Genomic DNA, 59,025 nt, shown 5'->3' on the forward strand with positions numbered 1-59,025 from the left:
TCGATCGATCATATGGTTATCTCCATGATGGATCCCACCAAATAAGCGGTTTGGATAACTTGAAGGAGCACCAATGTATGATAAGATGGGACATAATTTACATCAATTGTCATGCTATTTTACTCACTAATTGATTCTCTGTTTCTTTCGACGTAAAATTTGTTTTATGTTCATTTTTACAACATAAAACAAATTTTACGTCCATTTTTTACCTCAAAAGAAACCGAGCTTAAAAGACAAATTAGGGGTGCAAAATAACTTTTAGGTTCACCATTAAAAAACAAAATTTACATCCATTTTTCCACTTAAAAATGGGAGTGAAATTTATTTTACACACCTATACATAGAAAGAAACAGAGCCAGAGAAAGTAATTTTACTTTCTTTGGGATGTGCCCTCGAATTAGGACCAAGACCATGTAGGTTGCCTCAATGGCTCTACAAGATCAACGGTCTTATTTTCACGTAGATACCCTCCTTCTAGGACCCAAATCTTACTTTTTTTTTACCATTGATTGTAAATGTGATATCTGTGCAGTCATTCTCTTGGTTAATTGACAACCATGACCATTGTTTTAAAGAGGGATGCTAAACTCAAGGGCGCCCTTGCAAAAATCAGCTGAAAGGGTGCCCCCATTGGCTACACGTCACCAAATCGTAATATATTAGCCCATATATCAAAATGTATATAGATATTGACACCCTTATGATATTGGAAATATTTTGAAATATTCCATATGTATGGGTCGATGTATCTCATGAAAATTTTCTAAAGGATTCATTTAGCTGACCCCAACTAGTTTGGGACAAATGCTTTGTTGAGTTGAGTTGAGTATGGGTCGATATATCAATATTGTAGGGTTCCAATATGGGCAATATATGGTGACCTTCAAACCTTGGTCAAGACACAAAGTGAAAGACTTAAATGCCCTGTTCCTTTAAGCTTATCATAACCGATGGTGATCCCCCAAACTGATTATTGGAGACAAAACTAATGTAATTTAGTCCAATAATCGTTTGGGGGCTCACCATCGGTTGTCACAATCTAAAACGAACAGGACCTGAGCCGGCCCAAAAAGTCATTTTACTACGAGGTGTGAAATTGCCTAGCAAATCCATACATGCTGCACATAAATTCCGCCTACGCTTTTCTAGGATTGTAGACTTACTTCGGTTTCTTACTGCCTAAATCTGATATATATATATATATATATATATATATATATATAGAGAGAGAGAGAGAGAGAGAGAGAGAGAGCATTTCCACAAATCTGCCCATTTTTGTCCTCCACAAATGGAGGGGTTAGGATGATCCTATGGAGCTGATTTTTGGTATACACCCTATCTATGATAGGGCCTTGCAAATGAATGGTTTGGATCACCACAGAAAATGTGGGACCCATGTGATTGGGGCGCTTAAGCTCACCATAAGTTTGGTGAGCTTAAGCCCAAAAAATCAGCTCCATAGGATCATCCCAACCCTTCAAACTGTGAAGGCAAAAATTGATAGATTTGTGAAGGTTTTTACACGTCCAATTTTGCCTCCACAAATCGCAGGGTTGGCATGATCCTATGGAGCTGATTTTTTGGGCACTCCCTATCTATGTGAGGGCCCATCAAATGAATGGTTTGCATCACCCAAACAATGTGGGGCCCACTGTATTTTAAGCCGTCTGTGTAGCTAAGTTAGCTACACGTATGTGTAGCTACACTTTTCTCATATATATATATATATATATATATAAAGACATTAGGCAATTTTGCGGAAAGCCATTATGTGGTTCACTTTTGCAGGAGAGAAAAATCACAAGTGCTTACTTTTTAGCAGATATTGCCTTATTCATTAGATTCATCTAAGGTGGCTGTTCTCTCCTGCATAAGCGGGCCGTAAAATGGTATTTCATGAAATTGCGAAGCAAATCCCTAGATATAATAGGAAAGCTTGGTTGGACGTAAAGATTATATAAAACCTTATATATATCTGAAGTTTCTTTCTAAGTATTAAATATCTTCTTAATTAATTTTTTTTTATAATTCTCAAAGGGTTTTGCACCCATTTTCATGAAATTGCGAAGCAAATCACTCGTTGAGGAGCATTTAAAGCACCTATTTTCATGCACCCCCACGCTTATATCCTCAAACACATTTATTTCTGGAGCAACGATTGTAATCAAGACTTTATTTCTACAATTACAATTTCAACAAAAGAGGCTTCAGTGGGCGAGGGTTTGGTTTTTACAAAATACCGCCACCATGACAAAATAACAAGAATACCCCTATCTCATAAAAGATAACGAAAATACCCTTACTTATATCTCACGAAAAGTGGCAAAAATACTCATATCTCATAGAAAGTGTTAAATACACCTATCTCTTCGAATATAAAAAAATACTCATATATCATGGAAAATAAAAAAAACCTTATCTCATAGAAAATGATCGAAGTGCCACTCACTCATAAAAAATATCAATATACTTATATCTCATAGAAAATAATAAAAAAGACCCTATCTAATGCAAGAGAATTTATATGGTGGACGGCTCTGCACGTACGTGCAACCCGGAAAAAAAAATACCAATTTGGTCGGTCCTTTAGGGAAATTGATGGGACCCATCCTAATTTTTATTTTTTTTTGATGACGTAGGATGTCCCCACCTCCTTCGGGAGTATGACTAGTCCCTACGGATACACGCAAAGGCACACATACCACGTGTGTCAGGTAAGTTGGAGGCGGGATTCGAACACTCGTCAACAGGGAGCATACCCGTGACTTTATGCCGAAGAGCCAACTGCCTCGGTGTGTATTTTTTTTTGAAGTGACCCAGGCCTTCGCGTGGGTCACATGACTTAACCACCCAGCTTGAAATGGGCGAGCCAGAACTAAGCACCTTGAGCCCAACCCAGCAGTGCCAAAACACACTGTCCACACCACCTTAAAGCCCCCACATTGGGTTACAAGCTCTCGTAAGTGAGCTGGACGCATCCTAATTTATGGATAACTAAATACAAGTGGGTCCCACATGTGGCATCTGGCCCACTTGCAGAGGGGGCGTGCAATGAGTGGCAGTCATGGCAATGGCATCCCCGCCATTCTCAATTCATTTTCCATATAAAATTAAGGGGATTTGCTAGGCAATTTTTGCGGCCCACTTTTGCAAGAGAGAACAGCCACCCAAGATGGATTACATGAATAAGACAAAATCTGCTAAGAAGTGAGCCTGTTCAGCTTGTTCTCTCCTGCAAAAGTAAGCTGTGAAATAGCTTTCCGCAAAATTGCCTAACAATCCCAATTTTTGGATATATAAAGACAGTTTCTATATGGTGTGTGGCCGCCGTATGGAGTATTTTTCAAAATGTATTGTACGGCCCACTCCATAGGATGATCCAAACCGTTCATATGTCGGGGCCACAACGTAAATAGGTTGTGCTGCAAAATCATTTCCATAGGATGATCCTAACCCTCCGACCATAAACCAATTATCCATTAAAATAAGTACTAAAGAACTAATCATTAAATTTAGCCATCTTAGTTAGCCAATTGTCATTTGTGCGGACCACCACATAGAACTAAGCAGGTTTGGGTCCCATCAACCTAGACAATGGTGGGAGCCACATGAAGCCCCTCTTACTTTTCAACAGAAAAGGTTGCGAAGGTCTCACTTTCATGCTCTTGTCTTGTATTCTTAATTGAATTATTAATAAGTTAGGTAGGTAGAGAGCCTTCTCGTTGGTCAAATTACGTAAACCCCCTCATGCACGAGACTTTAGCTGCACAAAATTAGGCAATGACATACTATATTCTTAATATGTCAAGTAGGTCAAAGTGGCATGGGTTCAATACCTAAATTTATGGGTACCAATACCAGCGCCTCTTAGACAAGGGAAGACCCTAGTAGGTCCAGTTTGGCAACTATGAAAACATATTCCATGGAATATTAGAGGTGGCAGCTGTGAGAGATGGGCAGAGAGGGACAGATTTGAGAGGGTGAGGCCATGAAAATACATGAAAAGGAAAAAACATAATCTCCATTACTGCTCTCTCAAATCTACCCCTGCCCATCTCTCACAACTGGGCCCACTAATAATTTGTGGAATAATTTTTCATGGCTGCCAAACATGCCCTAGAATTTTCCTATCAATAATGTGTACCTACTTTGAACAACATTTCCTAAGAAGATACTCAAATATCTTATATTACTAAATTTTTGTATTAAGTATTAGAAATGACAAGAGTATAAATTATCAGCATACGAACAATGCCGGTTCCTGGTCAGAGTAATAATATATAAGAAATTATAAATTTATGGAGCAGTAATTATTAGAGCCCCAAGTGTATGCAACAGAAATCACGAGACAGAGAGGAATGAAAGAAAAATCTAATTTACAAAAATCATTTGATCCATCTACAAAGTATTTCCCAATCCATGATGAGGTATGAACACGACTGTCATACCTTAACATTTTGCATTTTGCAGCAGATGATCGTTGAAGACATAGGGAATCTTCGGATGGGTCTTTCAATATGCAAAGATGGGTAGCTTAACACAGACTAGTCTTCCTCGGGCACATTTTCATTTCTAACTGCGCCTCCATTTCCTGAAAATGGCATAGATAATAATAAAAGATTACCAGAGAAGGGAGAATTCAAAAGATATCAAAGTTCACCGCTAGGATAGATGATATACTCCTACAAGGATATTGTTAGAAATCAACAAAACCTAGGCAATAAGTAGAATTACGAATAACTCGATTCATCAAATTAACTTGGCAAGGTTATTACACAGGACCCATTTGAGTTGCAAGGCCATCTGATCCTGGGTTCAGGCTCAAGATCACCTACTTTTAGTTTGTCTCGATTGTAGCTTGAATACATTGTGCGAAAAAAGAGGAAGATGAGAGAGAGAGAGTAAGCTTACCGTATTCATTGAATATGATGCTACCAGAACATAATCCTTCTTCAACTTTGGTTAGTTGGAGGGTCATCCTAGGTCCTATCTCTTGAAGTTTTACAGCACTTTTCATAGAAGCCTTATTTACTCTACCAATATCATTTGCCAGACTTACTGTCGCTGCTTCATCATCAGCTTCGCTTTCAGATCCATAACCGGCCCTTTATAAATGGAATAAAAAAATAAGATTAGCGCACCGCATAGTATGGCATAACAGTGAATTTTTATATCAATGAAGTACTCTGCTTCAAGAACTAGACTTTTGTAAACAGAAACTATATAGAGAACATTGGAGGAAATCTGGAAATCCCAGAAGAAAAAAAATGTAGCTTCATGCATCTCATGAAAGCTACCATGAGATGAATGTAGACTTACCACAACTCTAAAGCCACACCATGTTATATGATAGTGTTCATGATATTCAGTTTATTTCTTATAACTATCTACTTTGAGTCTCAAAGGAAAACAAATAATTGGGATTGCCTGGGTTTTATTTCAAATTATTTCCAGCTAAAACAAAATAGTATTTACAACAAGATTGACTGATGAAGGTTTGAACAAAATAGTATTTACAATAGTATTTTGTCAATGAGAGGGAGCTCAGACTTATTTGATCAAGTGTGAAAATCATGTCAGAACAGCCCCTGTTGGTTGGTTAAATCAAACAAGGTAAACACAAGAAACTCGGCCGAGCCCCTCCCAAAAAAATGAAGAGAAAAATGCAAGCTTGCTGACTACCAAGCCAATTAAGAAGCCCCAAGACACATAAAACAATATAATGCAATCCCTATAGAAAGGGAATCAACCAATATGTCTTTTTTCAGAATGAATAATCTGCTTAACGGAATTCACCATCACATTCAGGATTCTGTTAGATGAACAACCACATGTAAACACTTCTGGATTTACTGAGGGAAGGTGATATCACCAACTCAATTACAATACTGATGCAAGTATCGAAATTAACCCAAGCATCTTCTCCAGAATAAATTACAATACTGAAGCAGATATAGTCACTCTTCGCGATGTGATAGCAAGGATTTACTGAGGGAAGGTGATATCACCAACTCAATTACAATACTGATGCAAGTATCGAAATTAACCCAAGCATCTTCTCCAGAATAAATTACAATACTGAAGCAGATATAGTCACTCTTCGCGATGTGATAGCAATAGAAATAAGGAAATTCAATCTAAAACTGGGTTTCCATCCAAATCAACACATGGACCAAGCAACCTCACTACTGAACAGAGACCTACAGTCCATTCTTAGTTACATCGTAGTTCATATTAGCATGGAGGATCCAGAAACCATCATTTAATACCCCATCATGTCAAATCCAAAAAAACATGGAATGCACAAATGCTCATTCTTTCATATGCTAGAGTCTGAACTTCAGCCATGACTGAAGCGAAAATACAAGGGAATAAACCTTACTTTGTAATGAAATCGCTCACATCTTGAAGACTCCTGAGGTCTGGTACTTGATGGCTTTGCACAAGTTTTCTAATCCTACGCGAGACACCCATAGGCTGTAATCTAATGGAGTAATGCCGAAAATCAATTAGCTTTGTTTCTTTATCGTAATTAAGCAGCACAATCCTCTGGCATGAAGAAAGATTAACCTGTAATTGGAAAAATAAGAGGTGTAATGAGCAAAGTAAATAAAACATAATTAAGAAGAAAAAAGGAAAATAATCAGAAGACGTGTCAACATATAAGTAGAAGAGGTCGTAGCACTGACAGTATTAATATCAATGGCTGGAAATATATTTTGAAACATAATAGTCGTGAGCTTCAGATGTTGTTCTCCAGTCCCAAAACCAGAAAGTACGATCTGCCAATAAATTCCCAAATTCAGAATGAATACAAGACCAAGTAACAATAACAAGAATATAATATGCATCCATAGTATACATATGTAACTACAAATCTTCTCTACCAAACCAGGTGTACAACTGTGCATTATATGCAAAAGACTGGACTAACAGAGAACATAAATAAATTATCACGTACCATGATATTAGTGAAACACAAAAAGAAGGTAAAGTAAATGATACGGAAATATTTAGTGACCTTACCAGAGGGGAGTTGCTGAAAAGTTCTTGAGGACATCTTGGACGAGATTGGGAATGAGCAACATCAACTGCCAATGAGTACTCATGTATTTTAAATGTAAGAGTTGGGCCTTGAGGGGTTCTAGCAACCCTCAAATAGGGTGCACTTTCTGTTTTCGATAACATTAGAAAATGTGTCACACCCATAGGCCCTGCAACATTCAAAAAGTCTCTGAGATTATTTCGTTTCTTTTCCTGCCAATATAAGCAAACACAGATATCATCAAGTTGGCTATTTCAAAATGTTAATGGCAACATCAAATGTTAGGAGAAAGGCAGGTGAAAATCTTACTAGTAAAGTGAATTAAATCTCCATAAGTTCAAAGGGTGAAAAAATATCTTGAGAGCTTTCACTACTGTTGGCCAAGAGTCATACTCTCAATATGAAGCCATACATAGATTGTGTTGAGTTAGTAAATTCATTAATATTCTCATTTAAGAATGGAAAGCAATACTTATACAGGTTCCACCTCAGTGAAGGAAGCACCACCATCTTAACTGTTTGATTTAGTTTTTTTATGAGACCAATGGACAAGTGTTACTTCTCTCCGGGGTAATATTATTATTTAATTTAGGGAGATGATATTTTCACCCCCTCTATAGTATGCATTCGCCCCACTTATAAAGTGAACAGTGGGCAACTTTAATGCTTTTTGACGTCAAATCACGTTAAAAGGGGGGCGGATGCGTACTGCGCGCACGTCCGCCGGGGGCGGTATCATCGCCCTTAATTTATTAGCATTTTATTTAGCCTAGATGTTGTGACGTCCACATCAGCCTATGAACCCCTTTTCACGACCTACTTATACTTTTAAAACCCATCTTTTATAGTTGTTTACCCCTGACCTACTTATTTCTTAATTCCTATTAGCTAAGTCAATAAATCCCCTTTAAACCCTTTTTTTAATGTTTTTCTTATAACCTATCGGCCAGCCCACAGGGGCCCACCACTTAAATAATTAATCCCTTCATATAAATAACCATGACCCCACACCAAAAGGAGAAACTTGGAAAATATGAAAGAGACCCCTTCCTTCTGTATCCTCTCTCCTCTCCTCACTGCATCTTCCCTCTTTCCCTCTTTCTCCCTTCTCACATCACCTTCCACCACCCATCCCACCATCTTCCTCCCATCTTACATTCTTTCCTCTCACTTCTCTCTTTGTAGTCTCATTTCTCTTTCCCTTCTTTTTTCTCTTTCCTTCACATTTCTAGAGTTGGTTCATAAACTACTCCACTATCTCTCTCTCTCTCTCTCTCTCTCTCTCTCTCTCTCTCTCTCTCTCGGCTGAGACCAGCCTTTACCTTTAAACTCTACCTATCCCTCTTCCAACTCTCGGAGATCACTTGCAGTGGGAAGATGGAAGATGTCCAAGGCTGGTATGTCATCCTATGTACGGGTTCTGTATTTCTTTTTCTATTAGCCTATCCATGTTTCCCCTTAATTTTACCATTACCCTTTAACCATAATTATACCCATCTTATCACCCTTGTTTCATATTGAACCTACCAACTCCCATTAGTTGTATACTCTTTTAGAGACCTTTTGGGGCATAGTTAGAAGTCGATCTAATTTGTTTGGATGAAGTCTTAAGAGCTTTCCTGCTTACTTAATGTCTTACATTCTCTATCTTATTTAAAGAGCTAACACCTATTAATCAGCTTGTTATGTTACTCAAAGAATGTCTATTGCTATTTGAGCATTGTGAACAGTAACATGCTCAAGGAAATTAGCTAATAATTTGTTGTAATCGGCCATTATCCAACCCTATTATTATCATACTTGGTTGAGGTTATGTTAGGGGACTTGTTTAGATACTCTTGGCTGCCATCTAATCCATACTTTCACAGCTATTGACAATTATTTGGGATTGATCACTTATTCCCATTACCATATCCTCACAACGATCTAATCCATTATATGGATTTCCCATTTAACATGTAGTCACACGTGCACTGTAATATAGATTAGTATTTCCATGATGTTTCACCTATATCAAAGTGGCCATCTAATGCATTACTAGGGTTTTCCCTTTAGCACGTAGTCACAAGTGTCATGTAATACAAATCAGTGCTTCCACGATGTTTCCCCTGCATCAAAGTGGCATCAGAGATTTGGGAACATGAATTTGAGTTTTGGCTCTTAGATCTAGATCTAGAGTTTGGAATTTGGAGGAAATCTTTTCCCTTGAAAAATTCAGCCATTGAAGGACTGTTTTTGAGCTTGGAGATCAACCTCTACTTCTTCATTTCATCATCTTCTACCTTACTGGAGACAAGGTTCCTACCATCTCATTACACTTGCATCCCATTGCAAGTTTTTCAATTCATTTTCGTGATGCATAACAGGTACATCTCCAAAAAAGGAGGCTCCAATTTTCTATTCGGTCACTAAGCATACAATCTATTTGAAGTGAAGCTGGAGTATCCAAAATCTTGATGCCAGTCATGAAGCAGCTACTGGTTTATTGCCTTTCTGATCTGGTTTGTTTCCTTGAAATTGAAAGCGACGAATTTAAGAGGGATTTTTGTGCTTGAAACTCATTCACAAAGGTGTTGTAAGTATGCTCATTATATTTCCATCGGATCTCATCTCATAGTTTCTTCTTGGAATTTTTTATGGACTCACTGCTCAAAGGAGAAGATCTGTAAAATGATATGATTTCTGTGATGTTACAGTGAAATTTGTATGATTTCGTGAGTGTCTGTTTAATTCCTCTCCAAGCACAAAATTTCAATTTCAAATTCATTGCCTAATATACACAAATTCCGAAAAATCCTCCACGAGGTGACTTATTTCTTGGAACATAGAGGCATCAGAACGTCACATTTACTAGCAGAAACGGTGCTGATGCTCAGTACTTGGATCTGTCTGTGAACTCTTCATGAATTTGCTGAAATAAAACCTCTTCTTTATATATGAACCATTGCACGATTTGTCCTTGATCTGGATTCTAATGGACACAGACAGTATTTTGGAAGTGAATCTCTCGAGAGAACCATGCATTTCTGGAATGAAGACAGCAGGTGTGACAAGCACGACTCCATCAATTTGTTGATAGAACTTTTCGCTAAAATCATCAATTGAATTTGTGTCTTCCCTTCATGGAAGGAATTCCTTCAATTCTCTAAAATTCCTGCATGTTGTGTCTTTGTCAGTACACTTTGGGGGTCTGTGCATGTCATGAGTGTTGACATGTGATCATGGATGCTCTTCAGTTGGATTTACATTTCTAAGCTCAACACTTGTAGACTGAATTAGTTGAAGGATTCTAATTCATTTTACTCTTAGTGACAGAGGTTTGATGACAAGCCACTACAATTAGTGATTCCCTCCGTATAGTTATGGATATGATTGCAATTTCTATGGATCTAGCCTTCATAAATGAATTGGTTGGGTTTCAAACACTAAGCAGTCATCAATAAAACACAGGCCCTAATTGAAGGATATTTTTCAAGTGAGATACTAGCGCAAGTTCAAACATTCTAGGGAATTTGCATCATGTCAAGCAGAAACTCCATAACAATTACTTGTTTACCTTTGGAGGTGCCAACCGTACTCACATTAAATTAGCTCATCAACACTAAGAGCATCTCTCTGCTAGGGAGCTTGATTCTTTCTCATAGAGCTTCTCATTTTTTGGAAGACCAAGATAACATACAACTCTCAGAACACAATATACACTGTGGACCTGGGTGGCATTTGCTTAAGTTCGTATGCTTAAACATTTAAGGCACGGTTCTGAATGAAATTGTGTCCTCAAAGCCAGATCCATAGAAATTACAATCAAATCCAACTAATCTATAGAAATTACAATCATATCCACTATAGCTATGGATACCACTCTGATGCAGGTGAAACATCGCGGAAGCATTGATCTATATTACGGAACACGTGTGACTACTTGTTAAAGGGAAAACCCAAGTAATGGATTAGATGGCCTGTGGTAATAAGGACAAGTGATCAATCCCAATTGGTTGTCAATAGCTGTGAAAGTATGAATTAGATGACAACCAAGAGTACCTAAAGAAGTCTATTAATAAAACCTAAACCTATGATAATAATAGGGTTACATAATGTCCAATTATAATAAACTATTGGCTAATTTCCTAGAGCATGTTAATGTTTGCAAGGCCCAAATAGCAACAGTTATTCTTTGAGTAACAGAACAAGCTGTTTAATAAGTGTTAGCTCTTAAAATACCCGAGAGCTCTTACAATGGGATAGAGAATGGAAGATGTCAAATAAGCAAAAAAGCTCTTAAGGCGTCATCCAAACTGAACTTACAACCTTTGAATGGTTTAGGTCCAATAATCCATATGAAAGAACCTCCATCAACAACTATTGTCAAGATTGAGTACTTCAAAAAATAAAGAGAGAAATCGTGAAGTATCTATCCCCTTTAATTCCAACTCAAAGTCAAATCCTCTAGTGTAATTTTACTCCAATAGCAAAGTTCTGCTTGTCATTTATAAGATCTGTCATTTTGTCTTCTACTAACCTCATCAATCAACTAATAAAGACCGCATATAGTCTTTGAATGGAGTTCCATAAACAGCCCTAAACTCAATTTATAAAGCATTCAGATGGCTTATAAGAGTTGGACTTCCACCAAAGAATTCAAATTCAAAGAATTTTTTCACATGGGGCTCTAGCACTCTAGAGACGCCATGTTTAATCGACCAAGCTCCTTGGCATAATGGCTCAGATTTCCTGATCTTTATTAGAGGAATTCAATTCTACTAAAGGATTGTAAATTCAAGAATGGCTTATTTAAAGATCTGTTAGTTCTTTAAGAAGAGAAGTTCCGGATGGAAATCAGACCTTTGTAGCTTCTTAAATTGATCTCAAAATAGAGGTATTGGACTGGTTTGATGGAAATTGTCCATCAAAACTGAGTGCAAATTAAGAGGCACCGATTTGATCCCTTCAATTACAGATGAAAGCTCACAGTGATGAAACGCGAAGAATTAGGGTTTTAGATTACCGTGAGTAATAGAGTTCCAGATCTGAGAATGCTATCAGGTCTAGACCTCTATTCTTATAATTTCCAGTGCCACCAGCGTAGGTACAGATTCCTGTGTTTTTACACCATTCGGCCAATTTCCTCATATGTTCTTAGCAGAAATGGAAAGTTTTGTATAGAGATGAAATCCACTTACAGTTAAGGATGAAATGAGACGAAAAAACAACATCAAACTCTCGAATTCTGTGTTCCAACAACTTCTTTAATTCAACTTCTTGCAATCAGCCTCCTTTTCAATTGACACAATTCAAAGCTTGTAGAGGGATCTTGGTGGGGAGACACCGAGTCACAAATCGGATCAAATTCCTTGCACATCAAGGATTGGAAATGATGAAGGAGATAGGAGCTTGAAGATCAAGCTCAAGGAAGCTCCTTCCTAAGGATGAAATTTCCAAGAGAAGCCTCTTAGGGAAAGAGGGTCTCCCTCCAAAATACAATGTTGCTAGATCCAATCTAGCTACAAAACTCCAATTCAAATTTCTAATTTCAAATCAAAAGCTCTCTAAAATCTCTACACAAATGGTGGGAAAATGGGCTTTTATAGGTCCTTACAATGTAAATGGACTAAATTGCCCATATCTAATATCAAATGACTAAAAGTCTAAAATGCCCTCAAAGAATAGAAAAATGACTAAGAAACCCTTAGTGGCAAATGAATAAAAACACGGAAATACCACAAAATCACCACACTACCACTACATGAGCCAACGAACAAAAGCAATAAACCTATGCTAGGGAGGTATAAAGGCTGATGTAATGACTCCAAGGGGATGCTCCAGCATTACTCATATTCTATGGAAATGATCTAGGACATTTTAGACCATTGCAGTGGTGATGGTGATCTTGTAGTCCCAATGACACTCATAACTCATAAGACACTAGAGCAAGAAGTTCTGGAGCCTCTCTATATTTTTTGTCATGTACAGTCTTGTGTTTCATTTCCTTTATTATGTAGCTTTGTATATTATGCAAAGAAAAATAATCGTGTTAAATTGAGAAGTCCAATGAATTTGCATGTTATTAGCCCATATTACATCAGTAATTCCTTGAAATAAAGATCTATTGAACTTTTAACTCAGCATATATGCACCATTCAACAAATAAACCAAGCCACATCAAGAAAAAGTAAAGAATGCAAAAAAATTGTGTGTGTATAGAGAGAGAGAGAGAGAGAGAGAGAGAGAGAGAGAGAGAGGGCAAGTTGGGAACCTTCAATTTGAGAGCCGTATGTGGGAGCATCAGTTTGCGTAAGTCCAACTCAAGCTGCTTCAGAGAGCTAGGCAGCTTTCCCCTAGAAAATACAAAGCTTTTGGGGATCTTATCTCCCGTGACATGATCAACATTGGGTTTTTTCAAAACTGGCTTAGCAAACACCTTCTTGTTCTTCAATTTACCATAACATAAACAAGTTTTCAACTTTCAATAGATGAATATTTGCATAATATTAAGTTCCAAGAGAGAAGAGTGAGACATGATCAGTTGCTTACCTTTCTGATACGCGCCATCTCTTCACAAGGAAGTTACTAATTAGGATTTTTACCTACAAGTCAATATGGTTATGTAAATACTGTTATAAGTTAAAATCAACACACAAATGCTTAAATTCGAAATGAAAATAAACAAAAATAAAATTATAAACAACAATCATCAATCTGGAAAGCCCAAATTTGAAATAATCACGCATAAATTATGAAAGAAAGACCATAATAATAACAAGCATTAACACCAACTCCTTGAACTGAAATAATCAGAGAAGAAAAATCAAGTTTCTTATATGGTGATGTAATTAGAGAATAGAATTAGGATTTCTAGAAAGAGAGGTGAACCAAATCGATTGAACGTTTTCATGATTATCTCTAGATATTTCATCAAATACAAACACACCAAAACACAATTTCTTACAAAATTAGAGGAAACAAAAAAAAAAAAAACTAAACCTAACCAAATTGATAGAGTGGTCTGACAAAAAATTGTCCTCAGTAGAAAGAAGGAAAAATGGAAAAGCTAAAATTACCTGATTTTTTTCCCCCCTCTTTTGGAACTGCTAACAAAGGGAGGAGTTGGGTTTTAGAGCGGAGGTTTTAGGTTGAGAAGAAGAAACCTAAACTCACGCACACGTGCGTAATGCGCACCCTAACTTCTTTTTAGGGCGTGATAAATTCACCCCCTATAAGGATGAATTCACCCCATTTTAGTAGTGGTGCAGCTCGGGTCGGGTTGGATCGGGTTGAAGCCAACCCTAACCCAACCCGATATAGCATTTCCTCAACCCTAACCCAACCTGACCCGAGCCTCAGGTTGAGGATGGTCAATCCTAACCCAACCCAATCCAGCCCAGCCCAGCCCAGCCTATCTAACCTGAAATCGGGTTGGTTGGGGTTCACCTTGGGCCAAATAGAAAAATACAATAGCCTGAAGAAAATCAATATAAAATTAGATGATAGAGGTCATGTTCAGGTCAGGTTTGGCTGCCATGGCTTCAACCCCAACACAACCAGAAATTAAATCGGGTTGGCTGCACCCAGACTGTGGCGAGAATGGTTCACTGCTAACGTTTTCTTCTCAACGAAAAGCGTTATAGGAGAATTTTATCTGCGAGAGGGGGGAATATCAATATATCATCATTCCCCTTTAAAAAAAACATAATTAGGAAAGAAATCCTTATACTATATATATAAAGCCTGAATCAGGGGTTAAAGTTATCCTTACTTTAGCATAAATCCCAACTATATCTCATTTCTATTCTGCCTCTCTTTTAAGATAAAGCTTTATGAAATTTCACACTTCCTCTCGGGTATTTTTACCATTTTGGCAACAAATATCCTTTGCAATCGTCCAAAAAAATGCCAGTTGCTACTGTTACTTTTTCACATCTAGCATTTTTCGGCAATAATTAAGGAGATGATAAATTCGCACCCCTTCCGTTGTGGCGGACCTTTAATGCTTTTTGACGTCCAATCAAATTACAAGGGGTGTGAAGGCTCAAATTTATCTCACCCTAGATAAAAAAAAATTCCAATCAGTATAAGAGCTTTTATTTGGTGACAGCCCAACATAGGATGATCCAAACACTTCATTTGATGGGCCACAGTGTAAATAGATTGTCTACACACAAAAATCATTTCCGTAGGATGATCCTAGCCCTCAGATCTATAGAGGAAGGTTGGGATTGGAACGTTGGAAATCATTTTTGGGACATAGCCTATTTACCTTGTGGCCCATCAGACGGAGTGTTTGGATCATCCTAGATTCCTATGGTGTGGCACGTACAGTACTTTAGAAAAAAATACTGGACTATACGGGCTTACACCATATTAAATCTCGGCAATACAATATCATTATTTTTTTTTTTCTGGAAGTTGTTTTTATGACTTTCAAGCTTGGTTTTTTTTGTTTATGTTGATGATCCCACCCCTTAAAATTTATTGAATCGCCCCTTCACAATGGCATGCATGTTATTTGGAAATGACCCGAGTACCCTTTTAAGAGCTCCACTCCCCTTTAATTTAGAGGGTGGTGTGGGCCACGGCGATAGTTAGGTTATGAAAGGGAATCGACGATAAAATGAGGGCATTTTGGTAATTTTGACTCAACATGTAAATGTGATCACGAGAGGAGGTCATCCAAGTGATAAGTGATATAAGGAATTGGCCCCACTCACACTAACCCAACCCAATCCAGCCCAGCCCAGCCTATCTAACCTGAAATCGGGTTGGTTGGGGTTCACCTTGGGCCAAATAGAAAAATACAATAGCTTGAAGAAAATCAATATAAAATTAGATGATAGAGGTCGTGTTCAGGTCAGGTTTGGCTGCCATGGCTTCAACCCCAACACAACCAGAAATTAAATCGGGTTGGCTGCACCCAGACTGTGGCTTCAAAACTGGTACAACATGGGTACAATCCTAATATTCCCCCTCCCCCGCGCCCGCATTACTCATGCGCTTCCCTTATAACTAGGGCTGCAACTCGAGCCGGGTTTTACCCGACCCGCATCGACCCGACCCGAAAATAGCCTGGGTTGGGTTCAGGTTTCATGGGTTTCGGGTCGAGCCGGGTTCAACATTCAAAAGCCCGCATGAATCTCGGGTCGAGCCGGGTTTGAAGGAGCCCGACCCGACCCGAGTTACATAAGTTATAGTATGTACATTTTTTTCTATTGTTAGTTAAAAGTTAAAAGTGAAAACCCACGCACCCACTGTTATTGTATGTGAGTGTAATTTATGCTTCTATGAGTTGAGTTGATTCAAGTGTTTGATTCAGCATTGTTTGATTGTAATTACAACATTGTTTGATTACAGCATTGTTTGATTCAAGTGTAATTACATCATTGTTTGATTCAAGTGTAATGTGAGTGTAATTTCTGCTTCTATGAGTTGAGTTGCCTTGCCAAACAAGAATTTTCCTTAAAAAATTGCGTCAATGTGAAAAAACCAGACCCCTTCCGTTGTGGCAGACCTTTAATGCTTTTTGACGTCCAATCAAATTACAAGGGGTGTGAAGGCTCAAATTTATCTCACCCTAGATAAATATTTTTTCCAATAAGTATAAGAGCTTTTATTTGGTGACAGCCCAACATAGGATGATCCAAACACTTCATTTGATGGGCCACAGTGTAAATATAATTTCCGTAGGATGATCCTAGCCCTCAGATCTATAGAGGAAGGTTGGGATTGGAACGTTGGAAATCATTTTTGGGACATAGCCTATTTACCTTGTGGCCCATCAGACGGAGCGTTTGGATCATCCTAGATTCCTATGGTGTGGCACGTACAGTACTTTAGAAAAAATACTGGACTATACGGGCTTACACCATATTAAATCTCGGCAATACAATATCATTTTATTTTTTTCTGGAAGTTGTTTTTATGACTTTCAAGCTTGGTTTTTTTTGTTTATGTTGATGATCCCACCCCTTAAAATTATTGAATCGCCCCTTCACAATGGCATGCATGTTATTTGGAAATGACCCGAGTACCCTTTTAAGAGCTCCACTCCCCTTTAATTTAGAGGGTGGTGTGGGCCACGGGGATAGTTAGGTTTATGAAAGGGAATCGAAGATAAAATGAGGGCATTTTGGTAATTTTGACTCAACATGTAAATGTGATCATGAGAGGAGGTCATCCAAGTGATAAGTGATATAAGGAATTGGGCCCACTCACACGATGATCGGACCCATTTATATGGTGGGCGCCACCATAATGTGCTATGTGGCTAACCATTGCATCAATAATACTATAAATAGGTTGTTACCCAAAAATCAATTCCATAGGATGATCCTAGCCCTCCGATCTATAAAGGTTTCATAATATGCAGTTTCTCTATAGATCAGAGGGTTGGATTCATCCTATATAAGTGATTTTTTGTGCACAACTTATTTACCTTGCGTCCCTTCAGATGGACGATTTGGATCGTCCTATAATGTGGTCCGTACAATAATTTTTGATATCCTTATACTCTATATAAAGCGAGAATCATGGGTTGATTTCTTCCTCACTTTGTAGTTATTCACATTCATGTCCCACAGCCCAGCCCTTTCCTTTATTCCCAGCCGTCTACAACAGAGAAGGCTTTTCTGTCATTTGCAAATGCCCTTTTTCAAGGGTGTTTTTCCTTCCACTTTTTTTCCTACTTGGCTCCAACATGGCCTACTTTAGAACTTGGCCGGGTTCATTTCAGGGCTGAAATATGTTTTCTTTGTTGCATTAGAAAGAAAAGAGAGACTCTGTTTTGGTATAAAATTTATTATTTTACACTCATGGGTGTTTTTCCTTCCACCTTTTTTCCTACTTGGCTCCAACACGGCCTACTTTAGAACTTGGCCGGGTTCATTTCAAGGTTGAAATATATTTTCTTTGTTGCATTAGAAAGAAAAGAGAAACTCTGTTTTGGTATAAAATTTATTATTTTACACCTGATGATTGAGTAAAATTTAACCAATTTCAAGTTGTTTTGATGCAAAGAGACCTACATTCTCTTTAGAGTGAAAACATACCTTGAAAATTTTCAAATTTAACCTCACCTAAATTTGCCTTAAAAAAAACTATTAGATTTAGATGACCTTGATGTTTTAAACCACTGTTTAAAAACCCTCCTGAGTCAATCACTAACTCCGCTGAGTCGATTTCCTCTAATCTTGCAAAGTATATATTTGAGTTAGTTTTTTTCCCTTATTAAGTCTATTAAAATTGACCCACTATACTAAATATTAAAAAAATTAACTTCATCAATCATTATCTCATCTGAGTAGACCCAGTTTTACCTTAGTTGTGTTCCCGTCCTACTAAGAGATTTTAAAGTGTTTTAGACAAAAGGGAAGAAAATAGTGGCTTCTATGAAAATGTCTATTTGTTTTCTTGCTTTTTTTCTTGCAGAAGATTCATTTTGCTAACTAATACATGCAATCACATTGAGATACGAAACTCCGTAGGTGACATCTATTGAAAGAAAAATTCTTTTTTACTTAATAGTTTTTTCCCTGATTTTCTACCAAAAAGCAAATAAAACTATTTTTGGTATTATATAAAGGGTGATGTTAAATTCACACCTTCTGCAGGATGATTCGCACCCCTTTTAATGTGATTTGACGTCAAAACGTGTCAAAGTCATCCACAATTCATTATATAAGGGGTGCAAATTTATAATCTCCCTATATAAATAGAGTCCCTAATTTCTATTGAATTCCTATTTTCTGCATCCATTTGTTTAAACCATATGGTCCGCCATTTTGGCTAGATTCTGCATTTTTTTGGGGAGAAATTCCTTATCTTCTACTGAGAATTCCTATGTGTTTCTTCGATATATGGCATTTTTGTTCAATTTGTATGTAATTACATTAATTTGTCATGTGGTTGGATCTCTAGATTTGCATCATCATGGCCACCAACAAAAGCTTCCATGGTACCATAAGAAGGTATGCATTTAGTTTTCTATGCTCTAAATATTCTGCTTCGTCTAACCTGTACAGTCAAATCTGTAGCATCAGTTCAAATAATTCATGATTGACAAATATAAAAAAACTAATTTGAAATTAATTTTATCATCCAAGCTTGTAAAAGAGCCATTAGGTCACCGGCCCGAGTTGCTCATATGATACTTTGACACTAAGAAGCTCAAGTAATCTAGCAATCATGTAGGCTACAAGCATCTTTTAATCTCTCTTGGATCATTTAATATGCTTGACATTGAAGATCTGGAGTGCCTTAGAACCGATTAACTACAAAATGAAATTTAACTGAAATATTTTTTTGTGCAACAGATACTAGACATGTGGATGATTCAATAATTGATCTGCTCCATCAAACCCGAATCTGAACATGGTTCACGAACCTCGTCGCAAAAATATTTGCTTGTTTTTTCATTTATAGAGAAATAAATCTTAACAATCAAGTATTTCATAATGACATGTTTATTTTTTTTTTAAATTTTTGAATGAATGTTCTATACTGTATATAAAATTCCAAAATCTTATCTATATGTAATCCTCAATTCTGTTTGGTCATGCCATTGAAAATGTATATATTTGCTATCCCATCAATAAGTATCAATATGCATTTTCAAACAACTTTAATGACTGAAACTGACATATTTATCATTTAATGAAATATGACTTTTACAGTTTAATGTTTTAAAATATAAAATACTTCAATCGCCATTTTTACTAGTGAACAATGAAACCCAAATTTTTGGCCCGAACGAAAATCGGGAAAAATAAAAAAGCTTACCTAATTTTTTTTGGGAAATGATAAATCCGCACCCTTTATTACGTAAATTGTCAATTGTGGCTAGGGGTGTAAACGAGCCGAGCCGAGCCGAGCTTGGCCAGGCTCGGCTCGGCTCGTTAAGCTCACAAGTGAGGCTTGGCTCGGGCTCGGGCTCGGCACGGTCGAGTTATATTATGTTCACACCCCTCATCTTCCCTGGACAGCCCTACTAGTGTAATTTGACTACTTTTTTTACACTATGGGGGGTGGTCCTAGTAACAAATGGGGTTCCAAAAATGAAGTGACATTTTGCCCCCCTTTTCACTCCATCGACAACCCTTTAATGTATATATTAATATATAATATATATATTTAAATATATTAAATTCTTAACGAGCCTTAACGAGCCGAGCCTGGCCTAACTCGGGCTCGGCTCGTTAAGGATTCGAGCCGAGCTCGAGTGAGCTTCCGAGCCCGAGCCAAAATTGACACCCTTAATTGTGGCAGACTTTTAACAGGGGAGCGAATTATCCTACAGTGGGTGCGAACTTATCATTACCCTTTTATTTTCTTTTTCTCTTGTACTCTCTCCTTCCCGGTATAGCGCTCAAGAACTGCTAACAAAAGGAGGAGTTGGGTTTTAGAGCGGAGGTTTTAGGTTTAGAGGAAGAAACCCTAACCCATGCACACGTGCTTAATGTACACCCACTAAACCATCGTCGTTAGAAGAAGGCCAGTTTTGTAGATCTATCCTTAAACCCTAAACCCTGATAAACACTTATTCCAAATTCTACGTTGGGGGTTTCTGGAAGGGATTTCAAAGCTAAGAAATCTGCGTGTCTTAGTTAGGGTATGGAGATGCTGGTGAAGAAATATCAGCAAAAATACAGAAGGGTTAGAGATGAAATGAGTAGATGGGACGAGCTTCAAACTCAATTACTTACTCAATTCAGAAACGCATCTTCCATCATTGAAAGATTAGAGGTTTTACACTCTATCCCTTTTTATCAGTAATTTCACATCTTTTTTCCCCTTTTCGTGAAGCAATTGAAAGGCCCATGAAATATTCCTCATTGAGATTAGGTAATTAAACCCCAAAATCGTATCGAGTTAGATAAGTATTTTATATGGTGGTGTTTTTTCTTTAGTATTTTCTTTGGGTTTCAGAGACAAGGTCGTATGTCCTCCTCTTGTACTTCTTTTAGTTCTATGGGTTTCTAGAGAAAATTCGGGTTTAAAAAAGCCCAAAATCCTATGTATCTCATGAAAAACACATTTTTTTTTGGGGAAGAACATTGAATTTGATATGAATAAAATTATCATGAATACCCATAGATTCTGTTGAGTTGGTGCATTTCTAGATATGTGAATGTCTGGCCAGAGTGTATCTATGGAAATAGGGTTATTCTTTAATTTAAATGCGTATGAAATCTTTATACGGGTTATTTTGATTCGTGTAGAGTGATGGTGTCTTATTTTCATGATATGGGTGGTTTATTTTATCAGTAATCCATAAAATTATTGATAATCAAGCGCTTGTTTGTTGCCCATTCTTGTCATTTTTGAGGGACAGTTCGTGATAGCGCTATCCCATGCAAGTGAAGGGCCAATCCTCCTATTGGAATGATTCATGTAGTCATTTCTTCGTGGTTGATTAGTTTGATGTTTCTGATAATCATGGATAATTCTATCTCGTTATGTTTTGCGTATTAATGCAAATCAAGTTTTTTTTTTTGTGTCCCTTTATTTCTTATGAAGGGCTTGATTTGATTCTTTGACTGGTGCAAGAAGTTGGCTGTGATTTGACTCAACCAAGGTTTTAAATTTCCGTTTCGGAATGTGTTTACGTCCTCACCGAAACCAAAATTTCGGGCGAAATTAGACAAAATCCATAAAACGGCTGTTTTTTCTCCCAATTTATTTCAATTGAAATTTCCGAAATTTCGGCTGAAATTTCAGGATAATATCAAATAATTATAAAAAAAAATCCAGATTTTTGGATGAAATCTTTAAATTCCTGACCGAAATTTCAGGAAAACGAAATTTTGACCGAAATTTCGGTCGAAATAAAGTAACGTTTCGAGTCAATTTCAATTTCGTCATCGTCCGAAATATGAAATTTCAGACCGAAATTTCAGATTTCGGTCGAAATTTAAAACCTTGGTCTCAACTGGCCTCTGTTCACTACTTTAATTTTAAAAATAAGTCTACTCACAAGGCAAGAGGGAATAAAAGCCCCAATCCACTAGGATACAGAAGAGAAAGAGACCTTTTGAAAACCTTAATAATAAAGACCAAAAGGACACTATTAAACAAGTCAAAGATACAGCTTCAGAAAAGATGGAATCAGAAGAGTAGATATATCCCTTTAGTTCGTCTCGGAACTGCATTCTTCATTTCAAGGCTGATTGCAGGGTTTTCGGAGTCATCTGGTTATTTTCACCCCCCGACACACACACACTCTCTCACAAACAAAAAAAATCATTTTACTGGTTCAATGCTTACTAATTGGGGGCTTCTGTTTATGTATGTGGACGAAGAACTGCACTATGAGCAACCTGTGTGAAAAACCACTTCTCTTTTCTGGTTCAGCTACTTGGTTGAAATGGGGTTCTATTGGGAAACCATGGATTTTTTAGTATTTGCTATTGTTTACTGGTCGAGCCATTGGAATGTAATTAAACGTCGGTAAGTGTAGATGAATGATGTATTTCACACTTCCAATTGCTATGGATTGGTTGCCAAGGAAATTGATGAACCACTCCGAGGTTCAAAATTTTTGGTTCATCAATTTTTACCCTTTGCATTGCCCTAGCTAAATATTGCTCCACCCTCAGCATCTCATCGCAAATAGCTACTCGTAATGATTATTCCCTGATTCCACATGTTGATTTGAGAGTTGAAACTATGTATTTTGGCGGTTGTATAATCCATTGGTTTGTATCTCGCTCTTGGTCTTTTAAATGTTCATTTTATTGAGTACGGTGTTGACTTTCTAATGTCAATGTTGATCTTATTCTTGGCACTAAACACACCATCGTTTACATTTTGTAGGGTAGTTTCCATTCTTCCTGCTTCATGCTTTATATGTCAATTATATTTATTGACTGAAAAGGGTTATCTGCACATTCATCAAAATATTTATCCTTTTTTTTCTTCCATGACCAGGTGCTAAGGAACACTAAAAACTATGGGGAACTAACACATATCTCTGGCATTACAAAGGTGCTCTTGGGGAAACAAATGGAGTCTTTGAATTGCATTTTTGGTTCCATGAAAAGGACTATGTAAGGTTCCATCAGATTTGTAACTTTTGCATCAGGATAGTTTACCATGTCACGTATGTTACAGAATATCCTTCGCCTAGATATTTCAGACTATGCCGTTTGTTATATTATGTCATGGCTGTTAAAGCTTTTTTTGTTGTATGCAATTGTTGTTTCGGCTTCTAAGATGACAATATTGGATCACTAATAGGCTTTTTTGGTGCGTTTATAGTCTGCTAGTAGCATAGATGTCGTGGTTCTTGTATTCTTGGACTCGTCTTTTTGTCACCGTAGGACATGTTATCTTTTTGTCACTGTAGAACATGAGAATAGGAAAAATAAAAAAATAAAATGGGGGCCACGAATTACCCTTGTCGGGAAACAAATCATAGGAATGAAACAATCATAAGTCAGTCAACCCCAGTTATTTGAAACTGATTTATATTGAGTAAGTGTCATGTGTTAGTTAAATTAGATTATGATTTTGAGGTTTGTTGTCTGTACAAGCAATGTTTGAATATTTAGTTTCATGCGTACATGACTCTAAATTTGTGACTCAATCCTAGACAATATGAATGAATAAACTTGAGAAGTGCATATGAAATTAAATGGTTCATTAAGAGTATTTGTTTTACAAAGGTTAGGTTATAATTATATTATTACTCCATTTCAAAAAAATAATTACATTATAAGTCCTGATTTTCTATGATTCGAGAATCGTGATGAAAATATCTTTCTGTTACAACAATTTGACATATTGTTTCTCTAAGATTTATTACACTACAACTAAGATAATCATTATGTAAATCACTATCAAGTGAGAACTAATTAATAACAATTGAAAGTGAACCCATTTAAAAAAAAAAAAACAATTGAAAGTGAACCCGTCACACAAGTCATGGCTTCTTTTCAATGATAAAAAATTGTAGGTCTTGTATTCAGAATTCAGATACGAATTCATACACCATTATATAGGAGCATATTACATATGGAGACAGTGATTTCTTTTCCAAGTCTTGGCTTTTTCACATTTCCTTGCTTTGGAGTTAATCCGCTGCCTGCTACATGACATTGTTTTTGTTGTGCAGCATCGGTAAATCGTATTAAGCTAATAGTACTCTTAGCCATATTATGCATATTGAAAATCTTCGAACTAGATTTTTTTTTGTTGAGGTATCTGAGTATTGTTTCTACTGTTGTTTGAAACATCAGGAAAGAGTTTCAAAGCATTGTCATATCTCTGGAGAAGATCTTGCGAGATGGCAGGCAACTGCTGAAGGGCGGATCTATGCAGCCAACAATGCATCAGATGCAACTGCGAGTGGGGATACGACCAAGTCTTGCACAGTGCCTGGATGGGCTTAAATCTCTTTATGAGATGCACCACTCCGAGTGAGAAAAATCTACTGAACAGATTCAATATTTACTCTTGGCTGACGAATCTTTTCTCTCAATAATTTTGAATAGATTATACTTTGTTTGGTACATGTTGTGTTTGTTTTTCCTCTGTCGAATAGAGAGGATAACTTTTTTGCATATCCTATAACTGAAGTGTAACTTGGGTATGAGACAGTTGTAAGGCCTGTTATTGATGACTTCGGAATAGATTTTTGCCAGTGCATATGCTTCATATTATGATTCCTCATGTTACATGATGAAATAATGTTTTTGGACTCAGCTAATCAACTTTGTTCTATCTTTTCCTGTCTATTCTTCTAGTATTTGATAGTGTGTCCTATTCTGGCTTTAAAGTTTAAATGATATTCCAAGATTCATAGTTGATGCTGATAGTAACTTTGGTTTCTTAAGTATGCATCTAGATCATTTTTCTAAGAAAGCACTATGGATGAATATATTATCTTTTCCTTGTTTCTTTTAGAGTCACTTGTATTGGGAATATGCATCCTGAAGATGTTACTATGCATATTCAACATTCAATTGTATGACATCTACGTGCTAATAAACCTGGTCTTTCTATTAATGCATGTGAAACTTGTAGGACTTCCACCCCCCTATAATTTCCAAACCAATGTACTTTGCAGCTGACAAGTATCTTAGTTGTTTGAGGTTGTTTTTCACTTTATTAGTTATATTCGGTCCTTTTTTTTCTTGAAAATAGATTTATTTGTTACTTTAATTTATTTTCTTCTATGATTCCTTCAAATTCCTTTAGTTTCTTTTTTCTTTTCTGAGCAATAACTTTCTTTAATTCTTTCTGCATAGATTATATGCTACTTGTTGCGTATTTCTTTAAAGCTAGACACAAATCTATCAACTAATTAATAATCATTTCGTTAGAAGTTTATATTCAATTTAAATTTGGAAATAATTTGAGCAAGTGTAGATGTGATTTACAGTTTGACACCCCTAAAGGGGATTGTTGGAAAATGGATCGAGACAGAGAAAGAGATCCTAACTTCTATCGGGGCTAGGACAGAACTAGAGATTACGCTAAGTTCAGAACCCACACGTAAGATAGAACTCGATTCTGAGATCAGGGGAGATGTAGATCAAGGACGAGAGAGAATAGAAGACTACTTAGCCGTGCGGGACGAGGTGAAGACTACTTAGCTGTGCGGGACGAGGTGACGAAGCAGGGAATGAGCCGGAAGGTTTTTGGGATATGGTTTGTAGTCGAAATATGAAGAGATTCGTGGAGGCTGTAGAAGGTAGACAGAACCCTAATATAGGAGATTGGGTTTGCAGATGATGTAGATTTGTCAATTTCAAAAGGAGGATTGCTTGACAGAGATATGAAAATACTGTAGTTTGGCTGATAGAGAAGTGAAGGATCGAGGTGGGTTTGAGAAGTCCGGTATTTGAAAGATTGGGGAGCCCTCTCTTCCTATGTGCCTTTGGTGGCTTTGGAAGGAACAAATATATCCGGCCCCACCTCAGGAGGTCCTTCATTCAAAGACAAGTTGGTTAGAGCGGAGTCGGCCTCAACCTGTATCATCGACACCCCTTGGGTCGGAAATCCTTACACTTGGTATGGGGTGTTACAACAGCTTGGGCAGTATACTAGGACCCTGGAACTCTCAGTGCATGCTTGCTTCATCTAGGTTTTCAAAAGATTGGCGGGCATCTAGAAGTTGTATCCTTTGACCGTTTGTGTTATAATGGGCATGGTAGAGGTGTTTCTCCCTTCTGCATTTTATTGATAGAGTTCTGCTCAGATGCTTTGTGCATCGCTATGGAAATTGACTGCACAACCTTTTAGGTGGAAGTTTGGGCTGAACATTGCAGAGGTGTATCTCAAATCCTGCTCTATTCTGGTGTCTTTGGAAGGCGTCTGGATGTTATGGACCACCCAAAAGGGTTGCTAAACCTGACTCATGCTATGACGATTGCCCCTATAGGCAAGCGGTCGGTGCCGGAATCTCATCCAGGCCAAACGTCAGGTGACCTTCTAGTCAGGAAGCATCGTCCTCCTTTGTCACGAAGCTCGAGAATAGGGAGGTCTGTCAGTCTGTCTAGCAGAGGTGCTGCTAAGTGACAGCGAGGCTGTTGGTGGGGTCCATTCCAATCGGGTTGGCTGAGTGGTGAGGCAGAAGCATGTCAAAAGGTGAGATCACCGTCTCACTTAGGAAAGGAGGAAGAACCTTGAATCCTCAAGGGAAAAAAACAGAAACTTAAATCAATTTTTTTTCTATGAGTGGAACCATAGTTGTAAATTTCGTTTCGGCCACCGAAACGAAATTTCGGTGGGATTTCGGTGCATTTCGGTTGAAACTTTTCGGTCACACAAAAATAATATTAAAAAATATGAGAAAAATCCCCAAAAATAAAAAATCAATAGAAAAGGATAAAAAACTAATAAATAGTCCAAAATATGTGTCCCAAAAGGCATATTCATTACTTAAACACTTAAAGTCTTGCACAAGTCCAACTGATAGTTTGATACATAGAAGAACATAAAAAAAAAGAGATACATGAAAGTGAAACATAGACAATAGCTAGTAGCAACAACTCTCAGTCATCATAACCCGGATGATCATACTCAATGTCGTCGTCGTCGCCGCCGCCGCCACCACCACATGGACCACCAGTAGGGACATCTTCTTCAAGAGGCATGACAAAGTCGTCGTCGTCGTCCCCGGCCCCAACCACAGTAGTAGGTGCTTCAAGATTTTCCCACCCAATGTCTTCCGGCGTGAAAATGACATATTCTTCTTCCGCAACCCAATCCATCATGACATCCAGATGGCCTATGCTCAAAGGGTCACTAGTTGTAGATGATTTCCTCAACAAGTCCCTGAAAAGGAAAACATTAAGTTTAATGTCAAAGGTTAAACTTAAAAGCTTAAAGTGATGAGGTGAGAGTTGAAAACATTATATTACGTTGTATACCTTTGCCGAAACTTAAGGTTGTAATGGACAAACACCAAGTCATCCAATCTCTGGTGCTCTAACCTATTTATCTTTGCGGAGTGAATGTGTTCGAAGGTGCTCTAGTTCTTTTCACACCCATTCGCACTGCAGGTTCAACTGAGGATTCTGATCACAAACCTCTATAATTCTTCCACGCCACCTCCGAATTGATTCCACCATGCAACTGTAAAGTAACAAATAGTAAAGCATTATTTGCTGAGAAACTGAAAGTTAAAATGAATTATACTTAATTAAACAAACAACTCAAATATACCTGGTCCCAACTTCGTTCGGTTACGGATTGCAACCTTCATTCTAAACATACCCTTAGCCTCTCGAGGTACCGTGTGCAACCTATTGCTTAGATCTCATCTTGGAGCATCTGTGCAAACTGAGTGTATTTCCTCACATAGCAAGCACAATTGAGAGGGCTCGGACGATTACAAAGTTCATCTACAACCACGGAGGCCTCTTGAATTTGATGAGGAAGAAGTTCAAAGGTGGGAAGGAGTTGTGCCGTCCTGCTTCGACCAGATTTGCTACAAATTCCATTAGCATACAAAGTCCGGCGTTGAATCGGAAAGCACTTCAGCAGATTTTAGTGTCTGACGAGTATAGTACTAGTAGGTTTGTCCAACACCCACTGAGTGAAGGGGTAGTTACTACTTTGTTGGACAAATTTTTTTGGGACCAATGCAAGTAAATTCTAAACATCAGCGAGCCTTTAGTGAGAGTTCTACGTTTGGTAGATCGGCAGGACAAACCGGCGATGGGTTACCTATATGAGGCCATGGATAGGGTGAAAGAGAACATTAAGGAGAGATTGAAGAAAAAATCAGATTACATGCCTATCTGGAGGATCATCAATCAAAGATGGGATAGGCAACTCCACAGTTCCCTCCATGCACCAGGATATTTTCTTAACCCTGCTCTCTTTTTCACTCCTACCTTCTCTGGCACAGTGAAGTAACCAGAGGCTTGCTGGCATGCATCACTCGACTGGTACCTAATGAAGGTACACAAGACCTCATCCTCAATCAAATTGAGGATTATCGAGAGGTTAAGGGTATATTTGGAATGAAGGTTGCAATCCGCAACCGAACGAAGTTGGGACTAGGTATATTTGAGTTGTTTGTTTAATTAAGTATAATTCATTTTAACTTTCAGTTTCTCAGCAAATAATGTTTTACTATTTGTTACTTTACTGTTGCATGGTGGAATTAATTCGGAGGTGGCGTGGAAGAATTATAAAGCTTTGCGATCAGAATCCTCAGTCAGACCTGCAGTGCGACTGGGTGTGAAAGGAACTGGAGCACCTTCGAACACATTCACTTCGCAAAGAGAAATAGGTTGGAGCACAAGAGATTGGATGACTTGGTGTTTGTCCATTACAACCGTGAGTTTCGGCAATGGTATACAACGTAATATAATATTTTCAACTCTCACCTCATTACTTTAAGCTTTTAAGTTTAACCTTTGACATTAAACTTAATGTTTTCCTTTTCAGGGACTTGTTGAGGAAATTATCTACCACTAGATGTCATGATGGATTGGGTTGCGGAAGAAGAAGATGTCATTTTCACGCCGGAAGACATTGGGTGGGAAAATCTTGAAGCACCTACTACTGTGGTTGGGGCCGGGGACGACGACATTGAGTATGATCATCCGGGTTATGATGACTGAGAGTTGTTGCTACTAGCTATTGTCTATTTTTTACTTTCATGTATCTCTTTTTTTTTTTTATGTTCTTCTATGTATCAGACTATCAGTTGGACTTGTGCAAGACTTTAAGTGTTTAAGTAATGAATATGCCTTTTGGGCCACATATTTTGGACTATTTATTAGATTTTTATCCTTTTCTATTGATTTTTGATTTTTTGGGATTTTTCTTATATTTTTTAATATTATTTTTGTGTGACCGAAAAGTTTTGACCGAAATGCACCGAAATTTCGTTTCGGTGGCCAGAACGAAATGGCCACCGAAACGAAATTTACAACTATGCTACTGATAGCTTCCAACCGGCACAAGCTCCCTTTTTGATGATTGAGATCATTAGTGGCAATCAATTTTTTTGGATTGATGAGAACCGAAAGCCAGATTGTTAGAACCGAAAGCCAGATTCAATAAACTAGGCCTGGGTTAAGGGCCCCGAATGGGCTTATTTCTCCTGAGCCCATTTCGTGTGGGCTTGAATACATGGCTGAGCTATTTGTTAAGGGCTTTCCAATGTTGCTTGATACTGTGGCTGCATAAATGACAAAAAAATTGGTAAGATTAGTAGATGAAGCCCATTATTAGGGTTGACAACAATCTGGGTCCATTGGCTAATCGGGTCCATAACTAACCTTCACTAGGACCAAACCCGGGTTCAGGCTATTCATATTTTAGTTAAAGCTTGGATGGTGTCTACCCATTTGAAATTTACATTCCAGTACCCACCATATTATGATGTGGCATTGTTGTATTGCATATAGAAGGTAGATCCATGTCATCTTGTGGTGGGGCCTATCACCCATCAATGGAAATTTGCTTCCATATTTATAACAAGGCTAATCATAACTGCACCCCTTGTTTTAACCATGTCCTCCTCGAGTGTTTTTGTGACATTTTTTCATAGTTATAAAATCACTAGTTGGGTATGGCCTTAGTAAATAAAGGGTTAGATTTATCATTTCCCATTTAACATTCCAATTAGATCATCCTCTTCATACCATTCGTATGGTGCATGCAACAGAGTATAGTTGAGGATTGGTTCAGTACACATCATGTCACAGATATTATTTCACTAGAGACACAATGATAGCTAGGAAGACTACTCCAATGTCAATGATATTTGCACCCCCTTTTATTTGGATTGATCATTAGTGGTGAGAACCGAAAGCCAGATTGTTAATGCCTCGGGCAGTGTGGGGTGCTTTCAATCTCTGAATGAGGAGCGTCCTCTGAGTTATCCATTAGTGACCCTGATCTGTAGTGGGACCTAGGCTGATCATTTGGTGGGCGGAGGGCGGAGGGTGGGAAGGTAGTAGTGCTATATTGATGCGGTTGTTTGATCTTAACACTAAAAATTCTAGACTTCAGAGATCACCCTCCTCCAATGTAGCAGACTTGAACTGACGACTAGACAATGCGAAACTGCAGCTGCCTCAGGTTGGTTGGGATTTGGAGCATCTCATTCCATCCCCGGAGAGGAAACGACGCCATGCCCGGATGCTGTGAATATGAATTCACCGATTGATTTACCATCAATAGGGGCAAATTTTACTTGGGCAAGAAGTCAAAGTAGAAGCAGACTAAATCGATTTTTAGTCTCAATTGTTGGTAGATTGCTTCCCCAATACCTTCTAGGTCGCGTTGCCTAAGTCGGTCTCCAACCCTTACCCTATTCTATTAGATCCTACAATGAGCTCTTGGGGATCAACACCTTTTTCGTTTTGAGCTTGCCTGGCTTTAGGAGCCTAAGATGCTTGAGAAGTGTGCCGGTTGGTGGTTAGAAGACCGGTCTTGCAGCCCTGTTGATGTTAGGATTGGGCAGAAGTTACGATATATGAAGGATACGCTCAAGAGCTGGTCTAGAGAAGAGAAGGATTTGGCAAATTTAAAAAAAAACTAATATTTTAAGGTGTATCAAGGAGCTAGAGGACAAGGAAGCACTCGGAAACTTATCCAATGAGGAGGCAAAGGGGACTATAATCGGATGATCCTTTGGGATGAGTTTATGTGGAGACAACGCTCACGGGTAAAGTGGCTTGAGGGAGACAAAAACACATCCTACCTCCATGGCATCGCCGGTGCGAGGAGGAGGAGCAATATGATCCACTCGCTGATGATAAATAAGGTTAGAAGGGAAGATCAGGAGACCATCATTGATGAAATAGTGAGCTTTTATCTCTCTTTGTTCTCTGCAGACGACTCAATTCTTCCTCAGCTTGAGCGTCTCGACTTTAGCCAATTGTACCCAAAAAGTTGTCATCGGCTTGAAGAAAGGTTCAATGAGGAAGAAGTTCGAAGAAGCTTGTTCTCCATCAACGGTGATCGAGCCCCGGTCCTGGATGGTTTCTATCTGGCCTTCTTCCAGGAATGTTGGGATGTGGTCAAAGCTGATGTAATGGCGTTGTTTGAGGAATCCCATAAGTGCTTGCCTTTAGAAAAGAGCACATAAGGAACTTTTATTGCCATTATTCCAAGGAGTGATGGTGTAGAAAGACTATTGGACTTTGGATCCATTAGCCAGGTAGGCAGCGTCTATGAAATTTTAGCCCAATCAGCGTTGTCAAGCGCATTGAACAATTACAACGAAATTTCTTATGGGAATATTCTATATCGAAGAGAAGTTTCCACTTGGTGGATTTGAAAGAGGGTTGCAAAGCTACACACCCTTGGGGTTTGGGAATTAGAAGTTTGAAGATGATGAGAAGGGCTCTTTTGGGAAAATGGAATTGGAGGTTCGGGGAAGATCACAGTCATCTCTGGGAGAATATTGTGATAGCAGAAAAATATGGCCAAGATTTGAGTGGATGGACCTCATTGGATGAGTATAGGTGTAGAGGATCTTGTATTTGGAGAGACTTTACGACAGGATCACCGCTTTTCCAAAGAGGGATTCACTTCAGAGTAGGTAAAGGTAGTAAGATTAGGTTCTTGCATGGCTTATGGTGTGGAGAAGAACCTCTCAAAGTTAAGTTTCTTGACCTTTTCCTGGGGGGCTTCTGATCTGGGGTGCTTAGTCAAAGATGTGCTCTAGAGGAAAGATCGTGGTATTAGCTGGAGAGCTTAGTCCCACAAGAAATTTTCGATAGAGAGCTCGATAGGGTGGCCAACTTCATGGAACTGCTAGATTCGACCATTGTCAAGAATCATGGAAAGGATAGGAGGATGTGGGTCTGGGAATCAGGTGGTGCTTTTTGGTTCGCTCCTTCGACCATGCTTGAAGCCAACTTTGACCTCTTCGCCAGCATGCAGAGGGAAAATCCCCTACACTGCCCCCTTGAGTTTGTGCTTTCACTTGGACCCTGTGCCTTAACAATATTCTTACCGTGGGGACCAACTGAGAAATCGGTGGATGATGGTCATCGTCTAGCATTGTGACTTCTGCCTCGAGACAGGAGAGTCAGTAGATCATTGTTTATTCACTACTGGTTTGCTTGGGTGATATGATCCTATGTGTTAAGTTGTTTGATGTTGGTTGGACTCTACCAGCCTACATTAAGGAACTCTTTGGGAGTTGGTCCTTCTGGCAGTGTTGTGGAGCTTATGGAAAGAAAGGAGCAATTGCCTCTTTAGGTGTTTCCAAACGAGTCTACACTTGTCAACAGCATAGTTTCTCTTTGATGGTGCGGTGGACTAGCATCTTGTCAGAATTCAGAGGAGTTGCGGAAAACTCTATAAGAAGATCGTGGGATGAGGTCGGTTAAACAAAATGCCTTGGAGCAAGGTTACCCTCTCAGATGGTCACCACCTGCACTGAGCTTCCTTAAGTTGAGCTTTGATGGATCTAGCATGAGGAAACCTGGGCTGGTTGGTGTCAGAGGTATCCTCCGTGAGCATAATGGGACCACGAGGGGGGCCTACTCAGGGCCACTGGGGAAGACGGACGCAACCATTGTGGAGGTGGAAGCCCTTTGAGTAAGGCATTCACTTGTTGGGCATGAGTGGCTTTGACCATGTTATAGTGGAAGGAAATTCCAAGAAAGTCAATAAGTGGATATATAATGGAACAGATGACGATGTGCTCAATCAATTGAAGAAATCCTCATGCAATTAAATTTCAGCATATCTGCAGATTCCCCAAAAAGATGCTGATCAGTTATCACGCAATGAAGCCAGCAGACGTGACTTCGAATGTTTTAACTTTCTTCTCCCTTGATAGTTTTCGTCTTGTATTTTTATTTTCTTTTGTTTGTTTGTATTGACCATCTTGGTCCCCATCCTTTGGCCCGCTTTTTTTAATAAATATATATAGTTCCCATAAAAAAAGAAGACATTAATGTGTAGATGTAGGATATACTATGTTATGAATCACTTTTAGTAGATGAGAAACTGATGTATCTTGAAACGTCGAAACCAAAGATCTAGCTTGTGTCAATTGATTGAATAGAATGTTGCTTATGTGACCACAAATAGCTTCTTCTTCTTCTTCTTTTTTAAGTCTTTGCTCTTAGTGTCTGTAGATGTATTTTATGATAAAAGAGGTACTTTGAGAAAATCCCTCTTTAAAAATTTATGAACCCCTATGGTGCTCATTTGCATTTTGTGTTTATGTTTCCCTCTAGTGTTATTCCAGAGATTATGTTATAGAAACTGTAACAAGATAAATTAATAATGAATTATTGTTTTCCCTCTAATTGTTTTCTGCTGTAAGATATGGAACTGTTTGTCTATTCCTTTGTTTTGGACATAGTTTTAATCCAGTTTTGCTGGTTTATCTTAAGGTTGAAACTTGCCCATTGATGGCTGACTAACGTTTAAATTGTCAGGTACCTTCTCAAGTCATCGACCATCTCAGCATTGACGTTGAATTCCAGGTCAGTAATATGTAGTTGGAACTCCACTATGTAGGCTCTTGGAAGATTTCCTTCTTGCCTTGGTGAACTAACGATTGGGCATTATTTCATCTATAGTTGACATCGATACCCAACTGTTTAGGGTTGACCTTGTTTATCACTTATGGTGCTCCATGTTGCAGTTGTGAGCCCAAGCTTACCTATGAAAAAAAAGTGAAAAGCCTAAACAATAGATAACCCTTTGAGCTCTAACCAACTACGTTTTTCTTCTCATGACTAGAAGTAACCAAAACATCAAACAACTACATAATGTGGACTAATCACCATCATTTTATTTTCAAAATGCTAAAGATATTCAGAACTTCTCTCAGGGGTGGTATAAGTCAGTATTTGCCAACTATTCATTTCGGGCTAGCATTATATACTATGAAGTTTATAGATCTACCTTCCTATTAATCAGTGGAGATTTATAACTCCTCTCATGCGATTCAGAATATACATTTAGCACTTATAGACTGTTACAGTGCATGTTACATCCAGCAATTTTGGTTTTTCTTGTGTTCTTTTTACATTTGTATGTTGAGGTTTTTTTTTTTGGTGAAGTGCCAGCGATATGGGCGGGCTCCATCAACTACTGGCCGATCAGCCCAACATCCCCAAAGAGGAAGGTGTGAATTAAAACCACATTAATTTGTTAGTAGAATAATACTGAATCAAAAGATCATAGATGCTCTAATTCCAAATCTCATGTGTTACAGCTGTTCTCCTTGCATTTAACCACTGACACTAATCATATATTTTTGCATCACTGCATTGTTTCTTCTGCTGCAAAGGGTTTGCTTATAATTTTATTTCACGTATCCCTCATGCAGTGCAGTTTATTTTCAACATCATATTCCCTGAAGAAATCAGTTGATTTTTTCCATATTGGATCAGTACATGAGCTTGGTATCCTCGACAAAAACTCAGAAGTCATTCCAGATATAATACCCGTCTGTGAATTCGACATTCAGTTTGTGGCACAGACGATCTGTGTGGTAGAGAGATTTCACATTATAGAAGCCTCTATATATCTGAGGGTTGGGATCATCCTATGGAGACGATCGAGGGATACGGTTTATTTATGCTGTGGCTCAACAAATGAACGGTTTGGATCATTCTATGAAGTGGGTCCACTGTACCTTTTGAGTAGTACTGAACTTCATGGGCGCACAGCGTATAGATATAGAGAAATTATTTATAAGGAATTGAATTCCTAATGGAAATTTACATTTGAAAGGTTTTAAATGACCTTAGAGAACATATTTAATAGCTTGGAGAAATCTCCTTTTAAAAGATTTTAAATGACCTCATATGCTAACGATCGTTGCATAGATATGCCAACCTCTGTTCACTTCACATCAGCTTGTATTCTTGTATAAAATATCAGCATAACAAAGCTGGTGTACAGCAGAATAGATTTTTTTTAAAAAATATGTCCTAGGGACAAAGGCTTTGTTGAGTTGAGTTGAGTAGAGACAAGATAATTTCAGGATAAAAATGTCCAAGCAAGGGAGCCAATCACAAGAATAGCGTGTATTTAAGGATTTCTATCTCCAAGGAGAACACACCCATTCTGATTGCAATTTTTTTTACACGTGAAGAAAGATAACACGAATCTACCCTATACAATTTTTATTTAGATGGACCTTCAATTTATGATGATTTCCCTCTAAATTAACAATAATTTTATTATTTCCCTCCAAATTGTGGAAAGGGAAGATTTTCCAGAGAAAAAATTTCCGCCTGAAATGTTTTTCTTGCAATCCAAATAGGGCAAAATTTGTTTGGAAAGTTCAGAAATGAAATTTTTTCCAAAACCAAGTACTTTATTTACATATGAAAAAGTTTAACGTGAACAAATCCAATTCAACTTTTACTCAGAGAGAGCTTCAATCTATGATGGTATCCCTCTAAATTAACCATAATCATATTATTTTCCTCTAAATTTTGGGAAGAAAAAATAATTCCTGAGGGTCAGTTTCTTTCGATGTAAGAAATGGACGTAAAATTTGCCATTTTTTACGTCGAAATTTCTTACCATTTGTTTTATTTTCAACATAAAACAAATTTTACGTCCATTTTTACGTCGAAAGAAACAGAGCCTAAGAAAGAAAAAAATTCCTATCAGAAATATTTTTCTTGCAATCCAAACAGGGCCTAAATATTTCCAAAGTTCATCCTTTTATTTTTCCACTCGAATAAATATAACTTAAACCAACCCTATTCAATATAAGTGTTCCTACTCGGTCGAGTAGATAAGCTTATCTACTCGGTCGGATTAAAAACAGTGGGGGCCCACATTGTTTGGGTGATCCAAACCATTCATTTGAAAGGCCCATACGTACATAGGGTGCCCACAAAAAATCAGATCCATAGGATAATCATAACCCATCCAAATGCGGAGGGAAAAATGAGAAAAAAATGGATAGACACAGTTTGTCCACAAATCTGCCCATTTTCCTTCCATTGTTGGATGGGTTAGAATGATCCTATGGGGCTGATTTTTTGTGGACACCCTACCTTTCAAATGAATGGTTTGGATCACTCAAAAACTATGGGCCCCTATTGTTTTTAGCCCACCGAGTACGCTCACTTTTCCCTTTTTATGTAGGGTGACTTTCAATTTATGATAATATCCCTCTTAATTAAACATGATCACAATTTTTTCTTCTAAATCGTGCAAAGAAAAAATAATCCCAAGAAAAAAATTTCCGTGAGAAATGTTTTCTTGCATTCCAAACAGGGCCTTTATTTTAATCAGGATCCAAACAAGTGGGCAGAAATTTCAGTCCCCAATTGTTGAAGTCAAAGGGATGTCGGAGTTACTAAGAGTCTTTATCGGTAATTAAAAAGGTATTAATTAAGACGGGGTTATCATTTTCCAATCTAAATTAATCGCCGGTTTTTTGTACTTTGACAGCCACTTTAATGTATTGGGGGCTGTTTAGATACATTAGTCGGGCTGTCCCAAGTAAAAACAGGGGTTAATACATCATTTCCCTATATAAAATCCTAATCAGGAGGTTAAGGTCGGCACGGGACTTCCATGTATCAAAATAAGTGAAATGTGTGCGGTTATCAAAATGCAGATTTTATATGATGTGGGCGTGAGAGGTCGGTCCATATGTTGCAATAAGTACAATGGGCCCACTTCATAGGATGATCCAAACCATTCATTTGTTGGGCCACAACCTAAATAGGATGTATCCCATAAATCATCTCCACTTGCCAATCTGCAGAGGGACTGCGTGTTATAGAAATCTTTATAGATGAGGAGGGTTAGGATCATCTCATTAAAAATGATTTACGGGCTACATCCTATTTACGTTGTGACCCAACAAATGAACGGTTTGGATCATCTTATAAAGTGGGCCCATTGTACTTTTTGAAAAACAAATAAGACTACTGATGGCATGTTTTACCATCATTCTCCTTTACAACTGATGTCATGGATACGTTTTTCGTGGGATTACGAATCCTAATAATTTTTAAAAACAAATTAAAAAAAGTTTATACCAAAGAGTTGAATGCAATATCGTCTTAAACCCATTATCAAAGCATGGTCAATAGCGCGTGAGAAATGAGGTTAATAAAATAGGGAAATGATTTCAGCACAACTATGTTTCGATACATTCGCTCATGTATCTTGTCTTTTAGTTTTTAATTATAAGGTAAGTGTATTTTGGGGGACAGTAAAAACCTTTTACAGCTCTTTAAATATAAAAGACAAGAAACATGAGCGCCTTGTATCAAAAGATACTTGTGTTAAAATCATTTTCCATAAAATATGGAGTCCTATTATCAAAACTGGGAGTGTTGATTTCATTCTCCAAGAAAAATTAGCTTTTGCAGTGGGATTACTTGTCTCCATTCACGAAATGGCTGGTCAGACATGCGACAGACAAGCCGCGAATTGCCTTTTGTGATAGACGTTAACAATATCCGGCGTCCATTGCAGTCTGTAGCATGTCAGACCAGCCACCTTCTCAATGAAGACAAGCCGCAAAATGTCTGTCGCATGTCTGACCAGCCACCTCCTGAACGAAGACAAGCTGCGAAATGCCTTCTGCGATGGAACCTAGCAAATCCCAACTCATAGATATAGTAGTGGGGCTGTTCTAAGTAAAACAAGGGGGGCGAATATTTTACTTCCCTTTTGCAATAAAACCAAGTGTGGGCTCATCACCTTGTCCCCACTCTCTCTCTCTCTCTAGACGAGGACGACGACCATGTCCTTAAAGTCAAACTCATCTTCTTTTTGTTCTCTATTTTTTTTTTCCTCGTCCTTGCTCAAAACATAAAAAAATTCTCAGATTTTCCTCTTCCTTTTTTTAGCTTTTCCTTGCACCCTATTCCATACAATCTCTCTCTCTCTCTCTCTCTCTCTTCGAAGCCTACATTCTTCCATATTTAGTCTGCATATTGCCCGTCCATGACACTGCTTATTTGTTTGGTTTTTCGTCAGTGTTCCAAAACAATTATCAGTGGACAGAGCATGGAACTGTTTGTATTGTAAGAAGGTATGATTTTTTCTAGCTAGGGTTTTTTTTTGTAGGGTTTGAGGGTTTTGGGGGAATTTGTGTTAGGATTGTTAGGGTTAGAGTTCCTAGTCCTGTTTCTTTTCCTTTTTTTTTTCTACAATTTTCTTTGTGTTAATTTTCTATCTTTTTTTGTGTCTGCCTATTATGTAATGAATTTATTATATGCTTAGTGTTAATCTTAATATTGGTATAGAACTGCTTGGACTGGAGCTCGATTCCCCCCATTGAAATTGTCAATTGTTTAAATCTGAACTGTAATGAGAATTAGAATTTTCAGTTGTATTATGGAGAATTGTGATTAGATCCTTATTGGGTAGTCAATTGTTTGTCTGATTTGGATCTGATGTGAACTATTTAGTTACAACAAGAGCTGCATTTGAATGGAGACTAAGAAATCCCATCTGAAAGATTTAGGGCATTGGTCATGGTGGGTTGCTCTCATTTGGTATTCTCTCTTTGTTTTGAACACGACATCTTGGCTCTTGTCTTCAATCAGAGAATCTTATTCCTTATGTTGGTGATTGATGAATTCATCTGAACTTTATTCCCAATTGCCTGATCAATGATTTCATCTGACATCATCTGATAAAATTACCTGGATTATATAATCTTACTTTTTATTTTATCCTAGAGTTCTAATCATCTCAAAGGTGTTTTTAGCTTTGTAGAGTTCCACTATTGCCTTTGTCACCTGTTTTCTTTCTAAACTTCTTTTATTCAGTTAGTGGAGCTTGAAAATTTATGAGACGATGAATGAGTCTTTTGCAAATGGTAAATTCTAATATGCTTCATTAGCACTTACTAACAGTTGTGATTCCAAATAAAGATTGCCTAACTATCTGTGTTTGCCAACTTAACCTGCTGAGACTACTCCCTCTAACTCTAATTGTTTTTATCATGTTTTATATTTTTATTAAATTACATTGTCTATGATGGTTACTAGCCTGGTATCATCCGGTTCGTCTAGACTCTGGAAAGCAGACTCTTAACAATCTGACGTATCTAGGTTCGTGGTTGGACCTACTTCATAAATTATCCATGTCAAGATGGCCTATTTCACACTCTTATGTGTTCTCATTTTTTAAACCTTATTATCTCTTAATTCCCTGCTTCCTTAAGCAACACTAATATTTGTTTCTGCACATTATGAAGACTTATTGCAAAATATCACATGCCCCCTCCTTTCTATTATTCAGGTGGTATTTTAGGTGTTTATGTAAGATCTTATGTGGGCAATCATTGATCTAAGATCGACGATCTAGATTGAAGAATGAGATTAAGTGTGAAATTACTGGAGTTACCTGTTTCCAAAGTGATTAGTTAAAGGTATAAGGGTAATCAGTGCATCTCATCCCTATCGAGACATGGATGATTAGTATAGCCCTTGATTCAATTGTATCCGTTGATTAAATAGATTAAGTCAACGAGAGTTCTATTGTGGGCGTGACTCTAGGAGATCTTTATCTATAAGTAAAGGGGTTGGTTTCTGCTGCCGTCTAACCTGTCATAAGGAGATCTCCCCCACGAGAGATCGGGCAAACAAGAGGGGCAGTAGAAGATCATCCCGTTCGATCCCCACTATGGCAGATCGAGGTAAGTTTCATATTCCTTTTGTATTCTAGTATATTTGCACCGCCTGATTTGCATGGTTCTAAACGATCTAAAGTTTATCGTTTGTATCAAAGCCAACCGTGTAAACCTAGAATCGCTAAAGAAAGGGATCTATTTTCCCTTAATTAAATTTGAGATTTGTGTCTGTGGTCGAATAGCCAGATTTTAACCCACGCCTTCTGAGACTAGTGCTATAGACCAACTCTGTCATCTTTAACAATTCTTTCTCTCTGGGAAATGGCAAACCAAATCAAAATCAAAATCAAGACCATTGATCCTGTGGAAAATCATTAGACAAACCAACATTCCGTGTATCGTTGGTGGCTGGTTTGCCTCCACAACTTCACCGATGACAGTACTTTTGCCTTCTTTTGGGCAATGATCATCCCTCCATCCAGTGGATCGGCCATGTTTTGGGCGGAGTTCCGGTGAGGTCTCATGTTTTGGAGCCGATGGGGCATGGTTATATTGCTTGTTTTACGGATCTAAAACTTATCCGTGCCGGTTTTGTCGGGGGAGAAGAAACCCTTCTCGTTTGGAAAGGAGATAAGGATGCTCTTTAATTAACTACATCCCTGTTTTTGATAATGCCACCCAAACCCATATGTAAAGACCAAAACCGTGTTGCGCACGACACGTGAAAGTGACATCAGAAGTTCCTTCTCTTAAATTCCAATATAAATAAGCATCAAGTCATCCTTTTCCCATAAACACCCGTATAGGTTGGTATAATATTGGTATATTTACCACAAGAAATTGCATGTGGCTGTACGACAGACTTTTAACAGTGTTTAAAATACTTGTTGACTTTTGATTTTTCCACCCTATCTAGAGTTGAAACCAAGTAAATAGATAAATCCTCTTTATTTACGGCTGTTGTGTGGTGCCTTTTAGGTAAAGTTTTTGATTAAAAATTTCCTCTTATTTAGGATGGGCCACCCACACTTTTTGAAGAATGTTTTATGGTTAGTATAACTGTATAACTAACCAAAGTCTATCTCATCTTGGTTAACGAAATGGTGAGGATTCTGCTTATATGTGACACATGTGCTTGTTGATCCGAACAGTGTATGTGCTGCCCCATCCTAAAGCGACCATGTGGGTCCAAGTTTGATCCTCTAAAGAATGAACGGCTTAAATCTATTACACAAGTCCTGATAAAAACCATATCCCACAGTTTTGATACTTCCACTATACCATGTGAAGTGAGTAGTGACCTCATGAGTGGATGTGTGGAAGTGATTAAGCAACTTTATAAAGTGTTTAAAAAACACTTGGAACTGTTTTGATAGAGGCACCTGTATATGTATAGAGCCTCGTCTTGCTATTGTACTTTTGGTAACGCCACCCCTATATTTTGTCCTATATAAGGCCAAGTTTGAATTCCACGCAAACAAATTTAGAATGCATTTTCCAGGAAATCTTGACAGTGCACCAAACACTATAAGATTGCTTATGAATACTTTGATAAGCTTGTATTGGTATACCAACATGTGAACTCTAGACACTGATTTTGATAACAACACTCATAGTTAATGTGTTAATTTGACATCCAGACAAAAGATAAAGGAATTTCCAGTGCTTACTATTTGATGGAAGCATCCTTTATTCTTTTTATTCTAATTGAATATAATATATAAGTGTATATATGATCACTGAGCATATCTTTTGATATTGGCACACTCTTGTTTTGTTTATGCATACATAGACACTCATATAGATAAAAGCACCTTGACAATATGTTTTACATGTACTGTTTACATACATATTGACACACACATTTATAGTTTTTGATATTGTCACTCTTGCATGTTTGAATAACATGTACAAAGTTTCAGTTTTGATAATTAAGGTGTTGTTTTGCCTGTAATACCCTTGATATTATGCTTAATTGATTTTGAGAAATTATTATAGTAGATTGAATGTAATTTGAAATTATAGAATTATCTAATTTTAATAATTATGATAAAATGCGATAGTTAAGTTTAATGATTATTATAATTGCCCAAAGGTAACTTATTAATCATGATGATTAGTCGATGAGCATTTTAGTTATTATTGAAATTAATCAGTGGCATTGTAGCAATTATTTTTGTGTAAAGATTGCTATTAAAGTCCTCTCGTGATTTTTTTTTTATTGAAGGTAATTAGGTAATTTTGAAGAATTACCAAGGATATTCATGGAATAATGCTTCATTAAGTTTATTGTTACTTCAATGAAAAACAATAATTACCTGATATACTTGTCCTATTCACATGATCTTGAAAGAGTTGGAGTGGGTGGTTAACCACCAAAGTGGTCCATTCACGGAGACTAAAGGACTTTCCAAATCATGTTAGGAAATTGCGTTTTGGATTATAGTGGGTAGAGGTTGGCCCAAAGGAAAGCCCTACTTGGCTCAATTCAAGATGGCATATATGCAATCAAAGAAAGTTTAATGACCTAGAAGATCTCTTCTGCCCAAGGGTGTTGACATTTTCGAAAGCTGTTATGATTTTCAACGGTTGTCATTGTGATAAAGCTCTGGACAGGACCGTCGCACGTTGTGATCTTATCCCAATGGAAAAAATACTTGGATGCAGGAAGGACTTCCAGTGAATTAATTAAAGAAGTTGTTGTAAAATTCTGGACAGGACCGTTGCACGTTGTAATCTTATCCCAAAGGAGAGATTACATGGATGCGGATAGGACTTCCAGTGGATTCTTCAAAGAATCTCGGTAAATATGTGAGTAACAAATTTTTAATTTGACTTTTACAGTAATCAACACTTCAAACATATCCAGTCAATTACTGTCGATAGAAATTCTGACCGGGACGAATTTTAAGAGATGGAAGCAGGACCTAGAGATTGTTCTAGGGATTATGGATTTTGAGAGGATGAGCCTCCAAAACCAATGCAATATTGCTCTCGTGAAACGAAGGCCAAGTATGAAAGATGGGTGAAGGCCAATCGAATGTGTCTTCTAATCATGCGGAGGTCCATGTCCCAAGCAATCATGTGTGGGATTCCTGAGTGTGATAATGCCAAGGATTTCTTGGATGTTGTGGGGCAGAAATTCGTTGAATCTGACAAAGCGGAGACTAGAACTTTAATGGATAAACTGATTAACATGAGATATGATGGAAATGGTAGTGTGTGCGAGTACTTACAATTGATAGACGTAGGATCTAAGCTTAGGTCTCTAGAAGTGGACATATCTGATTCATTTATAGTACACCTACACCTAGCCTTGCATTCACTTCCATTGAAATTTGGACAACTGAAGACCACTTATAATGCATCAAGGGAAAAGTGGGAGCTCAATGAGCTGATCTCCGTGTGTGTTTAAGAGGAAGATTGTTTGAAGAAAGAAAGAATTGAGAGTGCTCACTTGGTACAACATGAGAAAGCTAAAGAGTTTTCTTTTCAAAGTGAGAAATCAAACTTTAAGAAACCTTTCCAGTCGAAGACGTCAAAGCCGCAACAAGATCCCAAGCCTAAGAAGAGCTATGTTATTAAATATTTCCATTGCAGGAAGAAGGGACATAAGAAGATGGAGTGTCGGAAGTATCTAGCTTGGCTAGAAAAGAAGAAAAAGGCAACTAAGGTTCACAATCCAGAGGATTCAAATTAAGGGTGGAGTCGTTATCTAAGTAGGAAATGGAGAAAGTTTGCTTAGAGCTAATAAATTGGTAGGAAATAATTTATTGAAGTACGGAGGCTGTTTTCAGTTGATTATCTTTTTATGTACTTGGTTAGTGGGAGTTGTTCTTTTATTTGATATATTGTAATGAATAACAAGAACTACGTGTCTGTTTGATCCCATTTCCTGGTATGTAGGCAGCTCTTCAAGTTACTTAGAGCGTAGCCGGTTTGATTTAATAAAATAAAATTCTGATTCTGTTAAGGAATATGTGTATTCATTGGTTAATTGCGGAAATATTCGTGGAATGAAAGCCTTAAGTTTTACACTTAAGCATGACGGTAATAGTCGCATAAGGGCTTCAGGTAAGAAGCAAAAGAGCCTTAAGTTATACACTTAAGCATGATGGTTATTAGTCACATGAGGGCTTCAGGAGAGAAGCATAAAGGTTGACCAATATTGGATTTAGCGTAAAAGGATCGCATAAAGGTACGCTATTTCCATACTACACGTTCCATGTTTGTCGGTGACCAATTGTGAACGAGATTTCTAATAATTGTGATCATACTCGGTCATACACCGTTAAATGGAGTATTAACCTCTATGGTTCGTTATTGGAATCTTGTTAGACAGGATCCTGTTTGTGAGATGTTGTCACATTAATCTTATTTGGCCAAAAGGTTTTCCATTCTAGGTACGTATCAAGGTTAGTCTTATGCTCAATGCTTGCCCAAGTGGGAGAATGCAAGATCTTATGTGGGCAATCATTGATCTAAGATCGACGGTCTAGATTGAAGAATGAGATTAATTGTAGATTAAGTGTGAAATTACTGGAGTTACCTGTTTCCAAAGTGATCAGTTAAGGGTATAAGGGTAATCAGTGCATCTCATCCCTATCGAGACATGGATGATTAGTGTAGCCCTAGATTCAATTGTATCCGTTGATTAAATAGATTAAGTCAACTAGAGTTCTATTGTGGGCGTGACTACTCTAGGAGATCTTTATCTATAAGTAAAAGGGTTGGTCTCTGCTGCCGTCTAACCTGTCATAAGGAGATCTCCCCCACGAGATCGGGCAAACAAGAGAGGCAGTAGAAGATCATCCCGTTCGATCCCCACTATGGCAGATCGAGGTAAGTTTCATATTCCTTTTGTATTCTAGTATATCTGCACGGCCTGATTTGCATGGTTCTAAACGATCTAAAGTTTATAGTTTATTCCACCTGATATCGGTTCCCTTCGAGCCCATAATATAGCATGTAAATTGATGGTTTGCGAATCACCCAACTGAACAATCCCGTGCAATTACAAATCACTTCTTTGTCAAGGCATTTGACATTTAACAAAAGTAGGGAATGGGGAAGGTCTTGCCTTACTAGCCTAGTCTGTATCTTGTAGGATCCTAGCCTTTGACTTTGTTGCTTTTGAACCTTTAACAATTTATTGCTAGATCTCCTGTAAATTTAACATCAAAGGTCAAAACTCTTATGGTATAGAACGAAAAATGGGAATGTTGGTTTTTTTAATGCTAGGACTGTCAACCGAACATTAAAATGATCCTAGGGCTTTGAGATTGGAAATGGGAAAGAGAAAAGGTTTGGAGTTATTTTATTAAAAACTCAAAAGGAGAATGTGAAGATTTCGTTTTCAGCTTTAGCTCAAGCTTTACACAAGAGTCACATACTACTCAGATCAGGTTGATAAAACCTGCCTTGTCTATAAAATTGATGAATTTTCTGAGTACTCAATCAAGGTTTGATCGGATTTTGAAAACACCAAGTTGCACCTAAAACTTAGACCTGGTGTTTGGCTGAGTCAAGTGAACTTGCATAATTTTTGAGTATTTAATCGTGTTTTTAAACACCAACTGTTGCATGGTGAGAAATCATATCCTAAATTTGGGTTTTGTTTACTTATGTGCTCTGAGCTGGTGTCTTCCTTAGTTTCAAACTTTCAATACCTGCATCTCATAATAGAGAAAGCGCACCTTTACGAATTAATGACTTTATGTTCACACCCTTAAAAAATGACTTTATGTTCACATTCGATAATTTGCCGTGGGAAGACACTATTATGAATGTGTTTGTCATTCTTGCAGTAGGCTTTCGAGAAGATATGACAGAAAGCTGGGGAGGAATTTATGACCCTGGTAGCCAATCTGATGAGAGCTATCTACTTGATAGGCTACACATTGAGCCTATCTATGATTCCTTTGTTTGCCCTCTCACAAAACAAGTAATGCAAGATCCTGTTACCATAGAAAATGGGCAGAGTTACGAGCGAGAAGCAATTGAAAAGTGGTTCAAGGAATGCAAGGAAAGTGGGAGGAAGCCTATTTGCCCATTGACATTGAAAGAACTTAGAAGCACGGATCTGAACCCTAGTATAGCTATACGTAATACAATTGAGGAATGGAGTGCAAGAAATGAAGTGGCTCAGCTTGATATTGCTCGGAAATCCTTGTCTCCAGGCAGTTCAGAAAATGAAATCTTGCCGGCTTTAAAATATATCCAACATATTTGCCAGAAAAGCCGATCCAATAAACATGTTGTCCGCAATGCAGAGTTAATACCAATGATTGTTGATGCGTTGAAGAGAAGTAGCAGCCGGGTGCGATGTAAAGCCCTAGAAACCCTTCGTATACTGGCGGAAGATGATAATGACAATAAGGTTGTTCACATGTTTGCTGGTTTTCTTTTCTGTTATTCATGTTTCATTGTTCCACAGCTTCGCTAGCATGTATGCACTTGTATGTTTCTCAATTTTTTCCTCGTTTTGCAGGAAGCTATGGCCGAAGGAGACATCGTACGCACAATTGTTAAGTTCTTGTCGCATGAGCATTCGCAGGAGAGAGAGGAAGCTGTGTCTTTGCTATATGAACTTTCAAAATATGACTCTTTGTGTGAAAAGATCGGTGGAGTCAATGGAGCAATTCTTATATTAGTCGGGATGACTGGCAGCAATTCAGACAATATTTCTACTGTTGAGAAAGCTGATAAAACACTGAAGAATCTGGAGAAATGTGAGAAAAATGTGCGCCAGATGGCTGAAAATGGTAGACTGCAGCCTCTTCTTTCACTCCTCCTTGAAGGTACTTCCTGCCTTTATCTGATTTAAAATTTTAGCCCCTCTTATTTTCTTTCAGAAAATTGGATTTACTTATTGTCCTGTTCTCACGTGGTAGACTATGATTCTGTTGAGTGTCATTTGTTTAACTATATTTTCTTCTTAAAAAAAGGTTTATAAATAAAATGACCTCTTTTTTCTCTGTCATTAGTAACAAAATGACCCCTTTTTCCATAGACGGTAGTATTTATTTATAGAAATTGGTTTAGATGTGTTGTAAGCAGGAGTTTGTTGGTTCAGCCAAGTTGAGAGGTTTTCTTTTCGAATGGTTGAATATAGCTTTTGAAAGGATCTGAAAATCTTAACTAGGATTGCAGCTTTAGTCCTTTGAGGGAGGGCAATTGGGGCTGTCCTCTCATTCCCATTAATTGAATGAATAAGATCTATGACAATGCAAGGAGGTGGTCTTTTTCATGTCAGGTTGGTCTCATTCACTCCCACCAATGAAAATGCAGAGGGGCAAGCTCCTACAGAAGACCAACCTTGTCCCCTTAATTATTCCAGTCAATATCTTTTAGAATTCTAAATTTGTGGTGAAAATATGCTTGTTGCCGTATGCAAATTCCTAACATCCGTAGAAACAAAGCACCGACGAAGGCTAGGACTGTAACACCTGTATCCTTTTTGGGTGCGGGAGTAACCCAGAAATACACACCGTTCAGCCCGGGGGTCTAGTTTGTCCACACCTGGGCCCAGTTTGTGGACAAAACACACACAACCAAACACGCGAGGGGTAAGAGGAAATGGTTCACCGTGAGGGTGAAGGACCAAAAATGGGGATTGATTTCTTAAGGCTGACGAAGGAAGACGGTTTGCGAGGAAGCATGACGTAAGAATGGCATCACTCCAATATACCTTAGAAACATGCATCTGAACAAGAAGAGTACATGTCATGTCCAGAAGGTAGCGCAACTTCCTCTCAGCAACACCATTTTGCTGAGAGGTGTATGCACATGAGGATTGGTGTAGAATGCCATGAGTGGTTAAGAAGTCCTGAAACCCCACTCGAAGAGGAAAAATACTCTCTAGCATTATCTGTTCGTAAACACTTAGGGGACAATCATATTGAGTAGTAATTTCAGCATAAAAGGTGCGGAAAGCAGTAAACACTTCAGAACGATTTTTAAGTAAGTAAACCCATGTCATTCTACTAAAATCATCCACAAAGACAATAAAGTATGTATATCCAAAAAATGACTTGGTCCTCGAGGGACCCCATACATCGGAATGAACCAACCCAAAAGGTCTCAAAACTCTACTATCAGGCCTAGAAGGAAACGACACACGATGGTGTTTCCCGAGTTCACACGACTCGCACTGAAATGGCTGAAGGCTAGAGGAGACAATGGAGGTCTGCCTGAGGCGCTGAAGAGATGGATGACCAAGACGACAATGCCATTGATAGGCATCAATAGAGCTGCGCAAAATGGTGGGAGAGGGATTGCACTGGAGGTGATAGAGGCCGCCCAGCTCACGACCCGTTCCAATCGTCTTTCCAGTTGAGAGATCCTGAAAAACACAATATGAAGGGAAAAATGAGACAGAGCAATGCAAAGATTTAGTAAGCTGGCTGACTGATAACAAATTAAAAGGAGAGGTGGGAACACACAAGACAGATGATAGGGTTAGACCCTCATGGGAGGACAGAGAACCAGTACCAGAAATGGGGACTTTGGTGCCATTAGCCAGAGTGACAAAACGAGAAGGAGAAGGAGAAGGAAATGACTGAAATGATGTTAAGGGATTGAGAGTTACTCGTCACATGGTTGGATGCCCCAGAATCAATGATCTAGGAGCTGGAGCTAGTGAGAAGGGAAGCAGGTGCACTACCTGACTGGGCAACCCCGACTGATGGAGGGTGGCTGCTAAGGCAGAGACGCTGAAGCTCCTTATAATCAGCTCTGGTGAACTCAAAAGGCTCGTCTGGAAGATCTGAAGCAGAAGACTGGAATGTGCCATCAGTAGGGGACGCCGCAGAGACGTGGGCAGCGCGGGAATGACGGAGCTCTAGATGAAGCACGAAGCAAGTATCAACACGGTGACCATCCCTCTGACAGTGAGTGCAATATGGCCTACCACGACCACCTGTACTACGGCCACCACCCATCACACGACCACGGCCAAAGGAGCCGCGAGCACAACCAAAGGAGCCAGTGGCACGACCAAAAGAACCAGTGCCACGACCGGAAGAAGTCCCAGTATCATAAGAAGCAAGGGCGGAACCCTCTGAAGGAAGCATAGTGGAGGAGCCTCCTGGGGCACACTGCTGAGCACGGGAGTAAATCTTTAGGAGAGAGGGGATGGCCCCTGAGCCAATCATCTGCTGATGGAATGGTAAGAAGTCCGGGTCCAAGGACTAAAGGTAGTGTATAGCCCTAAGCTGATCCCGCTGACAAGCTAGAACCGTCAGATCTGAAGTGAGGGGCATAAATACATCGAGCTGCTGGCATAGAGAGATAAACCGGCTATAATGGTCGGAGAGGGATAAGTCTCGACGTTCAAGACGAATCCACAAAGAGTAGGTCGCACAGATGCGAGTGAGGTTATCAACCTCAGAGAACATGAGAGCAGCATGCTCCCAAATGTCCTTGGCAGTCGCCAAGTCCATTATCGGCCGAGAAATATGAGAAGCCATGCTCTGCTATAGTAACGTGCGAACCATCGCATCATCTTGACACCACCGGTCATAGGATGGATCTGAGGAGGGTGGAGGACCCCGCTCAATGAGAGACATTCTGCCGCGAGCGAGAAGATAGGTCTCAACAGCCCTTCTCCAGCTAAGATAATTGGAGTCGTCAAGGCACTCCGAAGTCATCTAGGGAAAGGACTGCTCAACAGAGGGAGAGTACATTGTGGGATGGTAGCTCAAAGGAGAAGAAGCCCCGGGAGGATCAGTCACACTGTCAGTAAGGGAGGGTGAGAGAGGAGGATCCGAAGTATTCGATGGATTCATTGGAAGAGAAAATGCTCACGATGGCCCGAAAGGAGATGAAATAGAAGAGACAAAGATAAGTCACAAGGGCGACTCCATCAGACGAGGGCGGCTCTGACGACAAAAGAGAATGAGAAGAGGGATAGAAAGACAAGCCACATGTAGCATCAAAGAGGAAAAAGGCTCGGGCCAATACTGAGTCATGCGGAGCTGCGAAGACGAGGGATAGAAAGAAGGTGGGGATTTAGGTCATAGATAAGGAGGGAAAGAGAGGGATTGAGTGTTGGAGGGGTATGGGGTTGGAGTTAGATAAGGTAATGAATAGGGTCTAGGGCTTAGAGAAAAGAGGGAGTGGAGCAGTGGGGGGCAACCAGGGGGCGAGAGGAAGAAGAAGGGGCAACAGTGGGGTGTAGGGGGGCAACCAGGGGGGGCGAGAGGAGGAAAGAAAAGGAAAAGAAGAAGAAGAAGAAGGGGAAAAAAAGGAGAGAAGAAGAGGGAAGAAGAAGAATGAGAAATGGGTTTAGGTCATAGGGTTGGGTGGAGAGAGCGGAGAAGAAGAATCTCCAATTTGGTCCCTAGGGCACAAAAACCCTAAGGCTTTGATACCATGTTGGAGAAGAACCAAAATGAGAGAATAGAATGAGTTAGGGTCTCTCCCCTTCACTCAAGTATATAAGATGGGAAAGAGGAAAATACTACTATGCCCTTATGGCATACATACATAGAAACACGCATAGATATCCAACACCTAAAATCTCATGTCAGAAACATCTTCCATGGACTTCGTAACAGAGATGCTCCATTTTTAGAAACTTGCATTGCGATATTCACGTGATCGTGGCAAATATTACTTTAGGATATTTGAAGGTTGTTTGCTTGCACTCTGGAAGAAAAAAGGGAAAGTTTTTTGGGCTATATCTCTTCTAGCAACCATGTGGGTTCTTAGGAAATAAAGGAATGATGAGTTTTTGAAGGTGTGGCGAAGTCATCTTTTTTTTTTTTTTTTAATTAATCAAAGTTATAGCCTTGACCATTGCTTGCGCAAAATCCTTCCCTTTATTCCGCTTTTTCTCGGCCTTTGCCTTCTGGGAGGGCTGGAAGGAGATTTGCCTTAGTGTGGAGCGTCGACCCTCTGTTGTGCAATAATGGCAGCCCCCATCCACTGGGTTGTTGAAACTAAACTTTGATGGTTCTAGCCTAGGAAATCCTGGGCCAGCTAGCATAAGAGGCGTTATAAGGGATTCCAGGGGTGAGGTTATGTGGGCATTTTCAGGGCCTATCGGGATAGTGGATGCTAGTAAAGTAGAGGTTCGAGCCATTCACCGGGGGATTTTTCATCAAGAGGTTTCCTATTTAAATACAATTTTTAATTAATTATCATCCAGAAAGATTTGATTTTTTTATTAACACATCTTTTCGGAGGAAATTTCATCTCCCAAACATTCTTCATTTTTTCTTTTGAGGAGGCGTCATCTTTATCATCTTTCTCTCTTTAGAATGTCCCTGGAAGAGACTTTAAAGGGAGTCTTTATCCTTTTGTTCTTTCTTTTGGGGCAACCGTCGTCTTTATCTTTTGCGGAAAACCACCATCTTTTGTCGTCTTTCTCCCTTTAGGAAGTTCTTAGAAGAGACTCCAAAGGGAGTCTTTTTCATCTTTATCCCTTGGAAAGTCCCTGGAAGAGATTTTAAAGGAAGTTTTCATCATCTTTCTCCGTTTAGAAGTCCCTGGAAGAGACTCTAAAGAGAGAAAGATCTCTTCCCTGAAGGAAACCTGTAGAAAGAAAGAGAGAAGAAGAAAAAAGAAACGGTTAGTCCTCCCTCTTTTCTCACCTTTCTCTTCTCAACTTTTCTCCCTCAAAGATCCGACCCCTTTGCTGAAGGATCCTCTCTCTATTTATAGACTTCTCTCGAAGTGGTTGGCAACTGCCACCTCATCCCTTTTTCTCTCAACTTCATGATCTCCACTTCCCTTTTCGTGGGGAGTTACGTAACTCCTTTTTGAAAAGTGGGTGACTCATTTCTCTTTTTGTGAGTCATTTTTATTTGCTAAAGTTTAGGGATTTAACCTTTTTATATTTATCTCTTTTATCCCCTTTTTCTCTTAACTTCACGATCTCACCTTTCTTTTTGGAGCCGTCGTGGGTGCCACCTCATCTCTGATCCGGGATTCCAAGATCACTTCTCCTTTTGTGGGGAGTTACGTAACCTCCCCTTTTTAAATATGGGCGACTCAAATTATTTTGTTCCCTTAAATTTAGGGATTTAATTTTTTATATTTATCCCTTTTTACTTTAGGGATAAGGTGATATGTAACCACCCTTTTCCTCTCTCTTCTCATTTTAATAAGGGATTTACTATTTTGCCCTTGTTGTAAAATTTTGAGTCTAACATATGTTCATCAAATGGATGACTGCATAACATCATCCCCATCTACATGACAAGCTAAAAAATTTCAAAGGAACACTTCAGCTTGAGGGTATACTTGTAATTTTGTATATCTTCAATGTATAAGGTCGTAACATGGTTTGATTCGTTAATGCAACATAACTCAAACCACATGAATTTTATGGTTCTGTCTCTATTTCTCATCCTTCTTCACAGTTTCTTGGTATTATTATGTAACTCTAACATACTTGGATTCGTCCAGATACATTTTCGATATTCTATGCTTATATGAATTGTGTTTATATAATAATCATGTCAGTCGAAAATCATAAAATAACTCTATAAATTCATTGGCATGTTGTTTTCTCTGAGGTCTCCATGGGACACCTTTTGTCCGTCCTGAGTTATTAACCCATTTACTCTATCCCTACGTGGCGATTGATGCAGGTTCACCAGAAACCAAATTGGCAATGGCTTCATACCTTGGTGAGCTGGTTTTGAGCAATGATGTGAAGGTTTTAGTGGCCACAACAGTGGGTTCATCACTGATTGATGTCATGAGAAGTGGCAATATGCAGGCAAGAGAAGCAGCCTTGAAGGCTCTAAGCCAGATTTCATCTTTTGAAGCAAGTGCCAAGGTATTAATAGATGCCGGGATCCTCCCCGCTCTTGTCAAGGACCTCTTCGCCGTTGGTGTCAATCAACTTCCCATGAAGCTGAAAGAGGTCTCCGCAACAGTTCTTGGAAATGTCGTGAAATCCGGCTGTGATTTTGAATCCATTCCTATTGGTCCCAACAACCAGACTCTCGTCTCAGAAGACATAGTTCACAACCTACTCCATCTCATCAGCAATACGGGTCCCGCCATCGAATGTAAGCTTCTCGAGATCCTTGTTGGACTCACCGCATCTTCTACAACTGTTCTGAACATTGTCGCAGCCATTAAAAGTTCTGGCGCTACTATCAGTTTGATTCAGTTTATTGAGGCTCCACAGAAGGATCTACGTCTCGCGTCAATAAAACTTCTTCACCACCTCTCACCTCACATGGGTCAAGACCTAGTGGATGCACTATGTGGGACTGCGGGCCAGCTCAGCAGCCTTATCAAAGTCATTTCCGAGACGGATGCAATCACAGAAGAGCAAGCAGCTGCCATTGGCCTGTTGGCCGACCTTCCAGAGAGGGATTCTGGCCTCACACGGAGGCTTCTAGATGAAGGTACCTTTGAATTGGTCATCTCTAGGGTGGTCAAGATTCTGCGAGGAGAGACTAGCCGTAGCCGCTTTCTTACTCCATATCTAGAAGGGCTGGTCCAAGTTCTGGCGAGGCTCACATTCGTTTTGGCCATTGTTCCTGGTGCTGTCAAACTTGCCCGCGAACACAATCTTGCGGCACTGTTCACCGATCTACTGCGGTCAAATGGGCTTGACAAGGTTCAGATGGTATCTGCAATGGCATTAGAGAACCTTTCTCAAGAGTCCAAACGTCTGACAAATTTGCCGGAAGTGCCAGAAAGCGGCTTTTTTTGTTCAATATTTCCATGTTGTAGCCAGCCACCAGCGATAACTGGGCTGTGCCAGGTTCACCATGGTTTCTGTTCATTAAAGGAGTCATTTTGTCTTTTGGAAGGAAAAGCAGTTGTGAAACTGGTGGCATATTTGGATCACACGAACGAAAAGGTGGTTGAGGCGGCACTTGCGGCATTATGCACATTGTTGGAGGACGAGGTTGATGTAGAGCAAGGAGTGCTGGTCTTGGTTGAGGCACAGGGGATCAAGCCTATATTTGATATCTTGCTTGAGAACCGGACAGAGATTCTCCGGAAACGGGCGATATGGGCCGTTGAGAGGATCCTAAGGATCGAAGACATGGCATTTGAAATTTCTGGTGATCAGAATGTGGCGACGGCACTGGTTGACGCTTACCGGAATGGTGATTATCGAACCAAACAGATTGCCGAGCGTGCACTCAAGCATGTTGACAAGATACCAAACTTCTCTGGCATTTTCCAGAAGATGGGTTAAGCTTGACATGTTGCCCCAATAAATGTGATGATATGAAATTATAGGAGTGTATTTTTATTTCTTTCCCACAGGTTCTGAATGATTGGATGTCCAATTTATGGTTTTGGTTTAAAGTTTACATTCATGATTGCCCTTGTCTGTGTAGAGTATTATGATATATTCCCTTTCCCATTTAGTAGGAAGATTTAAAGAATGATGTTCATATTTTCTTTTGAAGTTTTATTTGGAAAATTGTGGGGATCTCTTGTATGTATTCCAAAAATGTTGATTTGTGATGAATACTGATGTTAACTGTCATTAATGTCAATAAAATCAGAATAATTGTTAGTGTTTTTTTATTCTTTGTACATGTACAGTTTTTCGAAGAAGTGCATCCATGGAGGGATCGACTCCGAATCTGTCAAAAGAGTGATCGACTACAAAATCTGTCCATGGAGGGATTGATTCCCAAATTCATGACTCTGATCTGCATATTGATTACCCAAGGGATGCCATTAACACTAAAATTTTAGTTCTCGGCTGGTAAATATCTGGTTTTTGACCACTGATACAATTCTTATAGAATATATTATTAGCATACAAAAGGAGGGTTTTCAAAACTTAGAAGGGGAAGATATATTCCAGTTCAGAACAGTTGCATCCACCCCTTAATTAATTCTCATGACTCCAGTCTAACAGGTGGTTGACATGAAAGCCTATTCTTCTTCCCCATCAACATAGTTTCTTGACTTGTACAGAAACACAAGGAGTTCCAGATCAATTGATCAGGATCAAAACACTTTTCTGCCATTTGCACAAGAAGCACAAAGCCCTTTGGATATCTCTTCTACTACAAAAAGCATCAATTAGAGGTCTATAACTTGCGTTTAAAAAAATAGAGGTCTATTACTATCTGCGTCAGCTAAGAAACTTCTGTCAATCTCAACCATCTCCTTCATGAGTTTTTGAAGCACTCCTTACTGTCCCTTGCCTGCAAAATCCACTGATCAGATCATTAACATTTGGATACGCGGATTTTAGAATCCAGGTTTTTAGTTTGAAAACAGTGTAAAACAGTGTATGCTGCCCTGACAGCGTTTGTTGGATTTTAAGTGAGAAATTCAGGTTTTTAAAATCTCTCCTGCATCCTGAGATTTCTAAAACCTGGAAATATGGGAGGATCTGCTATTCTCTTGCTGACGGAAAGAAGGGCGAGAAGTAAAAAACGAGTAAAAAACGACGGCTGGTCCGCTTCTTCTCGTCTCTTAGCTACAATTTTGAAGAAATCCCGGATTCTAAAATCCGTGTATCCAAACCCTAAACGTTGACACAATCGGAAAGTTGGCATTTTTTTTTTAACAGTGCCAAATTTATACAAACACCCGAAACAAAGATACATCGAAGGGGACAAGATGTCCCTATAGCTACTACATTACAACCCTTTCCAAAATTGATATTCGGGAATCCCAGTATCTCCTTACCGGCACACTTATCTAATTGTACTGAAACTGCAACCCAAGTAGCTAACTGTAACAGTTTTCAGCAAGCAGAGACCAGATTTGGATATGGTAACAGATCAATTTACAAGCCGTTGTCTTCTAGAAATCCTTGAACTACCTCTACGATCTCGTTCTCCACACCTTCCTTTGCCAATTGATCAGCTTTTTCATTGGCTAATCACCTCTTATGCTGAATTTTGGGTCCAATTCTGCACACAAGAGGTCTCTAATTTCTGCAGTAATGTCTTCAAGCTTCCACAGACCCCTGACTTTGTTTGTTGCCCAAGCCAATGCATCTGTGGAGTCACCTTCGATGATTAAAGGCCTGGCCTTAGTTCCCAAACTGGTGCTCTTGCTTCCGCTTCATTTGCATCGCAGATACTCGCAGGGCCCGAGGGCCCGTATAGGACATCAATAATCTTCCACTAGAGTCATGAATCAAAAACTCCAATACAAGCTCAACCCAGGTTTTCTTTAGAGCTGCCATCAAAGTTCAATCGGAAAATTGGCATTCACCCCCATTTCATTCATCAGCTCGAATGCTTAACGGACTTGTTGTTAGCACAAACCACCGGTCCGGCAGACAAAGAAACAAGAGCACTAAGAACTCCCTCTTCAATAACCGTCTGATCACAAACCTTCTTTGCTTCTCCAACCTCACTCTCCTCAGAGAAACCCACTACCTTCAAGCTCTTATCAACAGCTCTAGGGAAGAATCTCCCCACCCCAACTAAAAATTCTATACAGATTGTAAATTATACTATTATATGGACTTATCCGATTCCCGGTCCCCCTGTGTTCTCCTCCCATCGCATTCAAAATCTTAAATACATCCCCACTCCTTCCTCCTTAAACTGAACACAAACCTCTAATCAGAGTATACCTCCCCTCGTGGAAAAGAAAGTGAACAAAGATGGCTTATGGTTTTCATTATTTGCATTAATAATACAACAAAATTCCATGAGAAAAATAAAAAGTAGGTGAAATTATGGGAAAAAATGCAAGTCATTTCCTTTTTCACTATTCTTTGCACTGAGGAGAGGCAACCAAACAGAGCCGCATGTGATATTCGGATTTGAGCTATTCATTTTTTTTTACCAAACTTATGATCGAGTTCAGCTCATTAACACCCCATTGGTGTATTATTCTTAGGGTTTTGCTAACGAGTGTCCTAAGGGAACTTGTTAAGTATCGTTTAATTGCCATTGGGAGCTTGAATTTACTAATACTTTTAGACTCTTACACATGTTTTGAGATTTTTCTCTCAAAGTATGTGTAAATTCAAGATCCTGGCAATTAAATGATGCTTAACAGGTGCCCAAAGGGTGTTAAATTCTAGAGATTTCATTAAACTTTGATTTATTACAAAGAAGTCAATCGATGGTGTTTATATAGAGCACTTACATGATGAAGATAGAAGGAAGATCGTGGTAAACATAGAAAGAGATAATACTAGAATATTCTAATTTAATCTAATTACTAATTTAATTAAGCGACCTATTCTAGCTACCTTTCCTATTCAACCCACTTGCCTAATCCCATTCAACCCACTTGCCAAATCTACACCAAGATAATCCAACGGTCTGATCTGACAAATCTTAACAGGGAACTCATTAGCAAAACCCTTATTCTTATTGGAGCTGTTCATTTTTCCGAGTCTGGTCCATTAATGCTCGTGATATTCTAATGAACCAAAATTTCATTAATTTTTCATGGAAGATAGTAAATAAGTGGGTGGAATTATGTGGAAAAGTGCAAAACCTGTCCTTTTTCACTCTCCTCTATGCGGGCTGTTACATTAGGGAGCAGCAACATAGGGGCGTGGAAGAAGTCATACTCAACTCGTTCATTTCGAAACAAGCCCTACTCAACTCCTTCATTAAATCTGATTTTCCTCTTATAAGAGCTGTATATATGCCGCTTGAGTATAGTTAATGCTAAGAATTAGAATGAGACACAGTGAAGGAAGACGATTCGAAGTAAGTGAGCTTGTTCAAGAGGTTTTTTTTAAAATAATTTTATATATTATCGTATCATTAAAATTTGTTATTATAAGTTCTCTTTTTTTTGTGACAAACATAAAGATATTTTATGCAATACTTTAAATTATCTGGCATTTAAGAGTTACATTTTATTCCTATGTATGTATCTTATTTATGGTATTAAAATGTTCTAACTTTTATATTTGTTTGATTATCTATATATCAGGTTATTATTAAACAATTGTTCAAATATAAATGAGATATTTGAGGAAACCACACAAAAGGTTGGTAAATTTGCATCAATTTATTATTCATTTTAGATTTTGTAAGTATTTGCATTTCGTGCGTTTTATACGTGTTTTAAATAAAAATCCTCCGTCGACTTGTTAAAACTATAGCTACCAAAAAATTCGTAGTTTGATGAAAAGATCGCTCCGGGAGCTAAGTTCTTATTCATTCTTAAATTTAGGAGAACTGTGTTTTCATACGTTTCATAGATGTTTCCTCTTAATTAAGAGTATACTTCCTATTTAATTAATTATTTTTTCTTAAAAGAGTGTTTTCTACTTTGATAATATCAAATACGTGTATTTAAACTTGAAACTCATCTTACAAACATCTTTTTCCAAAAACTTAACAAGAAATCTACATGAATAAAATATGTGAAACTATAAATCGTTAAAACTTGTTTTCTCTTTAGCTTTTTCGAGCTTTTTATATCTTGGGTTTTTTTTCTTCTAAACTCCATGCTTCCCACTTTCACTTCACACATTGCTTCTCATACTCTTCTCACTTTGAAACTTATGATATTATGTGGAACACTTTCTTGCAAAACTATTCTTATTTTCTATTCATTTTAGGGAAATGATATAAGCACAACTATGTTTTAATAATTGCATGATCCTAGGTTATCTTTTCTTTTATAAATGGCTTGTAAGAGATTTTTGGGAAATGTAATGAACTTTTGACACCTCTCTGAATGCTAAAAGACAAGAAACATTAGCGTAAGTAACAAAACATGATTGTGCTGATATCATTTCCTTTATTTTATTCAAAATGCAGAATAGTACACTATTATTTTTTCCATCGTTACCTAAAATGATGCTGACACCCACCCTAATGCATGGATATGTGTAAAGATGATGGTGTCCACCCATTAAAATCTGAGTTGTAAAATGGTGTACCCCACTCATAAAAAATAAAACGGTAGGGCCACCCTAATGCATATGGATGGTGGCCCCACCCATGGATGTAAAATGGTAGGCTCGCCCCATCAAAACATGAGTAAAATTTAGTACTTTCGAAATCTGAAATTTTTCATTGAAAATTTTTCTGAAAACAA

The 59,025-nt window shown here is 38.5% G+C and overlaps 3 protein-coding genes across 7 annotated transcripts; 2 read left to right on the plus strand and 1 right to left on the minus strand.

The window, feature by feature from the left end:
* Positions 1 to 4,262: 4,262 nt before the first annotated feature.
* On the minus strand, positions 4,263 to 14,309 carry LOC143886704 (peter Pan-like protein). Of its 2 annotated transcripts, none has more exons than XM_077390787.1 (8): positions 14,108 to 14,309; positions 13,581 to 13,633; positions 13,303 to 13,476; positions 7,031 to 7,261; positions 6,694 to 6,786; positions 6,387 to 6,574; positions 4,916 to 5,109; positions 4,263 to 4,595 (listed from the first exon to the last, which is right to left on the minus strand). In XM_077390787.1, exons 2-8 carry the CDS (start codon positions 13,596 to 13,598, stop codon positions 4,549 to 4,551), a joined length of 945 nt encoding a protein of 314 aa, XP_077246902.1. In that variant the 5' UTR covers positions 13,599 to 13,633; positions 14,108 to 14,309; the 3' UTR covers positions 4,263 to 4,548. The 2 variants fall into 2 exon arrangements, with proteins under 2 accessions (XP_077246902.1, XP_077246903.1); XM_077390788.1 differs by having other exon boundaries at positions 13,303 to 13,384; positions 14,108 to 14,179.
* A 6,074-nt stretch (positions 14,310 to 20,383) lies between these two features.
* Positions 20,384 to 35,003, plus strand: LOC143886705 (Pentatricopeptide repeat (PPR) superfamily protein). Its single transcript, XM_077390789.1, has 6 exons — positions 20,384 to 20,780; positions 22,965 to 23,083; positions 24,275 to 24,454; positions 33,911 to 33,958; positions 34,541 to 34,605; positions 34,810 to 35,003. Exons 1-6 carry the CDS (start codon positions 20,649 to 20,651, stop codon positions 34,851 to 34,853), a joined length of 588 nt encoding a protein of 195 aa, XP_077246904.1. The 5' UTR covers positions 20,384 to 20,648; the 3' UTR covers positions 34,854 to 35,003.
* Positions 35,004 to 38,181: 3,178 nt separating this feature from the next.
* On the plus strand, positions 38,182 to 54,561 carry LOC143886706 (U-box domain-containing protein 44-like). Of its 4 annotated transcripts, XM_077390790.1 has the most exons (5): positions 38,182 to 38,499; positions 39,717 to 40,113; positions 45,855 to 46,426; positions 46,538 to 46,847; positions 52,647 to 54,561. In XM_077390790.1, the coding sequence occupies exons 2-5, from the start codon at positions 40,101 to 40,103 to the stop codon at positions 54,221 to 54,223; spliced, it is 2,472 nt and encodes an 823-aa protein (XP_077246905.1). In that variant the 5' UTR covers positions 38,182 to 38,499; positions 39,717 to 40,100; the 3' UTR covers positions 54,224 to 54,561. The 4 variants fall into 4 exon arrangements, with proteins under 4 accessions (XP_077246905.1, XP_077246908.1, XP_077246909.1 ...); XM_077390793.1 differs by lacking the exon at positions 39,717 to 40,113 and having other exon boundaries at positions 38,183 to 38,499; XM_077390794.1 differs by lacking the exon at positions 39,717 to 40,113 and having other exon boundaries at positions 38,183 to 38,499; positions 45,858 to 46,426.
* Positions 54,562 to 59,025: the final 4,464 nt, after the last annotated feature.

The sequence above is a fragment of the Tasmannia lanceolata genome, unplaced genomic scaffold, assembly GCF_043159265.1.
Source record: "Tasmannia lanceolata isolate RefF3 unplaced genomic scaffold, GAP_Taslan_0.1 ptg000011l, whole genome shotgun sequence".
In the NCBI taxonomy this organism is placed as follows: Eukaryota; Viridiplantae; Streptophyta; class Magnoliopsida; order Canellales; family Winteraceae; genus Tasmannia; species Tasmannia lanceolata.

What these genes read in the sequence shown, in the direction of transcription:
- LOC143886706 (XM_077390790.1), top strand. An exon ending in AAGATGATAATGACAATAAG is followed by an intron (nt 46,427 to 46,537) that starts GTTGTTCACATG and finishes CTCGTTTTGCAG; the next exon opens with GAAGCTATGGCCGAAGGAGA. An exon ending in TCTTTCACTCCTCCTTGAAG is followed by an intron (nt 46,848 to 52,646) that starts GTACTTCCTGCC and finishes CGATTGATGCAG; the next exon opens with GTTCACCAGAAACCAAATTG.
- LOC143886704 (XM_077390787.1), bottom strand. An exon ending in ATACGGCTCTCAAATTGAAG is followed by an intron (nt 7,262 to 13,302) that starts GTTCCCAACTTG and finishes TTATATTGGCAG; the next exon opens with GAAAAGAAACGAAATAATCT. An exon ending in CAGCCATTGATATTAATACT is followed by an intron (nt 6,575 to 6,693) that starts GTCAGTGCTACG and finishes TTCCAATTACAG; the next exon opens with GTTAATCTTTCTTCATGCCA.
- LOC143886705 (XM_077390789.1), top strand. Translation starts at nt 20,649, where the DNA reads ATGGAGATGCTGGTGAAGAAATATCAGCAAAAATACAGAAGGGTTAGA. An exon ending in GGTTCCATGAAAAGGACTAT is followed by an intron (nt 23,084 to 24,274) that starts GTAAGGTTCCAT and finishes TTGAAACATCAG; the next exon opens with GAAAGAGTTTCAAAGCATTG. An exon ending in TATGAGATGCACCACTCCGA is followed by an intron (nt 24,455 to 33,910) that starts GTGAGAAAAATC and finishes TTAAATTGTCAG; the next exon opens with GTACCTTCTCAAGTCATCGA.